Source organism: Pelobates fuscus, chromosome 12 (genome assembly GCF_036172605.1).
Source record: "Pelobates fuscus isolate aPelFus1 chromosome 12, aPelFus1.pri, whole genome shotgun sequence".
NCBI classification, from domain to species: domain Eukaryota; kingdom Metazoa; phylum Chordata; class Amphibia; order Anura; family Pelobatidae; genus Pelobates; species Pelobates fuscus.
Window position 1 is genome coordinate 53,254,444 of NC_086328.1, and position 72,089 is coordinate 53,326,532.

Consider the following 72,089-nt stretch of genomic DNA (forward strand, 5'->3'; position numbering starts at 1 on the left):
ATAAATATACACGTAGACGTCAAATATATAAATATGTATATATATTAAAATTATACGTGCATATTTATGTAATATTTTTACCTAATTAAGTAATTTTAATGATTGCAATTTGAGGGACCTGCCTGCCAACCCAGGCCGAAAAGTCCAGATAATTTAATTTGCTAGCACTGTGTTTAACCCTGTAACTTTCTATGACACCCTAAATCCTGTACATGGGGGGTACTGTTTTACTCGGGAGACTTCGCTGAACACAAATATTAGTGTTTCAAAACAGTAAAACATATCACAGCGATGATATTGTCAGTGAAAGTGAAGTTTTTTGCATTTTTCACACACAAACAGCTCTTTCACTGAGGATATTATTGCTGTGATATATTTTACTGTTCTGATACACTCATATTTGTGTTCAGCGAAGTCTCCTGAGTATAACAGTACCCCACATGTAGATGTTTTATAGTGTTTGTGAAAGTTACAGGGTCAAATATAAGGCTTGATTTAACTTTTTTTTTTATTGAAATTTGTCAGATTGGTTAGGTTGCCTTTGAGAGCGTATGGTAGCCAAGGAATGAGAATTAGCCCCATGATGGCATACTATTTGCAAAAGAAGACAACCCAAGGTATTGCAAATGGGGTATGTTCAGCCTTTTTTAGTAGCCACCTAGTCACAAACACTGGCCAAAGTTAGCGTTTTTTGCATTTTTAACACACAAACAAATATAAATGCTAACTTTGGCCAGTGTTTGTGACTAGGTGGCTACTAAAAAAGACTGGACATACCCCATTTTGAATACCCTGGGTTGTCTACTTTAAAAAAATATGTACATGTTAGGTGTGTTTCGGGCATTTATGACAGATAACGGTGTTACAATGTCACTATTGATACATTTAAAATATATATATATTGAAACCGCAATTTCCTACTTGTATTTATAGGCCTATAACTTGCAAAAAAAGCAATAAAGCATGTAAACACTGAGTGTTTTTAAACTCGGGACAAAATTTTGAATCAATTTAGCAGTTTTTTTTCATTAGCTTTTGTAGATAAGTAAAAGATTTTTCAAGTAAAAGTCCAAAAACATGTTTTTTTTTTAAATTTTTCACCATATTTTTTTATTTTTTTTTTTTAATACAATATATGACATAATACAAATAATGGTATGTAAAGAAAGCCCTTCTCGTCGTGAAAAAAACAATATATAACTTGTATGGGACCGTAAATGAGAGAGCGGAAAATTACAGCTAAACATAAACACCACAAAAGTGTTAAAACTGCTCTGGTCCTTAACGTACAAACATCGCAAAAACAGGCCGGTCCTTAAGGGGTTAAAGGCAAAATTACATCATCATTGAATATCAGATAATAACAAATAAACATCATTAATTGGATTAAATGTTATGTGACTATATCAGTGTCCACCCATCAATATTATTAATTGGATCAAAAACTAAGTGGTTAGCTTCGTGTCCACCCACCAAGAGGTGGTATTATTTTGGACACGGGTGGGGACAAGGGGGTCTTGAGCGTCATTTTACACGGTCGGTGATGTCAGATCTCGTGGTCAGGTGCAAGGTCTCTTATGAATAGAACATTTCATTACTACAGTGTTCTCATGGCCTTCAATTTATACTATGTTGCGAGTTAGGGGAAATTCAGCAGTTCCTGGGTTAGTCAAATCTTTATGGAAAAATACAGTCTTTGTCTATTGTGTTAGATGTGCTGAGCAATTCTGTCATGTAATGTAGTTTTCATATGGAGAAGTCAGGTTATGAGGACAAAATGGAGGATTTGTCACATCATCAGGTTAAAATGGAGTTAGTGCAATAATTCAATACAAGTACAATAAAGATTTTTTAATAATTCTACATCACTACTAAACAACTGAAATTAGGAAAAAGGTTTTTGTTTTTTTAAATTGATCTTTTAGCTGTTTAGTTGATAATTCTCTAAATTGGTGTCCTTATGTGAGATTTCCATATTTAAAGATACCAAATTAGGGTTCTGTTTAGCAGATCGCTCCCTTATCCTTATTTGGTGTCCCTAAATATGGTAATCCCACATAAGGATAGCAAATAAGGGAGTTATCTGATAAACAAAGATCGACGTTAAGAGGTGTCAGCTAGCCCACAAACAAGAAATCTGGGTGGCTAATGTGAATTATATGCAAATTTGTTGACTGATGCCAACGTGCACTGCATGCTGCCCATGGCAGCACATTACCCCATCCCTTAGTGAAAAGTTTTAGTGCCCCCCCCCAGTTTGGATTGTGGTATCTTACCCCCTATATATTGTTCCTATGTGTCTATGTATCTGCATGTGTGTCAGTGTGTATTTAGGTTTGTGTATGTGTATATGTGCATACATCTCAGAATCTCGCCAACACTACACACAAATACACCCCTGCATTTCAACGTCACAATTATATTTAACCACACCACTGCCTTCAAAAACCACACTACATAAAAATGCATAACAATATAAATAAGGAATGTGTATATTGGGTTAAAAAACAATATTAACTTTAGAGTACATACGATTCAGAACTTCCAGCAGATTTGGGTCCCTTTTTATTAGAAAGTATTAAGTTTATTCTCACCCATAATTTCTTTCTTTTTAATGAAGAATTTTACTTACAACGCAAAGGAACAGCCATGGGCACCAAGTTCGCGCCGAGTTACGCCAATATCTTTCTTGATTTTTGGGAAAACTTATTCATCTGGAACAATAATCCATTCGGCGCGAACTTGGTGCTATGGAGGAGATATATAGATGACGTTTTAATTATTTGGGATGGCACTGTTCCATCTTTAGAAAAGTTTTTTACGTACATCAATACCAATCAATTCTCTCTGATTTTTACCCCCAATTTTAGTCGAAATGAAGTTAATTTTTTAGATCTTATTATTTTTATTGAAGATCTACAGATCAAAACCAAAACCTTTTTTAAACCCACAGATGCCAATAGTTTTATTAATACAATAAGTGGCCACCATCCATCTTGGTTGAAAAGCGTCCCACGCAGCCAATTTTCCCGACTGCGGAGGAACTGCACTGATCAGCAAATTTTTTGAAACCAGGCACAAACCCTTAAAGAAAAATTTTTGGAAAAAGGTTATACGGGAAATTTTATTGATAAAGAAATCACAAAGATATACCATTCCAAAAGGGAAGATTTCTTATGCAATAAACCCATTTGTGCCACAGGCAATCAGTTTGCTTTTTCTTTTAACACTCAATTTAATACCCACGCCAAGAAAATCAAAAATATTCTAAAGAAACATTGGCCGTTGCTACTGGAAGATGAATTTTTGAAAACGGAACTTCCCCGGGCTCCACAAGTGATTTTTAAGAAGGGCAAGAATTTAAAGAACATCTTAGCACCCAGCACTTTCAAGAACCAAGATAAACCGGTTCAACAAAACGAGGGTTTTTTTACATGCGGTGCGTGCAAAAGCTGTGAAAAAATCTCAAAAAGAACCTTGAATTTTACAAGTACAGTGACCGGCCAAACTTTTAAAATTAGAGGACATATTACTTGTAACACCAACAATATAGTTTATCTTTTAAAGTGTGGATGTGGCGTTCAATATGTGGGTAGAACCACTAGACCCGTCAAAATTCGATTTTTAGAACACAAGAACAACATTAGGAAAAAAATCACCACCCATTCAGTTCCCTTACATTGCAATAGGTGCCCTCTTTTTAGTTTCCACAATTTTTCTTGTATCCCCATTGAAAAAGTTACTTTAGATCAAAGAGGTGGTGATCTTCTACTGAGACTTAGACAAAGAGAGGGGTTTTGGATACATACCCTCAGTACTATGCAACCTGAGGGTATGAACATAGATTTTGATATGGTCTGTTTTTTATGAATCTGCATGTTTATTCAGAGTAGGATTGTGAATTTTTATACCAGATTATGTATGATTTTTACGTTTTTCATAGTACGTTTTTATGGTCCTTTTTTATTATATAATATACAGCATCTGCTTTTTACTGTATTAGAGGTTTAATAATTCAAGTATTTTATGATTGTAAACTTTCCCGGTTTTATCAATTTTGTTCTTACACTAACTTTGTCTTCTATCCCCCTTTTTTCCGTATAATTTTTTTTGCTGCTCACATCCTCCGGGAGACCACTCATACCTAAGCGTTGGAACGCATTTGCGTTCCACCGATGCGTGAGAAGGTTTGGTCTCTCGCGAGAGGTGAGAGATATTACTTTACAGAGCAACCTATTGGTTGAACAGACGGACTTTCCGATAGGCGCTGACACGAGTGCGGAACTTATTCTCATTGGTGGATAGAAAGGACTTCCCCTTTTGGCGGGATATTTAAAAGACCGGGAGAACACAGAGTGTATCACATCAGCCGGATGCCCCTGACGAAGTCGTAGGACGAAACGCGTAGGGCGGCAAAGAACACTTTATTTACGGACTTTTGATTTTATTTGAATTCTTATTTATTTTGTTCGTGTTTTCTTCAATTTGGTTTCCTGCATTTCCGACTGGGAGATCTACCAAGAAGTTCACAACATTATCTGATGGGCTTTTAACCTTCTTGCATGTTGTAAGTGCAGACAATAAAGTGTTTTACTATATTTTAAAGTGGTACACTATGTTCTTTTATCTTCTTTCCCTTAAAGTCAATATGCTGGGATAAAGAAGACTACACTGATCCTCCTGTCTACATCCAACGTATATATATGGGGAGATTTTTCTATTATATTAACTTTAGAGTGCTTCAATCACCTGTGGGGTCACTCCACCACACATAAAATCAGTGAAAATACAACAGTAAATGGTAAGAGCACACAAATGTAAATTAAGTTTACCCTTTTGTTCAGATTTTAATCCTGTAAATATATAAAATCAGGAAAAAAACATAGGGTAATAAAGTTTTTAAAAAATTGTGGGGGGGGGGGCCGAACCGCAGAGCTGAGCGGCAGCAATTCTTAACAGCTCCTGCGAGCAGCATTAAAAAAGCGTGATACCCCTACTGAAACGGCACCCAAACGCCAGATAAGAGCCACCAAGCGATGGGGGACGTCGGGACACACAAAACGATACATTCCAAGCGACAACCGACCCGACCTCCGCCGTACACACCGGTGAGGCCTACTGGCATGGCGGACGCGGGAGAGGCGGCCGCTCTCCTGCTGCCAGGATCAGAGGGGAGACAGACTCAGAGCCCATGCTCCCCCCCCTTTGGACCGGCGGGGGATATCCCGGTCCAACCCCCCAAGCTTAACCGGTCACACAAGACCCAAGCGACAGGACCACAGAGTCCGGAGGCTGCATACGAGGGCGGCAAAATGGCGGCCGGCCCACGCTCCACTGGCACATATCTGATCAGCCAGGAAACTGAGCGCCGGTACGACCTTATATTCAAGGCACTATGGAAAAAAACTGGAAACCCTCCTGCAGTCCCCGCAAGCGGAAGCCTCACCTGGCGTTATACTACAGAGGCCAAAACGAAGGAGCAATGAGATGGATGGGACACCACTCACTCTCAAAATGGCCACTCATAAGAAAGGGCCTGGCCCAACTGCACCCGAAAGGAGCAAAGCTGCGACCAGACCCAGACTGCACAAAGCCCGCAAAGCTGCGACCAGACCCAGACTGCACAAAGCCCGCAAAGCTAAGCGGATGATTCCACACCAAAGGCAACCTCGCCGAAAAGCTGCAGCCCATCACAGACTCAAGAGGAGCACAGCTCGCCCAGACAGACCGAGGGGAGGGCAGACGGTCAAGCCCACATTAGCAGAAACCATTACACTGCCACATCGAGCCGGCAACAGCAAACAACCGCACCGAATTGCGCAATCAACTACCGGGACCGGGACACTCACCAGGCGAACCTGTGACCCTCACCGCCACTCCACTCCTCTGCACACGCGGAACGAGAGCCTCCAGCGCAGGGTGCAGGCTTGCACTCTGCCCACACGAGGCATCGGCTGAACGGTAACGCGGGAGGGGGACTCTCCCTAGGGTAAATGCGAAGCCAGATACCCACACCTGATTGCACACTAGCCTGCTTGACTGTGCAGCTTCCCCATAGGAGACTCACATAGGCTGGCAAGACTGCCGTTTTTCACTGACCACCCAAACCCCTTGATAAGCATTTCACACCATCCGTCTTAACTAAAGGCCCAAACCGACCCACTTCTGTCGAGCAGATGACCCTCCGAACGGACCCTCTTTACTTTGCTAACCTGGTATTACTCAAGACTTCCACGGATGGACTCTGAGCCACCTCAGCGGGGTAATGGTTACCCTTCCATGACCAGCATCATGCCACTACTCCAACTGTTACTGTGGGGTGAACATTTATGTTTTATAGTTATGTTTCTGTTTACATATTCTCTCATGTGGGGGATGTTTTTAGCTTACCAGGGGGCCCCCTGGGAGCTCTATCACACTTAAAGCCACTGTGTGAGCCAGCGACTTCTCATTTACAGTATACATTCTGCTTGCAAACCTATAGTGATTAACCTTAAACATTGCTAGCGAAGGCTATGCGTTTTCCAGGGGAATATGGGATAGATGTCAACTTGCCGCCCCAGGTTGAGGGTGCGACCAGCGCCATGCATTCCTATTGCTCCACCACTAACGAAATGCAGACAAACACATCACACCAGACACAGGGCGCACATACAGTAACTATCTTGGCACAGAACCACAAAAAGGGGAAACTGATTGTGCCATGACATGGTCCTACTACCTATGTTCCAACTAAGAGAGCCTACTCCGTCAGGAGGCTGCAAGCGAATTAGTTAACAGTTTATTATAGTTCAGACATGTCGGCCTAGCTTATCATTATGTTTTGTTTTTGTGTTTTTCATAACAAAAATGTGCAAACTCTCTATGCCACTGTATCACCTATCTATGCTCAGTTATTAATGCACGCTGTTGTGGCATATGAATATGCTATGTACCCACCTGCACAACAAAATAAAGAATTAAAGCGGCACTGTCATGCCGAACTTACCTTTCCTCAATCTCTTCCTCTTCTCCGCCTCTCTCAGGATCTGTTATTCTTTTCTTCCATTCTTCTTTAGTTTTCTTTAAAATCATAAGACAAAGTAGGGACTCTGTCTTATGGAGGATTCCTCCGCTTGACCAGCTCTGACCAGCAGAGGAGCAAAGTGTGCTTCATTTCCGCTGGTCAGAGCAATTTTCCCATGATCCCTAGCTTTCCTCCCAGTTCCCACAATGCTTCCTGTCAGTATTGCCGAAAGTCCTGTCACTTAGACAGAACGCCGGCAAAACTGCCGAATTGCATCCTAACAGAATGAGAAGAGTTTCTCCATTGGTGTTAGGATGCAATTCGGTACTTTGTTCGTATCGGAATTTCATTCTAATGAATGAAACTCCGATCCTATTCATTGCTGTGGCTGCATCTTGCAGCCGCTTAGTAGATAACTCCCTAATTCCTACGGTATTAGGGAGCTATCTACTAAAAGGCTGAAAGACCTGAATTGGTCTTGAAGCCAAATGTACTAATACTAAGTAAAGATTACTTAGTATTAGTAAATAATATGCCCCTACTCGCTATACCGCGAGTAGGGGCATGTCTAGTAAGCAGTGAGCAGCCTGTGGCTGCTCACTGTAAAAAAAAACAAAAAAACACCTAATAACCCCCCCCCCCCTGCGCAGGGGTTAAAGATGGGGGGGACCTACTGTCCTCCCCCCTGGCCCCCACCCCTGCGCGGTGGGTGGGGGCCCTAATGAAATAATAAGGGGGGGGACCTACTGTCCTCCCCCCCTGGCCCCCACCCCTGCGCTGTGGGTGGGGGCCCTAATAAAATAATAAGGGGGGGGACCTACTGTCCTCCCCCCCTGGCCCCCACCCCTGCGCTGTGGGTGGGGGCCCTAATAAAATAATAAGGGGGGGGGACCTACTGTCCTCCCCCCCTGGCCCCCACCCCTGCGCTGTGGGTGGGGGCCCTAATAAAATAATAAGGGGGGGGGACCTACTGTCCTCCCCCCCTGACCCCACCCCTGCGCTGTGGGTGGGGGCCCTAATAAAATAATAAGGGGGGGGAACCTACTGTCCTCCCCCCTGGCCCCCACCCCTGCGCGGTGGGTGGGGGCCCTAATAAAATAATAAGGGGGGGGACCTACTGTCCTCCCCCCCTGGCCCCCACCCCTGCGCTGTGGGTGGGGGCCCTAATAAAATAATAAGGGGGGGGACCTACTGTCCTCCCCCCCTGGCCCCCACCCTTGCGCGGTGGGTGGGGGCCCTAGTAAAATAATAAGGGGGTGGACCTACTGTCCTCCCCCCCTGGCCCCCACCCCTGCGCTGTGGGTGGGGGCCCTAATAAAATAATAAGGGGGGGGGACCTACTGTCCTCCCCCCCTGGCCCCCACCCCTGCGCTGTGGGTGGGGGCCCTAATAAAATAATAAGGGGGGGGGACCTACTGTCCTCCCCCCCCTGGCCCCCACCCCTGAGCGGTGGGTGGGGGCCCTAAATGACCCCCCCCCCATCAAGGTGACTAGGGGTCCCAAGCCCCTAGTCACCCCCCCCACCCAAAACATTCTATCCCCTACCTACCCCCCTCACCCTAAAAATAGTGAGGGGGGAATAAAATAACTAACCTGTAAAAAAAAAAAATTAAACTTACCATTTGACGTCTTCTTTTTTCTAAATTCTTCTTTCTTCAGCCCCCAAAAAAGCCAAATAAAAATCCATCATACCCGTCGCACTTTAAAAAAAAACAAAAAAAAACCGAGCGCAAAAAAAAATTAATCCATGTTCACCCATGGAGGGCACGCCGCGTACTGAGCTCCGCAGGGCGGATCAAGGCTTATATAGCCTTGCCCCGCCCTGCAATTAGGCTTAGAACACACTGATTGGTTGGTTTAAGCCAATCAGAGTGCTCTGTGTCATTTTACACAGCGTGGGAAAATTCAAAAGAACTTTCCCACGCTGTGTAAAATGACAGATCACTGTGATTGGATGGTTTTCAAGCCATCCAATCACAGTGCTCTGTGTCATTTTACAAGCGTGGGAAAATTCCAAAGAACTTTCCCACGCTTGTAAAATGACACAGAGCACTGTGATAGGATGGATTTCAAGCCATCCAATCACAGTGCTCTGTGTCATTTTACAAGCGTGGGAAAATTCCAAAGAACTTTCCCAAGCTTGTAAAATTACACAGAGCACTGTGATTGGATGGCTTGAAAACCATCCAAATGGGTGAACATGGATTAATTTTTTTTTTGCGCTCGTTTTTTTTTTTTTTTTTTTTTTAAAGTGCGACGGGTATGATGGATATTTATTTGGCCTTTTTGGGGGCTGAAGAAAGAAGAATTTAGAAAAAAGAAGACGTCAAATGGTAAGTTTAATTATTTTTTTTACAGGTTAGTTATTTTATTCCCCCCTCACTATTTTTAGGGTGAGGGGGGTAGGTAGGGGTTAGAATGTTTTGGGGTGGGGGGGGGTGACTAGGGGCTTGGGACCCCTAGTCACCTTGATGGGGGGGGGGTTCATTTAGGGCCCCCACCCACCGCTCAGGGGTGGGGGCCAGGGGGGAGGACAGTAGGTCCCCCCCTTATTGTTTTATTAGGGCCCCCACCCACCGCGCAGGGGTGGGGGCCAGGGGGGAGGACAGTAGGTCCCCCCCCTATCTTTATTTAGGGCCCCCACCCACCGCTCAGGGGTGGGGGCCAGGGGGGAGGACAGTAGGTCCCCCCCCTTATTATTTTATTAGGGCCCCCACCCACCGCGCAGGGGTGGGGCCAGGGGGGAGGACAGTAGGTCCCCCCCCTATCTTTATTTAGGGCCCCCACCCACCGCGCAGGGGTGGGGGCCAGGGGGGAGGACAGTAGGTCCCCCCCCTTATTATTTTATTAGGGCCCCCACCCACCGCGCAGGGGTGGGGGCCGGGGGGGAGTACAGTAGGTCCCCCCCCTTATTGTTTTATTAGGGCCCCCACCCACCGCGCAGGAGTGGGGGCCGGGGGGAGGACAGTAGGTCCCCCCCCTTATTGTTTTATTAGGGCCCCCACCCACCACGCAGGGGTGGGGGCCGGGGGGGAGGACAGTAGGTCCCCCCCCTTATTATTTTATTAGTGCCCCCACCCACCGCGCAGGGGTGGGGGCCAGGGGGGAGGACAGTAGGTCCCCCCCCTTATTACCATTTATGTTTTTACAGTGAGCAGCCACAGGCTGCTCACTGTTTAGTGGACATGCCCCTACTCGCGGTATAGCGAGTAGGGGCATTGGGGAGATTTTAATCTCCCTTGTGCTATTATGGGGGTCATATTGACCCCCATAGAGTGAGGGGGGGACCTGGGGGGCTTATGAAGTGGTGGGGAGCACACCTCCCCACCGCTTCTGTCTTTACATATTCCAAGGAGGGAGCTGCACGTCGGTAGCTCCCTCCTTGTAATAAACTGATCGAACAAACGAACACTGATACTCAGTGATACACAGTGTTAGTTTGTTCGTCTGTCTGATGAATGAATGAATAGATGAAATTCCCGTTCGCATGTCCAGGTGTTTCACTGGGCATGTGCGGGAATCTCACAGTCTGTCTAGTGTGGGTAGATGACGTGTCCCACAGGGACTTCACCTACCCACACAAAGATGGCGGCGCCCTGAATAAAGATCGGGGCAGAAGATACAGATTTAAAAATAGGTAATCTGGGGGGCTTAGGGGCATTTGGGGGTGACTAGGGGGTCAATTGGATGTAGTGGAGGCGGGAGGGGGGTTAAAAAAAAAACGGGATTCGGCATGACAGTGCCGCTTTAAAAAACCTCCAGTTATTTAAATGTGCATAAGGACATGTGATAGTGGGCAGATATAAAAATGTTTCTTTGGTTTTTACAACATTTTGGCCTGTAGGGGATCCATTGTAAATAGCTTGGTTTACATTTCTGTCTAGAGAATAAGAACATTTTCACTACGTAGGATGGTTTCTATTACTTTGAATATACCTGTATGTTTTCCTTGGCAAACTTTAAAATCTCCATACGACAAAGTAGTTACTACTTTGTCGCGAAATGTCTTTTGATTTCAAAGAAATTGCAGTGTGCTCAATATGAGTATTTTACAGTGTTTCTATCATAATAAAATACAGTAGAGAAGACAAAAATCTCTCACCTCTCATCTGCAAAGCTGAGTTTCATACTCTTGTGGCAATTGTCATTACTGGGGCACACAAATACCTTTACCGCAGTTTAACAGAGAAAAGTTTAAATTTACCTGTGAATGTGAATGGTCTCCACTTGCTTTCTAATTACTTCTGTCCTTCCAACAGTGACATGGAGATCTTGTACAGCAACATCTGGTTTATAAAGTTGACAATAGTACTCTGCCTGCAAGTAAATATACAATGTTAACATTACAGTAACATATATTGTGCAAATAAAATATTCAACCACCAAAAAAAATAAATAAATTGTGAAATATAAACAAATTGTTAAACTCACATATTCCTGAGTCACTTATAAGCTGACTCAGACTAGAAGCGTTGAATGGATAAAAGGTGGTGGTAGTTGAATTAAAAAACGCCAACTGTTGACTTCCTTTCTTTAAAATGCCCAGGATGCAGGTTCTCTTTAAAAAAGGTTTTTATTTGTACAAAACAGCAGCAAAATGTTTAAAATAACAGCAAGTCCACTCTCCTCACACTGACGCGTTTCAGCCGAAGCTTTTTTCAAAGTGTACATCCATTCCGTCTGAACTTGCTTTAAATAGGACCTTTTGGCGCCATTCTTAATTCGTTTTGAATCCTCCCCTTTTTTTCTCGACGCAACCGGCAACCGGGCATCCTAGCGTCCATAGTTACCCCTTACTTCCGTATTCATACGCATGACGTGGGGGTGTGGGAGGAGCCTTTCTCCGAGGAAACTTTTTCGGCATTCACAACAGTCTCTATTCATAATAATCGCATAACGAAATTGCGAAATGTCTGTATCATTGATACTACTGTCCCAATGGGCACATAAAAACAACATTTGTACTATCTAAAATTAATCCACATTCTATCATATTACATTAGTTAAAAGATATTCTTTCGTTCACTTCCTATAATTGGCATTCATAATCGAAACCAAAACACGGAACGCAAAATAGAAAACATTATACTTTTGTTAAAAGTCAAATGATAAAAAAGGGGAAAAAGAGGGGAGATATGTTAAAATAGAATCATTTAACAGGTTACATATTTTTCAACTTCATAGATCGCTCCCTGAGATTCTAGAGGAAAGAGATATTTAAAGTGGTAGCGTGCAATTAATAAATAGGTTTAAAAATCTAAAAAACCTTAAAAATCAGATGTATGTGTTAACTTCAAAGTCGGCATTGAGTCCCCTTGGAATTAATGTATCTAAGTCAAAAATCCACCTCATTTCTGTTTTACTGAGCCTGCTTTCTTTATCACCACCCCTCCAATGCATTTTAATATGATCAATAGCAAAAAAATCTAAATAACCCGGATCCCCGTTATGTTGTTCCCTGAAATGTTTGATCCTGATGAAAGTCTGCAAGAGGGACTGAAACGTTGATCTTCTCTTAAATATTTCAATAAAAGTTACGTTTTAAGGAAATCCGAGAGTGCAGCCAACTATTTCAATTGCCTATATATATATATATATATATATATATATAACACCCTACATATCACAATGACTTATTGGGCTGGCATAGATTTTTTTCCAGGGCTGCTTCGTATCCCCAGTCCGGCCCTGAGTGCCAAGCATCCTCAGTCACAACCTTGTGGAATGTAAGAAAATCAGTCATGAAGGGGTTTAAATAGCACATATGAGGACATTTCTGCTAGGTGAATTATTTTTTAATTTTTTTTTAATTGAGAATATTTGTGGATTCAGAGTAGAATATGTACCTTATACAATGACAAGTATCATGATGATTGACAAGGAAGTTATTTAACACACCCTTTCTATCATACTATTACCTCTATATGTCACAACTTTCCAGTGACATGATACAATGTGGAAAATAGAAGGAAATCATGTAAGGGATTACTACTGGTTATTTAACATAACATAGAAATGATGTGAAATAGAAAAGATGTGGGTAACATGACATGAGGAAGCACAATGTTAACTATGCTGGAACCAATTTGAGGCTATGTCATTTTTCCTTCTCATGACTCTAGGAATGCATCCCACAAGACCCGGTCCTAAAATATTTCACCATTAGGACTAAGTTACAGATATGCCATTGATTCATATGATCAATATAGAGGGATTTGGTCGAGCAGGTCTGATAAGGAATTCTAGTTGTTTTCTAACCAGTAGTGTATTGGTTGCTTTTAATATATGGAATAGCAATTTTTGGGACGTTCTTGGAAGTACTTGTGACACCATGAATAAAAGACATACCTCATGTGGCTGGGGTGTAAAGGGTAATTGGAGCAGGGATGAACTGTAAAATGTTTTGTCGTGGTTAACAGTTATTTAAATTAAAAGTATGAAAAAACCATGTTACTCAACAAAACAATAGAGGATTTACTATCAGAAAAAAGTTTTTAAGGGCCCTTTGTGAAATTACTGGCCGGCATGTGTGATCTCCCCCAAGTCACCCAGGACCTCTAGTTGAATGTTGGTATTTCTATTGATAAGGAATATAAGGGTGTTACTAATGAAATTCGAGAAAATTCACATAGAAAATTTCTAGACATGTCCCATATCCTAATCATGAATGATATGGTTGACAGCATTTGTGGCAATTAGGTCTCACATGGTGTAACAGCTATATGAGTTAATGTAAACCCTTTATCCACCAGTCTCTGAAGGATTTATGTTGACACCCTCACGCTTTTATTTTGCCAAATTAATCTCACAAGTAGATACTGCATATTATGCAGGATGTCTTTGGGCAAGAGGATCTTCAGAATTCTAAAAAGATACTGGAGTCTTGGCAGCATCAACATCTTGATGACTGCGATCCTTCCTACCATGACAGTAACCTCCCCTCCCAGCCTAGAATAATTGCAAACTCTTTCACCAATTTAACATATATGTTGTAAAGGAAATCTTTTAAATTCTTTGTAAGCTTGATGCCCAGAAAGGAGAGTTATTCCTTTCTTCAATTGAAGGACATTCCTGTCTAATTCCATTAGTAAATAAGAATGGATCCAAGACAAACGCAAAATTCAAAAAACAAATACATACAATTGGTGGAACACTTTAGGCGGATCTGAGTCACATGAAGAAGGCCGTCTGCTAATTTCCTGTCATGCTCTAGGTAGCATTATTAATGTGCAGAGAAACCTAGTGGAAAATCAATCATCTATACAGGGCCAGCGAGCGCACGGAGCCAAAACTGGAGAGCACCTGCTGCTTAGCACAGAGCATGCACAAAGTTATCATTGAAATCCCAGTCTCTGACTGCAAGGCCAATCATACTCAGCAAAATTCAAAAAGCAAGCAGAGGTGGAGGTATATAGTGTTCTAATAACCAAAGAGAAACTATTAAGGGAACCCAGATTTGTTCAGGATGGCCTTAAATAACTGGCAGTTGAGACAGTTGAAAGATATCTCCATGTCAAGGGATGCTAGAAGAATAAATAACGGTTCAGGCACTCCAGGATAACAAATATAGCAACTTTTTAACCCTACCAGGTCATTATCAAGCTTGGGTCCTAGGGGTAGGGTTGAAAAGTTGATGCTTTTGCCCCAAATAAAGCTGCTCATTTTTGCTATCCCAGAGTGCCTGAACTGTTATTTATTCTGCATATCTTGGAAGGGAGGCCTAGCCAGCTCTGGCTGCAGAGCACCTGGGTTATTTAAGTAAAAAATAATGGAGCAGTGCAAAATAAAAAGAAAAGCAAGAGGAAAACATAAAGCGGGGGGGAGGGTGTCAAGATTACTGTTTGATCCAGCACGTAGAACTGTATAGCACGGATGACAAATAAGTAATGTATTACCGGTCCTTAGAAAGGCCAGATTTAGCATACATAGAATAGTCAAAATACTAGCCGAGGTCAGGGAACACAGAAAGGGACGCAGCGATGGGAAAGCCAGGAGTCAGGATACCAGAATATAGAGAAGTCGATAAACAAAGCCAAATTAAAAAAACAGGTAGAAAACTAATAACAGGAACGCGCTCTCAGACAACCACAAGGGAAACCACGACAGGGCACTGAGCAGGATGAGAACTGGGCCTTAATACCCCTCCTTTACCGGCATTTGACCACAAAGTCAGTTACCAGGGTTCATTTGCATAATTGCTGCTCAGCATTAACCCTTCTGTGGATTAGGTTGCTGCTCGGCACAACTTTTCCTGTGTGGACAGTAAATAGCATTAACCACATTTCTATAAGCGGATGAATACATGAGAAAGGGAAAGGAATGGAAATATGAGGGAGGCAGCTAGTCTTAGGAAAATACCTCTAACCTAAATATGTGGGAAAATATACAGAAAAAAAGGGGACTGCACTTTCCCTAAAATAGGGATACCCTCTGTCAATAAGTACAGTATCTCACAAAAGTGAGTACACCCCTCATATTTTTGCAAATATTTTATTATATCTTTTCATGTGACAACACTGAAGAAATGTGATGTGAATAGTTAGTGTTAAAAGGTCTCAGGTGTGAATGGGGAGCAGGTGTGTCAAATTTGGTGTTATCGCTCTCACACTCTCTCATACTGGTCACTGGAAGTTCAAAATGACAACTCATGGCAAAGAACTCTCTGAGGATCTGAAAAAAAAGAATTGTTGCTCTACATAATGATGGCCTAGGCTATAAGAAGATTGCCAAGACTCTGAAACTGAGCTGCAGCACGGTTGGCAAGACCATACAGCGGTTTCACAGGACAGGTTCCACTCAGAACAGGCCTCTCCATGGTCGACCAAAGAAGTTGAGTGCACGTGCTCAATGCCATATCCAGAGGTTGTCCTTGGGAAATAGACTTACGAGTGCTGCCAGCATTGCAGAGGTTGAACCATACGCCACTGTCAGTACTCATATGCTGCTGTCAGTGCTCAAACCATTGTATCTATCTACACCATCTCCCTTTCATATACTCTACCCTCTAGGGCTATATAGGCTCTGTGTATGTTTAAATCTTTTGGCATACCCTTATACACATATATCTAACTCACAACCTCGTAAGCTCTTTTTCACTTATTCTTGTCTATTGGCTACCTACTATTAATTTGGAATAGACTCTCTATGTGAGTACTCAATTATTTATCTCCTGCCTCATTTGTCTAATATCTAATTGTATACCTGCTAACATATCGCACTTTATACTACAAACAATTGTTTGTTACTTTGTGTCTAATTGGTTTTAAGGTTACACCTAATTGTTACATATGTAGCCTCTGGAGTCTACTTTCATGTAGTGACTGTCTGTGATACATATTTAGTAGTTTTTAAATTACCACTAAATATACACTTCTTTTACCCACACTTTGGGTTCACTAGCACTTATATCCTTTATTTGTTGTTTTGTATGTGCTTTTTTCATTTCATTAAAGTTTACTACCCTATATTGAATTTAAATTAGAGGTAATCCCAGTGGGGCTGGATTTTCTAATTTTAGGAGTTAACCAACCTCCTTAGTTTAGATTTAGTTTTTCACTACAGAGCAGTTATTGGTCCAAAAAATGACAAAGTTCAAATTCTACATTGAGACTATACAGTTGTAGTGTGTTTAATAGGAAGATCCACTCCATTTCTCTTCTGCCAATTTCTCTTATAGGGTCCACCCCTCTCCAATTTGTTGTCATATGACAGATGGCTTCAAGTTCTAGGAGACTAGCATCAGTGCCATGCATTTCTGCTAAATTTGCAGAGACCGAGTGTTGTAAATATCTTCTAGTGATGTAGCGCATGTGTTTACATATTTTGGTGGTGAGTTTTCTGGTGTTTCTACCCATGCATTGCAGTCCACATGGGCATCTGAGGACATATATTACATTACTGCTATCCCATGTGAGGAAATCCTTTATTTTGAAAGTTTCTTTGGTATGTGTTGAATCAATCTGTTGGAAACCTTAAAGATTTTTCCTTTTAGTGTTCTGGCAAGAAATGCTATTGTTGCATGCATAAAAGCCTGTCTTTACCTACTACAGTTATTCAATTTCTTCATTGGGTCTCTATAACTTCTTTTAGTTTGCTTTTAAATTTTTTTGCATCTCTGAAGATAATTCTCGGCTTAGACGGGATGTTCTTCTGTAGGATCTTGTCTTTCCTTAGCAGATTCCAATGTCTGCAAATTTTTTTTTTAAGAGCAAATTTTATTGATTATAATCCAGGATAAGTGAAGGCAATTATGGGGATGCTGCCCTGGGGCTAGCTCGCTCCATCCTCCTGAGTCCCTCTGCAGACAGGGACGTTCCATATTGTATTCCAGTGTCCCCGGGATGCTTCTCCACATGCTAGGAAGCCATCCCACTGCGGCCACCAGATGTGGCGGACCGCTTGGTACCCCGACTGGGTACCACTGCCAAACATGCTTCCTAGTTATCACCAAGCACTTCCAGCCCCTAGCCACCGCAGCTTGGCTGGGGTCTCACCTCCTCTTCATGTATGTCTGTATCCCACCCTGGACCAGTGGTTAGAGCTCTCATAGCAGATAGTAAAGCAGGTATATCAAGAAATAGAGCAGTATATCATTCTCCACACACACATTAGCCAAGACTTAATGCTGGGAGCAGACTGACTTTATTCTGGGCCACACAGAGCCTTTTATGCCTAGACTCCTATGTGGGGTTTCTTACACACAAATACAGGGTATTTTCTCCAAAGATTATCTGTGCCTGAGAGATAATTGCCTGAGAAAAAACCTATAATGCAATTATTTCTCAGGTACTGAAAGATATACAATATTTTATAACCCCCAAAACATACAACCATGTACCCCCTCAAGTCTTATATCCCTGGATAGCCTGTGACTGAGCGCACAACATATCCAAAAAGCACTCGGATCCCACGAACACAGCGGAATAGCCACCGGGGTAAAGTTCTGAATGACCGAACATAAGGCGCCTGTTTAAAATAATTTAATAGAATCAGACATAGTCTCTTTCGGGAGTACAAGAATTAATAAACTACCAAATGTAGTCTATAGTTGTAATGAGGAGCTTGTTCAACTAATCCATGTGAACGATTCCACCGAACAGTGCCCTTCCAGGATGTAAAGAAACAAATGCAGGAGATGATGGAAGTTCAGCGGTGTTCGGGAGGTTGAGTGTCTGATTTTAGTTCCATGCACTCGATGACAAAAAACTGCTGCCTGCATTTGTGCTAACAAGATGGCGGCCACCCCGTGTTTGTGCATAAGAACGGCGGCCACCCAGCTGAACACTTAGAACACTGGGGTGTAAATTGTTAGTAAGGTGCCAATAGGGGTAACAAGCATCCAGGTTGTCCTTAGTTCGTGAGTTTGTTTGGTTCCCAAACAATAAAGGGGAAAACACACAAACCAAGTCTTTTAAAAGGATTTTACATGGCCCATAGTCCTTGGGCAGGAGGCTAGCCAGCAGGCATCTTTGACACACCAGAGTCTTGGGATGTTGTATATTCAGGAATTCTTTCTTGGTTAACCTCGTCTTTGGCTTTTTGGATAAGGTCAAGTAAAGCTGCAGATATTTTTTTTTTCGATGGGTTTTCCCCCGGTATGTTATTTGTGTCCTCATCCCCTTATAGTTTATTTGCTTCTGCAAAATAATCTTCCTTGGATAGGATGACAATACCTTCTCCTTTATCTGCCGGTTTTATGATATCCTGATTCTGCGCCAAGTCCTTCAGAGTGGTTAATTCCAAGTGTTTATACTTGTCTGGTTACTCAGCCACCTCCGGTATTTGATTTTCCAGGAAAAATGTTGTGATGCTTAGTTTACGAGTGTATTTTTTCACATCTATACGGTTCTTAAATTTGTTGATATGTTTTGTCAGGACATACTTCAGGCCTACGTCAGAAACTTCTGGAAAGCCTGACAGAGGACCTTTGCACATCCCAATAGTGGTCAGAGAATCAAAATATCACATTACATCACTTGTACCACTGACCATGTGATATACATGATCACATGCCCCTGTGGACTCTCATATGTGGGTAAGACCGATTTGACATTAAGAGAACGCATAAGGGGACATCGGTCGACCATAACTACAGCGTTTAGGGATCAATACAGCAACAAGCCCGTTGCCAAACATTTTTTACATATGCAACACAGACTCCCTATGCTACGCTTTATGGCCATTGACCATGTCCCCCCGATGCCTAGAGGAGGCGATAGATCAAAGAAGCTACTTCAATGTGAGGCACAATGGATTCATCGATTAGACACAGTGACACCAAGAGGACTTAACAAAAATATTGTGCTTGTTTCTTTAATATTATTTTGGTCTTTTTCTTCATCTTTATTTACAATTTTATTATTATTATTATTATTTTTATTTTTATTTGTATTATATTTTTATTTTTATTATTATTTTTATTTGGTTTACTTTAGTACATTTGTTGATTAATTTTGCCAGTTTTTCTATCTTTTGGTTATTTATTTTGCTAATATTTTATAAGTTGTATATATATTTTTTTCAGTTTAGATATGCTTTTTGATTGTCTTAATATTGTGAGCTTCTGAGATCTATGAGATCTATGATTTAATGAGATGTTTATAATTGTATATAGAATGTACTCTATTAGAGATCTTTTGCCTGTGACATCGATATGATGTGCTGTATTTGTCATTTGACTCATTTTTTTTCTATTTGCATGCCTGCTGTTCTTTTCTGTGTTCTGAGTCTTTGCCTTAATAGCCTTGATTCTCCTCTTTAAATTGATTTATAATCATTATAAGATATTCTAAGTAATGCCCATAATCTTGATATGTTATGTGAATTGCTTTTAACACACCTTATTCTGGGTCACTCTTCTTATTGGGTATTAAGTGACACCTTCATAGTATATATGATGACACGATCTTTTTCTATTTTTATTCACATCTTTTTACATTTTTTTGCTTATTGCACTTTGCACTTTACATTTCTATATTTCTATGATAACAGATATATAGTCCATGAAGAGATTTCATGCATTTCACTGGCACACTCGATATATACACGCCAGAACATTATACCGATCTTATAATTGTGTTTGTTTGTATGTCATCACATACGCATCACGTGACTGTGGTGTTTTCACTTCCTGTTTCACTTCCGGGTGTGCATGAAGGGATTCAGGGGTTTCTTCACAATTGGTGAGTACATTTTCTTATTTCCTATATATATATAACTTTTGTAGCTAGGTACATTGACCTTGAGAAAGACCCGAACGGGTCGAAACGTCCGCTATTTTTAAATGCTATACCTATTGGAATAAACTACCCCTTTTTTCATCTTCCAAGTCCTTGGAGTGCATCTCTTTATTTCTGTTTATATATTTTCAACGTGGGATTGCACCCAGGCTAAATTGAACAATACACATGAAAGGGTGAGTGCCAAGAAACACTGTTTGAATATATATATATATATATATATATATATATATATATATATATATTATTTGGACTAGTTTCACCCCTTTCCCTTCCCCCTGAATTTTTTTTTCTCTCTTGCTTTTGTTTTTCTTTTGAACTGCGCCATTATTTTTTACTTATTTGTATTAGTTTCATATTACCTCTTGGTGTAGTAGCAGTGCAGTTATACAATATAAATATATAACAATTAAGAAAACAATTATCCACAAATGCAGATAAATATTTTGATGAGGATATTTTAAGAAATTACACTCCACGATATAATGGTAATTTTCTTTTTGTAAAACTGGAAAGAATGATGAAACACTAGCTAAAACTGAAATGGAAAGTGGCTATGTTTAAACAATATAAACATAATCCCAGGGGTTTGAGGTTATGCAAAGGTCCTGCTTTCCCTATAGAAGACCTGGATCTTAAAGACAGAAGGTATGAAGTCATGGAAGACTGCACTTTATATTCATTAAGTTAAGTGATACTAAATAATAACAGTTACATTGAAATAAATATCTGCCATGATCAACTGTGGCTGTCTAATTTACCTAGGGGGCAGTTCCTAAGATTGCGGAGGAACTGCTCACACCAACAGGATTTATTTTCACTGTCATGTGCCCTGAAAGAACAATTTGCACAAAAGGGATATGATGGTGAAGCTCTTGATAAACACATCAAATAAATTGCACTATTAGACAAATCTCCCCTCTTAGAATATGAAATAAGAAAGACTGGAGAAGTAGAGTTGAGCGAACCCGAACCGCAAAGTTCGGGTTCGTACCAAACATTACGTTTTTTGGACCACGGACCTAAACACTGACATTTTAGTGCATGTTCGAGTTGGAGTTCGGTGTTCGTCGATTTAATGGCGCGTTTTGAAAGGCTGCAGGGCAGCCAATCAACAAGCGTTTGACTTGTTTGCCCTTAAAAGCCATCACTGCCATGCCTACTAATGGCATGGCTGTGACTGGCCAGTGCAGCATGTGACCCAGCCTCTATATATAAGCTAGAGTCACGTGGCACCGCACGTCACATGAGCTCTTATTAGTGTAGGGACAGGATGCTGCAGCTGTGAGGGACAGATTAGGAAAGAATTCTCGTGTTGAATCTGCAAACTACAACGATTATTTTAGTGGGTGCTATACTACATTTTTCTACCCTGCCCTGAGCCCAGTGCCACAGGGAATGCAGTGCACATGCAACTGCATGTGTGCCAGGCACATGACTTTAATCCTGTTCTGGTAGCTCAGTGGGCAACATCTAGGCATTTTTAAATACTGCAATTATTTTTGTGCTAAATACTACATTTGCGTCCTGCGGTGCACTTCATATCTGAGAGTCAAATAGAACCGTCAAATACTGTGCTTACAGTGCACTTTTAAAAATTCTAATTGTTTTGGGTGCTAAATAGTACATTTGCGTCCTGTAGTGCACTTCATCTCTGAGAGTCAAATAGAACCGTCAAATATTGTGCTTACAGCGCACTTTTAAAAATTCTAATTGTTTTGGGTGCTAATGCTAAATAGTACATTTGCGTCCTGTGGTGCACTTCATATCTGAGAGTCAAATAGAACCATCAAATACTGTGCTTACAGCGCACTTTGAACAATTCTAATTGTTTTGGGTGTTAATGCTAAATAGTACATTTGCATTCTGCAGTGCACTTAATATCTGAGAGTCAAACAGAACCGTCAAACACTGTGCTTACAGCGCACTTCAAAAATTCTAATTGTTTTGGGTGCTAATGCGAAATAGTACATGTGCGTCCTGCGGTGCACTTCATATCTGAGAGTCAAATAGGACCGATAAACACTGTGCTTTGTGGGGATATTTATGGGATAATAATAGCAAACAGTTGAGAATTGCCCACTATTTCAATTCTCAGATCCCAAAGATCGTTATCGTGTGAGTGAAATGTATTCCATATGAATAAAATCACAATTTGTTATAAAAATAGATACAATTTATTGTGACAATTTAAATAATAATAATAATAAGTAACATGCGTGACAATAATCAATGAATATTCAGTATAACATGAGTATGCAATACAATATGGTAATGTAAAAACATCTCCCAATGGCTAACACAGTCTTAATTGTCAAGACAATGATTTATGATGGGCTTCACAGAGACAAAGAAAAAGTTTCAACAGTTTGCAGCGTAAAGCCATAAAACTAGCTAACAGTTAGAATAACCCTTTCAATGCTGGCTAGACCTCCTAGGTAATTAAGATCTATTCTCATGTGATTTTTTTTTTTTTTTTAAATTCTTTATTTTTGTGTGCAAGTAATAACAATGCATCTTACATTGCCACGACAGCATATGCAAGCATAGTTCTGACATAGTTGTACATTTACATGACAGTTTGGTTTCTGCACATTTTTAAATGATAAAGATAGACAGGCTATTATAACACGTTTGCTGCAGGTCTTGACCATTTCTAGCATTCAGCGTTGCACAAAGAAAAGAGGTAATAGGTGTGACCTGCATAAAGTAATGATTAGCACTCTATTTAAACATTGCTGTAGCAGTGACATTTAAATTAAAGTATCAGAGACACTGGAGCATGAGTCTGGCGTTTAAACTTGAGATGCAGTGACATGCTGCTATCACATGAAAAAGGATACCAAGCTATACCAAAGAGTTAACATTAGTCTGGGTCTGTACCCCAGGATCATATTAACAAAAAACATGCCAGGGCTGATTAGCTCAATTAAGTAGCACATATCATGATATCTGGAAAGTTTACGCAGCTTAAACATCTAAAGCAGATCATGCTAGTGACATCAATACTGAGGGCAAGTTTCGCTTGTCTGAAATGTCCACCCCATGCTAGCCCAATATCAGCCGGTTGATGGTCCGTAGTGGCTTGTCGGGCGGCCCGTCCGTATGCTGTGCAGTCTGCCAAGATGGGACAGAGGGCATGTTGACTCCGGTAGCAGGCATACTTCCATTCGATATTGGTTTATTGAGGCAGTATTCCCTCTGTGGGGGAGCACTGTCCCCTTGTTTTCCGTCTCAGACGATGGGAGAGTCCCTGTATGGTGACTTTAGGGTGTTTGGCTGTTCGTTTCTGCCCTCCCATAGGAGGTGAAGCGGCACGGCAGGGTAAACCAGGGACTGGTAGTGATGTCCCGTTTTGGGGATCACTACCCTCCAGGACTTCTCGTATGTGCGGGCTTTTGGCGTTAAATCCTTGGAGCCGTGTCATGCAGGGTGCGGCATCATGAGGGGAAGGTATGTCCTGTTGCTTTCGCGCCCGGGCTATTTGCCATGCGGTCTCCGCCATCTTGGGAGCCGGTGCTCGTTGGTGTCGTGGCGCTCCGCGGGATCACAGGGTGGAGGGCCGGGATCACCCCCGCCGGCCTGGGGGGGGGGGACAGGGCCGGACCCCCTAGCTTCCCGGTTCAGCCGCTCCGCTGGTGGGCAGGATAGCTGGGCAGCGGCCGTCCACCCCACTCACCGCCCGAGCGGTCCCCATCTTCCTTGACGTGGATCGCCCCACCGAGGGACTAGAACCTCGCGGCAAGCCTCTCCTCGGGACCAGGGCTGCTGCTTGCACCGGTGTTAAGCTTTTAGTCGTCGGGTTATAGTTTTGTAGGCTTATTAAGAGCTTAAAGTTTGTAAATTTTCAGGAGCTCTTCTCCTGTGCGTCCGTTCAGCACGGCGGCCGGCCCCGCCCCCCTATTCTCATGTGATTTTAAAAAACATAACAATTAAACCATTTCATTAGTCACTTCCTGGAACCATCCAATAAGAGGGATCCACCATGTTCTATAAGCAGAATTTTAACTTGACTAAACAGATATTTTATCTTATTTTAGAGCAAATCAATACACCTGGATAAATATCACGATATGCTAACATGTGATATGTCACAATAATACATATTATTATTCCTTTCTATCTGCAGAATAGAAAGTTTAATAGATACTTCTTAGTTAACTAAGATTTCTAAATATCGAAATCTGATTGTGATTTATCCAGTCATATATCATGCTATTAGAATTTTTTTTATTAAATTAGATTAATTAAATGAAGCCAGTATAATTACCAGTTAAGTAGATATTTTCATCAGATTAGTAGGTAGTCTCAGGAACTGAATGTCATGGGTCTCTTACTCTGTCTCCTGACTTAGCCTGCTTCCTCTGCATGCTCTCTGCATACCTCTCTCTTCCCTTTGTCTTAACTTTTAAAGGAAAATTCACTAGGTGATAGACAATAGGGACACTGGAGGTGTGGTTACCTTCCAGATAACAATTTAAGTATTTGGTCTATAGAGGGCAGTCTCGTCCCACTAAACATACCTATCCAGGAAAGAGTTAACTTTTCCTGGTGGCTATTTTGACGTCATTTACCTTATCTTTATAGTTGTCTATAACTTAAGTTTTCTGTCAGATCAAAAGTTTCTTTAAGTTTTGTCCAGACTATGTGTCTGGCAAATTCTGCTATAATTTCTAATATGACAGTTATAACTAAGTATGACCCCTAAACTTACAATGGGACGTTATACAATAATACAAACATTATTCAATCTTCTCTGTCACAAATGTCTGGGTTTAGAATTGATTATATTCCATTAGCATTTAGACAGTCTGTCCATCCCCCGTTCTCATCTCTTATCAACAGGTTTGTATATACTAAGCATTCCTTTAGCTCTGGCAAAGTGGTTAGTTTTACAGAAAGGATACAAATTTTGTGTCTTTTGTTAGCTTGAAGATAGCAAAATGGAGTCTGCCCTGTTCAGAATGATTCAGGCAATATACACTTTAATTTCTATCATAGCACAAAATGTCTGCCGATATAAATACCCTGACAGCTTACAGCGCACTTTTAAAAATTCTAATTGTTTTGGGTGCTAATGCGAAATACATTTGCGTCCTGCGGTGCACTTCATATCTGAGAGTCAAATAGAACCGTCAAACACTGTGCTTACAGCGCACTTTGAAAAATTCTAATTGTTTTGGGTGCAAATGCTAAATAGTACATTTGCGTCCCGTGGTGCACTTCATATCTGAGAATCAAATAGAACCGTCAAATACTGTGCTTACAGCGCACTTTTAAAAATTCTAATTGTTTTGGGTGCAAATGCTAAATAGTACATTTGCGTCCCGTGGTGCACTTCATATCTGAGAATCAAATAGAACCGTCAAATACTGTGCTTACAGCGCACTTTTAAATATTCTAATTGTTTTCGGTGCAAATGCTAAATAGTACATTTGTGTCCTGTGGTGCACTTCATATCTGAGAGTCAAGTAGAACCGTCAAACACTGTGCTTACACGCACTTTGAAAAATTCTCATTGTTTTGGGTGCTAATGCTAAATAGTACATTTGCGTCCTGCTGTGCACTTCATATCTGAGAGTCAAATAGAACCGTCAAATACTGTGCTTACTGCGCACTTTTAAACATTCAAATTGTTTTGGGTTCAAATGCTAAATAGTACATTTGTGTCCTTTGGGGATAGCGCAGCTAAGCGGACAAGGTCACATGTAGGAGTATGGGGATAGATGCATGGGATTGGCTGGGAAAGAGTGTGTGGGTGGGATTATGTTCTGTGTAAGTTAGTGTGGGGGAGGTCTTACCTCAGTGCCACTTGGGATTCGGGCCAGCAAACAGCTTCCTGTCCTCCTGCTCCTGTTTGCTTGGGCCTGCAGATTTACACAGCTTGAGGGATGGAGGTTGAGGCTTTCTGGCTTCCCTCAGAGCTGCTGCAGCGTGGATGGTGGCAGGCAACTCCTGATTCAGGTGCTCTCCTCTCCTGGATCCTCTCCCCTCTCCATCTGGGGCCTTCCCTGTGGCCCCTGCTCCCCTCTCCCATTGTGGCTGCCGGTGTGGGTGCTCCCTCCTGTGGCCTTTCTCCATCTGGGGCCTTCCTGTGGCCCCTGCTCCCCTCTCCCATGGTGGCTGCCGGTGTGGGTGTTCCCCCCCGCGGCCTGTCTCAATCTGGGGCCTTCCCTGTGGCCCCTGCCCCCCCATCGTGGCTGCCGGTGTGGCTCCGCTACTCCCCTTGATGCTGCTCCTCGGGCCCAGTTGATGAGGTGGAGCCCGGGCCAGAGGCTTTACCCGGCCGTGTGTCTAAGACTCCAGACATGCGGCCTACAACTGCCGCGGAGGATGCGCGGCCTCATACCGCTGTGCAGGACTTGCTGCCTCCCCCTCCTGCAGCCCGATCACGGGCGGCGGCCTCCGGCGTTGGGATTTGTGCCAGAAGCTGTAGGAGGCGGGCGGCGCATCTTGTGCCTTGTGCGGCCGGCCAGAGGCCTTCCTGAACCGCTGCATGGCGGGCGTGACGGTGGGGCCTGGGACGGGACCCCAGCGGTGAGTGGGCACTGCGGGGGCGAGAGGGGTTGGCTTACCTGCTGTTGGGGGTAGGGGGGACCTCTCCTGAGGGCCTCCTCTGCCAGTGAGGATGGCGCCCTGGGGGGTCTCCCTCCCCTGCCCCCCATTCCTTTTTTCAGTCCCCCCTCCCTTCTCTGCCTCCGGTTTCTCCCCCCCCGATGGCATTTTGGGGGGGGGGGCTCATCTCCTCCCCTGGTGTCCCCCTGTTTTCTTTCTTTTCCTGTTGGTCCTTCTTTCCCCCCCTTTTTTTCCCCTCTCTCTGTTTTCTTTCCCCTTACCCTCTTTCTGTTTCTCTCCTCCCTGTTCCTGGGTCTTCTCTCCCTTCTGTTCTTCTCTCTCTGCCTTCTGTTCTTCTCTCTCTGCCTTCTGCTCTTCTCTCTGGTTACTTACTTCGGCTGCCTCCTGGTGGCATGTCCTCTCCATACCCTTCTCACAGGTCTTGGCTGCAGTTCATAGAAATGCCCAGCACGTGGCGCCTGGAACATCTTGGAAGAAAACAGTGGAAGCTGATTTCAATGTCTTCTGCCTGGACTTCTACGCTTGTTATGCCGCGAATGGTGCACCGGGCATTGGCTGGTGAGTACGTTGTCCCTTCTTGCATCCGATCGGGTCCCTTTAAAGCTGGGGGGGTATTGGTGCGAAGAAAAAAAAAGAAATTTGGAAATTTCAAAAAAACAAAAAACAAAAACACAAACAAAAAACAAACAAAGAAGTCCTGAATTAATACCTGACTAGAATGAGGAATAAAAGGTTCACAAAAAAAAAAAATGAATGAAAAAGAAATCTGAAAACGGTACCTGGACGCCGCTTACCAGGGAGTCTACTCCGGTTATTTAACCCCACCCCCCTTTTTGTCAGTATTTATCATATATTATAGTACAGTTTCCTGCAGCATCCTGCGCAGCTAATAGCGCTGGCGTTGCCTCCCAAGAGGCAGGCGGTTAGGGTGGCTCTGGACGCTGCTGCGGGGCACTAGTATGGCCTGCTTGACTTGCACGTGTCGCGTACTACTAGGGAGCAGTGGTGAGGGGTGTTTTCTTAGTGATATGTTCCCTCATGCCGCGGGGGGCCCTGTGCTTGGGGGGGGACTCCAGGTGGTGTGTGGGGGGAAATGCCATAAATGGTTGCGCGAGGAGTGTGTCAGGGCATCGTATGTTATGGATAGCATTGTCGGGGAGAGGGCTCCCCGACAATGCTCCACATTGTTCTGCCGTCCAGACACTCTCTGGGACGCGTGTCGTTCCTAGGGTGAGCTGGGTTGGTGGGAATTTGCATACGGAGAATTGGGTCCTCGTGCCGTTCCAGCATGAGGGTTCCGGTCGCAGGGATCCCGTTCCCCGCCTTTTTTCATGCGGGCGATCTGTCGGGATAGGGGATGTGGGTGCTCTCCGAGCAGGACCTTTCGGCCCATATGAGACTTCCTTTGGGTGGTGCGGGAGCGGCTTACCAAGAAAGCTTGGTAGGCTTACCTCCCGACCATTTTTAGAGTGTCTGGTCAGGCGGGGTTTTTCCAGGGGGGTTCTATCTTGTTCACGGTAGGACGTACGTCGGGCTCCGCGGGGCCAAATTATAAGGCAGTGGAGACGTGGTCGCTCGGTCTAGCGGACTGATGAAGCGGGTCCATGGGTCGATCTCTGAGGCGGCGTGGGGCCCTCTACAGTTAAGTGTGACCGATCAGGCTGGATGAGAGCATTTCCTTGGCGGCTTCCCATTCATGTTACGGTCATCTGCAGGTGGGAAGGGGTTTTGGTGGATCGAGTAAGCATCGGAAGGGACTTCCTTCAGGCTTTTCGCCACTCAACGGCTGTTGTATTTGGGAAAGGTAAGTTGGTAGCGGTTGGCTGATTCATCAATAGAATCTGTTCCGTTCTTAGATGTTGCGGAGTTGACATAACCTGCCCCTTTCTGCTTTCTCTTGAGGTGAATTGAATGCACAGGGTACTGGTTAGGCTCCTAACAGGGTGTGCTAGGTTCCCAGGATAGTTGAAATATACCGTCCCAATTGGGGGGAGCGCCGGGTTCCCACACGTGTCCTGTTTTTTCTTCGGTGGGGGCTATTCCGCCCCTGGGTTATTCGGCCTCCTCTCCCCTTGTTTGGTTCTCGAAGCCGGGTTTTCTCGCCTGCGTCCATGTCGTTGGGGTGCTCCAATTGGGGCTAGAATTCCTGGGTAAGGATGGTAGTGAGTTCAGGGGGCTTTCCTACCTCCTATCCAAATTCTATAACTTGGTAAGTATGATGAGCGTACATGTACATATCTGCATATGTGTATGAATGGATGTTTAAGCCTGTCTGTGTGTATGTTTGTTTCTTTGTTCTTGTGTGCATGTATGTATGTGGATCTTTGTCAAAGCGCATGTGTGAGTGCATCTATGTGTTCCATTACACAGCAGCTAGAACAGAATGAAAAAACTGGCATTCCAGGTCTTCTTGGATAAATTCAATAAACATAATTAAAAAGAAAGAAAAAATCGTATAACCCATGCTAACATAACCATAAAAACTATACATTGGAGGAAATAATGCTGCCTTGGGATTTTGGAGACCTGTTTAAAACCATTAAATCATATGTCTCAGCAATGCTAGAGAAACAGAAACAAACGCTGTCTCTGCCTTCCAGCTCCATTCCAAACTTACGACTGAAAAGAAGCAGTAGAAAGACAAAAAAACAGCACAATGATTTAATTTTTTTTTTTTTTTATAATTATGCAGAAAATACGTTTTTGTATATATTTTCAGCTATGTAACTATGTGTGCATGAGGGCTTTTTTAATATACAATTGTTCAAAACAATACTAATAGAATTTTTTTTTAATTCTCTTTGATACTTTCAGATTATTTTTAAACTGTGATTAAAGTGATGCTTAAACATGCCTTGGTGTGATATAAGCAGTGAACCATATTAAGATGACCTGCTGTGCATCTTTTAAGGATGGCTTTTTTTTTTTTTTTTTTTTATTAAATGCTGACTGACTTTAGATTATTCAGGCAGCTCAAGTGAGAATGCAATCTGTCATACAGACAAGATATGTATCGCAAATCTAGCAAAATATAATCTTCCAGAATCATATTTTGAATACTGTTTTGATTAAAAATAAGAAGTTGAGGTTGCTTCAAAACTAATATGAAAAGAAATTTCATTAACCCTTAATATAAAATTCACCTTGTACAAGAGAAGGCAAGATCTGTCTTTCTATCAATTCAAACAACCCACCAGTCATAAAATCAACAGTCATGCAATTATAAATCTATTTTTTTTTTTTTTGGGGGCTTTACTATTCCATTTTCATTATGCCAATTAGAGGTTTCTAATATGCAGGTCTGTAAAATGTTGACATTTTCAGAATGGTGTTTGCCTTTCTGCTAAATGTTTTAGAACTCAAGAAAATTGTGTCACAGGGCAATCCCTATACATACAGCTGCCAACTGAATGATAAAGTACTATCTGGTGGCATCACTACTTGGGCAAACAAATGGGGGAAGAGTGCAGTCTCTCTGTAATATAGAACGCCATCTTTTCGTTTGTATGCAATATTACTCAATTATCACTGTCAAAATAAATTACTAAAACATCAGCATCGCAGAAAAAGATTGCTTGGAAAAACACTTGTTTGAACAATAGCATACACACAGTTCACTGCTTTCTTTGAGATGATGTAATGAAGTGTGCACAATGTCTCCCCCATCAAGATTGAACTCCAATGTTTTGGCATATATAAGTATGCTCTATAAACTTTCCACCTCAATATTGGAAACCTTTTCCAAATCTACAAACTTCAAGGCCTATCCTTATTAAACATCTAGAAAAATGCAGTGTCTGGGATTATTTGGAAAACTATTCTAAAATCTAAACGCAGTCTCTTTAATGGAACCTTTCTATTTTTAAGCTAAACTTACGCGGCTATGCACGTATTCTGGATAGAACATAAAAGAGGATATATTCTTCCTTCTTCTGTAACTGACATTAGGTAGCCAGTATAATCCTGTCACCATGACCATGCTATAATAGTTATGGTGCTTGTAGTGTTTGGTAAAAAAAATAATAATTAACAAGATAATTATTAAAGTAACTTATCTATGCACAATTCTACACAGATTCCCTCTTTGAAACTGTGCTCATTGATGTATATATTTCATAGACAAAATAAACTAATTTTGTTCTGAATCGAATGTCTGATTTGGAAAATGAAACAAACTGAAAATGAATTAATTCAGAATAAATCAAAATGAATTATTTTGGATCCATTTGTTTCTGTAAGGATGGCAAATGGAGACTTATCTACTAAGCAACTGAAGCCGCAAAAGTAAGAGGTACATTTTATTTTTTTATTTTTTTATTTTGCTCTTTAAGCTCTTTAGTAGCTAGCTCCCTAATTAGATATTCTTACGTGGGGTTGTCATAATTAAGAGTACAACATTAGAAATGTATCTACTATAAAATATATATATACATATATGCAAAACACATCACCGCCCCTGGCTTAGAGGAATAGCTAAGGGACAATTCGCCAGGGTGAGAAGAAATTGCTTGCAAGTCCAGGATTTTATAACACAATCTGGCCATATCAAGGACAAACTGGTTGAAAGAGGTTATAAGCAGAACACACTAGATAGGGAAATTCGTACAGCTCTACAGACCGACAGGGGTAACTATTTGATGGATAAACCTTGTGCCAAATCCTACCAGGACAATATAACTACTTTTAGAACTCAATATTGCACAAATCATGTTAAAATTAGGAGACGTTTACAAAAACACTGGTCGATTCTCCAACAGGATCCTGTACTTAACTCTGTTTTAACTGACCGGCCCAAACATATTTTTAGGAAAAATCTGAATTTTAAGAACATTCTGGCACCTAGTTATGCCATAAAAAACTATGAGGGTAGTTGGAATTCCGTTGGTAATAGTTCTTTTAGGGGTTGTAATTCTTGTAAAGCTTGTCATACTGTTACCATAGAAAGAACAGATAAATTTTCTAGCTTCATTACAGGGGAGGTTTTCCATATTAAGACCGAGATAAATTGTCGCACGGACTATGTAGTTTATCTACTGCAATGTCCGTGCGGCAAACAATATGTTGGTAGAACCAAGAGGGTCTTGAAAGTTCGTTTTATGGAACCCATTAATAATATTAAAAATAATCTAGCTACCCATTCTATTCCAGTTCATTGTAATCATTGTCCACTATTCTCCTTCACTAGTTTTAGGTGCACTGGCATTGGAAGGATATTAATGGATTGGAGAGGGGGTGATAGAGTAAAAAAAAATATCACAACGTGAGACTTACTGGATCCACAGACTGCAGACATTGGAGCCAGGAGGATTGAATGCAGATGTGGATCTAGTGTGTTTTCTATGATTGCATTTCACCATTTGTATTATATCTTTGAACTTTTTAGAAATTCGTATTATTAGTAGTTTAGTATTAACTTTATCAGATTGATTCAGGTTGAAAGATCCTTATTCTAACACACAATCACAAAAAAAACCAGTTATAATAAGTTATTATTATTAAAGAAAGAATGACACAAATTAAGTTATTAACAAATTTATTGCAATTTGTAATACAAACTATATATATATAAATAGTAAACGCACTAATAGTGAGGTCGCAAACATGAAATTTTCGGTTCGCGAACGGGAACTTCCGCAAACGTTCGCGAACCGGGCGAACCGCCATTGACCTAAATGGGCAGGCAAATTTTAAAACCCACAGGGACTCTTTCTGGCCACAAAAGTGATGGAAAAGTTGTTTCAAGGGGACTAACACCTGGACTGTGGCATGCCGGAGGGGGATCCATGGCAAAACTCCCATGGAAAATTACACAGTTGATGCAGAGTCTGGTTATAATCCATAAAGAGCATAAATCACCTAACATTCCTAAATCACAATGGATATGGATTGACACCTGACATAGGACATATTGACACCTTGACATATGGATTGACACCTGCCCTCAGAGACCGTGATACACACTGACACAGAGCAGAATAGGGACTGTTCACCCTACATAGGGTCACTTGGCAGGTATGGATTGACACCTGTCCTCAGAGACCATGATACACACTGACACAGAGCACAATAGAGACTGTTCCCCCTACATAGGGTCACTTGGCTGATATATATATTGACACCTGTCCTCAGAGACCATGATACACACTGACACAGAGCAGAATAGAGACTGTTCCCCCTACATAGGGTCACTTGGCAGATATGGATTGACACCTTTCCTCAGAGCCCCTGATACACACTGACACAGAGCAGAATAGAGACTGTTCCCCCTACATAGGGTCACTTGGCAGATATGGATTGACACCTGTCCTCATAGACCATGATACACAATGACACAGAGCAGAATAGAGACTGTTCCCCCTACATAGGGTCACTTGGCAGATATTGATTGACACCTATCCTCAGAGACTATGATACACACTGACACAGAGCAGAATAGGGACTGTTCCCCCTACATAGGGTCACTTGGCAGATATGGATTGCCACCTTTCCTCAGAGCCCCTGATACACACTGACACAGAGCAGAATAGAGACTGTTCCCCTACATAGGGTCACTTGGCAGATATGAATTGACACCTGTCCTCAGAGATCATGATACACACTGACAGAGCATAATAGAGACTGTTCCCCCTACATAGGGTCACTTGGCAGATATGGATTGACACCTGTCCTCATAGACCATGATACACACTGACACAGAGCAGAATAGAGACTATTCCCCCTACATAGGGTCACTTGGCAGATATGGATTGACACCTGTCCTTAGGATCCCTGATACACACTGACACAGAACAGAATAGGGACAGTTCCCCCTACATAGGGTCACTTGGCAGATATGGATTGCCACCTGTCCTCAGAGATCATGATACACACTGACACAGAGCATAATAGAGACTGTTCCCCCTACATAGGGTCACTTGGCAGATATGGATTGACACCTGTCCTCATAGACCATGATACACACTGACACAGAGCAGAATAGAGACTGTTCCCCCTACATAGGGTCACTTGGCAGATATGGATTGACACCTGTCCTCAGAGACCTAATTGTGTAATAATGGTAATACTATTACCTATTATATAATATTGGCAGGGGCAAGGAAATTCCCTCTAAATAGATGGGTATAGGCAGAGAGTATGGAGACCGGAGTGATGCTGTCATAAAAAGTGTCAATAAGGTGATATAAAGTTAAATGTATCACAGACACACAGCCACCCTTTCTCTTAGCTAGTTTCCAGAAATGCTGGATAGGTAGAAGGGCTATAAAGACCCAGAGAGGTCTAAGAAGAATCCTCTAAACTAGCCCTAATCTCCTTAAACACCTTCAAGGGTGTTCTAAGCTAAAGCTCAATCTAAACGTTTAGATGACTGCCTGATTTCCCATCACAGATGCTGGCTAGGAATAACAGTGTGCAAGACAAAGAGTGGGTCTAAGTGCCTATAGTGCAGTAAAGTGTCCCTAGTGACGTGAAAAAGAGAATAACGAGCTGGCGCCCAAGAGAATAACAAGCTGGTGCCCTATCAGGGGATGTGTATATGGCATCGATTTTAGGAACCGGGAGATGGAAAAAGATGCTTGGTCGGTCCTCCTACTTCAAATTTGGGGCACTGCGCGTGCAATCTAATGTGCCACCAGATAGGAGTGGTGTGTTAAGTAGTACTATTCCTATCAGTTTAATCCCTGTTATGTGCCTTTTTTTTGGTTTGGTTTTTGAAGCCACAGTGCAGCTGTCCTTGCCGGCGTGGTCGTGGGAGGAGGAGGATGACTTTCACCTCTTCCCCGGTTAGATTCCCATTGTGTTGTGACTTCACCCTTATAGGCTGTGTAAAGCATACTTTTTAATTTATTTTGCAAATGCTGCATCCTTTCCGACTTGTTGTAATTGGGTAACATTTCTGCCACTTTCTGCTTATACCGGGGGTCTAGTAGCGTGGACACCCAGTACAGGTCGTTCTCCTTCAGCCTTTTTATACGAGGGTCCCTCAACAGGCAGGACAGCATGAAAGACCCCATTTGCACAAGGTTGGATGCCGAGCTACTCATTTCCCGTTCCTCCTCCTCACTGATGTCATTGAAGGTATGTTCTTCCCCCCAGCCACGTACAACACCACGGGTACCAGATAGGTGACAACGAGCACCCTGGGATGCCTGTTGTGTTTGGTCTTGCTCCTCCTCCTCCTCAAAGCTACAATCCTCCTCTGACTCCTCTTCCTCACAATCCTCTTCCAGCGTTGCCGCAGGTCCAGCAAGCGATGCTGATAAGGCTGTTTCTGGTGGTGATGGTGACCACAACTCTTCCTCTTCCTCTTCACGCTCATCTACAGCCTGATCCAGCACTCTTCGCAGGGCACGCTCCATGAAGAAAACAAATGGTATGATGTCGCTGATGGTGCCTTCGTTGCGACTGACTAGGTTTGTCACCTCCTCAAAAGGACGCATGAGCCTACAGGCATTGCGCATGAGCGTCCAGTAACGTGGCAAAAAAATTCCCAGCTCCCCAGAGGCTGTCCTAGCACCCCGGTCATACAAATATTCATTAACAGCTTTTTCTTGTTGGAGCAGGCGGTCGAACATTAGGAGTGTTGAATTCCAACGTGTAGGGCTGTCGCAAATCAAGCGCCTCACTGGCATGTTGTTTCGCCGCTGGATATCGGCAAAGTGAGCCATGGCCGTGTAGGAACGCCTGAAATGGCCACACACCTTCCTGGCCTGCTTCAGGACGTCCTATAAGCCTGTGTACTTATGCACAAAGCGTTGTACGATCAGATTACACACATGTGCCATGCACGGCACATGTGTCAACTTGCCCAACTTCAATGCCGCTATCAAATTTTTTCCGTTGTCACACACCACTTTGCCGATATCCAGTTGCTGCGGAGTCAGCCACTTTTCCACCTGTGCGTTCAGGGTGGACAGGAGTGCTTGTCCGGTGTGACTCTCTGCTTTCAAGCAAGTCAAACCCAAGACGGCGTGACACTGCCGTATCCGGGATGTGGAATAGTACCTGGGGAGCTGGGGGGGTGCCGTTGATGTGGAGCAAGACGCAGCGGCACAAGAGGACTCAGCCGAGGAGGTTATGGAAGAGGATGGAGTAGGAGGAGTAGAGGAGGTGGCAGCAGGACTGCCTGCAATTCGTGGCGGTGTCACCAACTCCTCTGCAATGCCACGCATTCCTTGCTTGTCAGCCGTCAGCAGGTTTACCCAATGCGCAGTGTAGGTGATATACCTGCCCTGACCATGCTTTGCAGACCAGGTATCAGTGGTCAGATGGACCCTTGCCCCAACACTGTGTGCCAGACATGCCATGACTTTCTTTTGCACAATCGAGTACAAGTTGGGGATTGCCTTTTGTGAAAAGAAATTCCGGCCTGGTACCTTCCACTGCGGTGTCCCAATAGCTACAAATTTTTTGAACGCCTCAGACTCAACCAGATTGTATGGTAAAAGCTGGCGGGCTAATAGTTCGGACAAGCCAGCTGTCAGACGCTGGCCAAGGGGGTGACTTGGTGACATTGGCTTCTTACGCTCAAACATGTCCTTGATAGACACATGACTGTGGGCAGATGAGCGGGAACTGCTCAAGGCGGGAGACGGAGTGGCGGATGGTTGAGAGGGGGCAAGAAGGACAGCAGTGGTTGACGTGGCTGAAGATGCTGGACCAGGAGGAGGATGGCGGCTTAGAGTAGGCGTGCTGCTTGTACTCATGTGTTGATCCCATAGGCGTTTGTGATGTGAGATCATGTGCCTACGCAAAGCAGTTGTACCTAGGTGGGTGTTGGACCTCCCACGACTCAGTTTCCTTTGGCACAGGTTGCAAATGGCATCGCTGTTGTCAGAGGCAGACACACAAAAAAAATGCCACACTGCTGAGCTCTGCAATGACGGCATTCTGGTGGTGGACACAGCATGCGTTGATTGGCGTGCTGTCGGGCTGACCCCGGGTGCCGATGCATGCTGTCTGACTGTGCCACTAGCTCCTTGCGACGACCCCCCCTGCTTCCAACTGGTCTCCTCCTCCTCCTCTCTGTCTCCCCATCTGAACTTTCGCCCTGTTCTTCTTCTCTTCTAGCGGGCACCCACGTGACATCCATGGACGCATCGTCATCATCAACCGCTTCGCTTGTATCTGACAACTCAGAAAAGGAAGCAGCAGCGGGTACAACATCATCATCATCACACCGTACCTCCATGTGTTTAATGCTGCCTGCCTGAGACATATCCCTGTTATCTACATCCGCTAGCAATAATGGTTGCGCATCACTCATTTCTTCAAACGGGTGTGTGAATAACTCCTCTGACATACCAAGTAAAGCGGCTGTGGTGCTAGTTTTGGTGGTGGCGGCAGGCGGGTGAGTGCTATCTTGAGAGGTGCCTGAAGCTAAGCTGGAGGAGGATGGTGCGTCAAGGTTCCGAGCGGAGGCTGTACAAGATTGGGTGTCCTGTGTTAGCCAGTCAACTAAGTCCTCAGAACTTTTCAAGTTCAGGGTACGTGGCTTCTGAAAACTGGGCATTATTCTAGGGCAAAAGGGAATCACAGCACCACGACCATGACGGCCCCTGCGGGGTGGCCTGCCTCTGCCTGTAATTTTTTGGTTGATTTGTGGTACTATGCGTGCAAGCTACTGTGAGACCAGATATGATTGGCAATGTGCACTGGAACAGTGCTGCAGAGCACACACTGTAGGCCTGAGACACCCGCTTGAAGACAAGTAACTGCTATTCAATCTATAACAGTGAAAAACAAATTTTGGTTGTAAAAGCACGCTATAGAGACACCAGATATGATTGGCAATGTGCACTGGAACAGGTCTGCAGAGCACACGCTGAAGTAGGCCTGAGACACCCGCTTGAAGACAAGTAACTGCTATTCAATCTATAACAGTGAAAAACAAATTTTGGTTGTAAAATCACGCTATAGAGACACAAGATATGAGTGGCAACTGTCAAAGCACACTGGCACAGGTCTGCAGAGCACACGCTGAAGTAGGCCTGAGACACCCGCTTGAAGACAAGTAACTGCTATTCAATCTATAACAGTGAAAAACAAATTTTGGTTGTAAAAGCACGCTATAGAGACACCAGATATGATTGGCAATGTGCACTGGCACAGGTCTGCAGAGCACACGCTGAAGTAGGCCTGAGACACCCGCTTGAAGACAAGTAACTGCTATTCAATCTATAACAGTGAAAAACAAATTTTGTTTTTAAAAGCACGCTATAGAGACACCAGATATGATTGGCAATGTGCACTGGAACAGTTCTGCAGAGCACACACTGTAGGCCTGAGACACCCGCTTGAAGACAAGTAGCTGCTATTCAATCTATAACAGTGAAAAACAAATTTTGGTATTAAAAGCACGCTATAGAGACACAAGATATGAGTGGCAACTGTCAAAGCACACTGGCACAGGTCTGCAGAGCACACGCTGAAGTAGGCCTGAGACACCCGCTTGAAGACAAGTAACTGCTATTCAATCTATAACAGTGAAAAACAAATTTTGGTTGTAAAAGCACGCTATAGAGACACAAGATATGAGTGGCAACTGTCAAAGCACACTGGCACAGGTCTGCAGAGCACACGCTGAAGTAGGCCTGAGACACCCGCTTGAAGACAAGTAACTGCTATTCAATCTATAACAGTGAAAAACAAATTTTGTTTTTAAAAGCACGCTATAGAGACACCAGATATGATTGGCAATGTGCACTGGAACAGTGCTGCAGAGCACACACTGTAGGCCTGAGACACCCGCTTGAAGACAAGTAACTGCTATTCAATCTATAACAGTGAAAAACAAATTTTGGTTGTAAAAGCACGCTATAGAGACACAAGATATGAGTGGCAACTGTCAAAGCACACTGGCACAGGTCTGCAGAGCACACGCTGAAGTAGGCCTGAGACACCCGCTTGAAGACAAGTAACTGCTATTCAATCTATAACAGTGAAAAACAAATTTTGTTTTTAAAAGCACGCTATAGAGACACCAGATATGATTGGCAATGTGCACTGGAACAGTGCTGCAGAGCACACACTGTAGGCCTGAGACACCCGCTTGAAGACAAGTAACTGCTATTCAATCTATAACAGTGAAAAACAAATTTTGGTTGTAAAAGCACGCTATAGAGACACAAGATATGAGTGGCAACTGTCAAAGCACACTGGCACAGGTCTGCAGACCACACGCTGAAGTAGGCCTGAGACACCCGCTTGAAGACAAGTAACTGCTATTCAATCTATAACAGTGAAAAACAAATTTTGTTTTTAAAAGCACGCTATAGAGACACCAGATATGATTGGCAATGTGCACTGGAACAGTGCTGCAGAGCACACACTGTAGGCCCGAGACACCCGCTTGAAGACAAGTAACTGCTATTCAATCTATAACAGTGAAAAACAAATTTTGGTTGTAAAAGCACGCTATAGAGACACCAGATATGATTGGCAACTGTCAAAGCACACTGGCACAGGTCTGCAGAGCACACGCTGAAGTAGGCCTGAGACACCCGCTTGAAGACAAGTAACTGCTATTCAATCTATAACAGTGAAAAACAAATTTTGGTTGTAAAAGCACGCTATAGAGACACAAGATATGAGTGGCAACTGTCAAAGCACACTGGCACAGGTCTGCAGAGCACACGCTGAAGTAGGCCTGAGACACCCGCTTGAAGACAAGTAACTGCTATTCAATCTATAACAGTGAAAAACAAATTTTGTTTTTAAAAGCACGCTATAGAGACACCAGATATGATTGGCAATGTGCACTGGAACAGTGCTGCAGAGCACACACTGTAGGCCTGAGACACCCGCTTGAAGACAAGTAACTGCTATTCAATCTATAACAGTGAAAAACTAATTTTGGTTGTAAAAGCACGCTATAGAGACACAAGATATGAGTGGCAACTGTCAAAGCACACTGGCACAGGTCTGCAGAGCACACGCTGAAGTAGGCCTGAAACACAGACGCTTGCAGACAACTAACTGCTCTTCTATTACAGTGAAAAAAAAATATTTATTTTAAATCTAAAGCTTAACCAATTGTTAAAACAGATATGAGTGGTGGCACTGACTGTGCAAATAGGCAAGGCATCCAACCTCACACAGAAGCTGGCAGGCAGGCAACTGCTCTTCTATTACAGTGAAAAAAAATTATTTATTTTAAATCTAAAGCTTAACCGATTGTTAAAACAGATATGAGTGGTGGCACTGACTGTGCAAATGGGCAAGGCATCCAACCTCACACAGAAGCTGGCAGGCAGGCAACTGCTCTTCTATTACAGTGAAAAAAAAATATTTCTTTTAAATCGAAAGCTTAACCAATTGTTAAAACAGATATGAGTGGTGGCACTGACTGTGCAAATGGGCAAGGCATCCAACCTCACACAGAAGCTGGCAGGCAGGCAACTGCTCTTCTATTACAGTGAAAAAAAAATATTTCTTTTAAATCGAAAGCTTAACCAATTGTTAAAACAGATATGAGTGGTGGCACTGACTGTGCAAATGGGCAAGGCATCCAACCTCACACAGAAGCTGGCAGGCAGGCAACTGCTCGTCTATTACAGTGAAAAAAAATTATTTCTTTTAAATCGAAAGCTTAACCAATTGTTAAAACAGATATGAGTGGTGGCACTGACTGTGCAAATGGGCAAGGCATCCAACCTCACACAGAAGCTGGCAGGCAGGCAACTGCTCTTCTATTACAGTGGAAACAAAATTTTGGTTGTAAAAGCACGCTAAACAGACACCAGATATGATTGGCAACTGTCAAAGCACGCTGGCACAGGTCTGCAGAGCACACGCTGAAGTAGGCCTGAAACACAGACACTTGCAGACAACTATCTGCTCTTCTATTACAGTGAAAAAAAATTATTTCTTTTAAATCGAAAGCTTAACCAATTGTTAAAACAGATATGAGTGGTGGCACTGGGCTAATAGGCACAGTATCCAATGTGAACCTCACACAGAAGCTGGCAGGCAGGCAACTGCTCTTCTATTACAGTGGAAACAAAATGTTGGTTGTAAAAGCACGCTAAAGAGACACCAGATATGATTGGCAACTGTCAAAGCACGCTGGCACAGGTCTACAGAACACACGCTGAAGTAGGCCTGACACCCAGACGCTTGCAGACAACTAACTGATCTTCTATTACAGTGAAAAAAGAATATTTATTTTAAATGTAAAGCTTAACCTATTGTTAAAACAGATATGAGTGGTGGCACTGGGCAAATAGGCACAGTATCCAATGTGAACCTCACACAGAAGCTGGCAGGCAGGCAACTGCTCTTCTATTACAGTGAAAAAAAAATATTTATTTTAAATGTAAAGCTTAACCTATTGTTAAAACAGATATGAGTGGTGGCACTGGGCAAATAGGCACAGTATCCAATGTGAACCTCAGACAGAAGCTGGCAGGCAGGCAACTGCTCTTCTATTACAGTGGAAACAACATTTTGGTTGTAAAAGCACGCTATAGAGACACAAGATATGAGTGGCAACTGTCAAAGCACGCTGGCACAGGTCTGCAGAGCACACGCTGAAGTAGGCCTGAAACACAGACGCTGGCAGGCAGGCAACTGCTCTTCTATTAAAGTGAAAAAAAAATATTTATTTTAAATGTAAAGCTTAACCTATTGTTAAAACAGATATGAGTGGTGGCACTGGGCAAATAGGCACAGTATCCAATGTGAACCTCAGACAGAAGCTGGCAGGCAGGCAACTGCTCTTCTATTACAGTGGAAACAAAATTTTGGTTGTAAAAGCACGCTATAGAGACACAAGATATGAGTGGCAACTGTCAAAGCACGCTGGCACAGGTCTGCAGAGCACACGCTGAAGTAGGCCTGAAACACAGACGCTTGCAGACAACTAACTGTTCTTCTATTACAGTGAAAAAAGAATATTTATTTTAAATGTAAAGCTTAACCTATTGTTAAAACAGATATGAGTGGTGGCACTGGGCAAATAGGCACAGTGTCCAATGTGAACCTCACACAGAAGCTGGCAGGCAGGCAACTGCTTTTCTATTACAGTGAAAAAAATGTATTTATTTTAAATGTAAATCTTAACCTATTGTTAAAACAGATATGAGTGGTGGCACTGGGCAAATAGGCACAGTATCCAATGTGAACCTCACACAGAAGCTGGCAGGCAGGCAACTGCTCTTCTATTACAGTGGAAACAAAATTTTGGTTGTAAAAGCACGCTAAAGAGACACCAGATATGAGTGGCAACTGTCAAAGCACGCTGGCACAGGTCTACAGAGCACACGCTGAAGTAGGCCTGACACCCAGACGCTTGCAGACAACTAACTGATCTTCTATTACAGTGAAAAAAAAATATTTATTTTAAATCTAAAGCTTAACCAATTGTTAAAACAGATATGAGTGGTGGCACTGGGCAAATAGGCACAGTATCCAATGTGAACCTCACACAGAAGCTGGCAGGCAGGCAACTGCTCTTCTATTACAGTAAAAAAAATATTTATTTTAAATGTAAAGCTTAACCTATTGCAGGGGCGGACTGAGAACCCTCAGGGCCCCCGGGCAAAATAAATCAAGGGCCCCCTTACAGGCCCCACCCATACTCCGCAGCAAGCGCCACCCATGTCCCGCCTCCATGCACCGCCTCCAGCCACACCCTACACAATCTTTAGACACAAGGAACAAAAGTGCAATAATCCCTTCAAGGCCCCAGTAGAGACTACAATTGAGGGCTAATGGGCCATGGAGGGGGGGTCTTTCTAGCAGAGGCTATCTCAGTGTCCTTTAGAGAGTGTGTTAGAAAGAATCCCCTCCAGGCCCTATTAGAGACTACAATGGAGTCTAACAGGCTTGGAAGGGGGTCTTTCTAACAGAGGCCATCTCAGTGTCCCTGCTGGAAACAGTCGCCTCCAGGCCCCAGTAGAGACTACAATTGAGGGCTAATGGGCCATGGAGGGGGGGAGCATTCTAGCAGAGGCTATCTCAGTGTCCTTTAGAGAGTGTGTTAGAAAGAATTTCCTCCAGGTCCCATTAGAGACTACAATGGAGTCTAATGGGGCCTGCAGGGGGGTCTCTCCAACACTCTGGTTCCTATTCACAATATAGCAACACAACATAGCTGATACCTAGGCCAAGTTGGCTCCTCTTACCTTAATTACTGTTGCTGGCTGGCAGTCTGTGGGCTTGCTGGAAGGCTGTGGGCTTACTGGCTGCGGCTGGCAGGCTGTGGGCTTGCTGGCTACTGCCAGCAGGCTGTGGGCTTGCTGGCTGCGGCTGGCAGGCTGTGGGCTTGCTGGAAGGCTGTGGGCTTACTGGCTGCGGCTGGCAGGCTGTGGGCTTGCTGGCAGGCTGTGGGCTTACTGGCTACTGCCGGCAGGCTGTGGGCTTACTGGCTACTGCCGGCAGGCTGTGGGCTTGCTGGCTGCGGCTGGCAGGCTGTGGGCTTGCTGGCTGCGGCTGGCAGGCTGTGGCTTGCTGGCTGGCAGGCTGTGGCTTGCTGGCTGCGGTTGGCAGGCTGTGGGGTTGCTGGCTTTAAGCCTAACTGGTGGCCTGTAGACTGGCTGGCTGTCTACTGGCCAGCCTGTGGGCTGGCTGGCCTGTGGGTTGGCTGGCTTGCTGGCTACTGGGGCACTCGTAGATTATTTAAAGAAATAATCCATGCACAATAACCACTACTACTCTGTGTAGTCGTTATGGTGCCAGGAGGGCCGGGCCCCCCTCCCAGAGTAAGTAGTCAAACCGTTTAAGAACAGTTTGACAACTTACCTGGGGTCTGCTGGGATATGAGGCTGTAGTAGGGTATAGGAGCAGTGGTGCAATGTGTAAGGGGTGCAGTCTGTGTGAAAGGTTCAGTGTGTGTGAGGGGGTGTAGTGTGTGAATGTGTAGGGTGTGTGGGGCAATGTGTGTACGAGGGGGCTGTGTATGTGTGTGGCAATGTTAGTATGGGGGGCTGTGTGTGTATGGGTGGGCAGTGTATGTGTGTGTGTGTGAGGCAATGTGTGTAAATGTATATGGTGTGTGGGGGCAGTGTGTGTGTATGGTGTGTGTGGGGGCAGTGTGTGTGTATGGGGGGCAGTGTGTGAATGTGTATGGTGTGGGGGCAGTGTGTTTATGGGGCTAAAGTTCACTCTCACCACTGCGACCACCAGGAATACCTGGTGGTCACAGTGTTGAGTGAACTCTAGCCCGTAGCTCCAGGGCTAGAGTTTACTCTTGCAAGAGCCGTAACGTTGCCATGGTAACCGCGGCAACGATCTGTGCTCGCGCAAGAAGGACCCAGAGGAGCTGCAGGCTGAGCTCCCGGGTCCTCTCTTCCACCCTCCCCTGCCGGCTGCCCGCACGGTGCCTGCGGACAGGGGAGGGGGCAATTGCCCTCCTCTTACTCCCCCCTCCCCCTCTTCTTACCCCCCTCCCCCTCTTCTTACCCCCTTCTTACTCCCACTCTCTTCTTACCCCCATTCTTACTCTCCCCTCTTCTTACTCCCCCCTCCCCCTCTCCTTACTCCCCCTTCTTACTCTCCCCATCTTCTTACTCCCCCTCCCCCTCTCCCTCTTCTTACTCCTCCCTCTTCTTACTCCTCCCTCTTCTTACTCCCCCCTCTTCTTACCCCCTCCCCCCTCTTCTTACCCCCCTCCCCCCTCTTCTTACTCCCCCTTCCTCTTTTTACTCCCCCTCCCCTCTTCTTACCCCCTTTACTCCCCCCTCTCTTCTTAATCTCCCCTCTTCTTACCCCCTCCCCCCTCTTCTTACTCTCCCCTCCCTTCTTACCCCCTCTCTCTCTTCTTACCCCCCCTCCCTCTTCTTACCCCCTCCCTCTCTCTTCTTACCCCCTCCCTCTCTCTTTTTACCCCCCTACTCCCCTCTCTCTTTTTACCCCCCTCCCTCTCTCTTTTTACCCCCCCCTCTCTCTTTTAACCCCCCCTCTCTCTTTTAACCTCCGCTCCCTCTCTCTTTTAACCCCCCCACCCTCTTTTAACCCCCCCTCCCTCTCTCTTTTAACCCCCCTCCCTCTTTTCAACCCCCCTCCCTCTTTTAAACCCCCCTCCCTCTTTTAAACCCCCCTCCCTCTTTTAAACCCCCCTCCCTCTTTTAAACCCCCCTCCCTCTCTCTTTTAACCCATCTCTTTTAACAACCCCCCCCTCTCTCTTTTTACCCCCCTCCCTCTCTCTTTTAACCCCCCTCCCTCTCTCTTTTAACCCCCCTCCCTCTCTCTTTTAACCCCCCCTCCCTCTCTCTTTTAACCCCCCTCCCTCTCTCTTTTTACCCCCACTCCCTCTCTCTTTTAACCCCCCCTCCCTCTCTCTTTTAACCCCCCCTCCCTCTCTCTTTTAACCCCCCCTCCCTCTCTCTTTTAACCCCCCCCTCCCTCTCTCTTTTAACCCCCCCCCTCCTCCTCCCCTCCCTCCCTCTCTCTTTTTACCCCCTCCCCGTAGCGTGGCCGAGAGGCTCTGCGTCCGCGGTGCCGACCGGATTGATAGGAAGGTGCACACACACTGAGTGTGCACCTTCCTGTCAGTCCGGCCGGGTACAGGAAACAGAAACTCCTGTTCCGCGCGGAACAGGAGTTTCTGTTTCCTGTACCCGGCCGGACTGACAGGAAGGTGCACACTCAGTGTGTGTGCACCTTCCTATAACTCCGGCCGGCACCGCGGACGCAGAGCAGCTCGGCCACGCTACGGGGAGGGGAGGTGAGAAGCTGCAGCCGCCTGAGCGCTCTTAAGAGAGCGCTCAGGCGGCTGCAGCATTTAAAGGGGCGGCCGGGCCCCCTGATGGCGGGCCCCCCTCCCGGCCGGGCCCTCGGACCATGTCCGAAGTGCCCGACCGGTCAGTCCGCCCCTGACCTATTGTTAAAACAGATATGAGTGGTGGCACTGGGCAAATAGGCACAGTATCCAATGTGAACCTCACACAGAAGCTGGCAGGCAGGCAACTGCTCTTCTATTACAGTGAAAAAAAAATATTTATTTTAAATGTAAAGCTTAACCTATTGTTAAAACAGATATGAGTGGTGGCACTGGGCAAATAGGCACAGTATCCAATGTGAACCTCACACAGAAGCTGGCAGGCAGGCAACTGCTCTTCTATTACAGTGAAAAAAAAATATTTATTTTAAATGTAAAGCTTAACCTATTGTTAAAACAGATATGAGTGGTGGCACTGGGCAAATAGGCACAGTATCCAATGTGAACCTCACACAGAAGCTGGCAGGCAGGCACCTGCAATAACATTACACAGGGAAAAAAAAAAAAAGCAGCCTGATGTTATAGCCCTAAAAAGGGCTTTTTGGGGTGCTGTCCTTACAGCAGAGATCAGATGAGTCCTTCAGGATTGTAGTGGACACTGAATACCCTAGCCTAGCTATCAATTTCCCTATGTAATCAGCAGCAGCTAAACTTTCCCTCCTCTCACTAAGCATGCATCTTCCGAATGAATCGAAAATGGATGCTGGGAGGGAGGTTGGAGGGTGTGGAAGGGAGGGAGTGCTGCTGATTGGCTGGAATGTGTCTGCTGACCGAGAGGCACAGGGTCAAAGTTTGCCCAATGATGACGAATAGGGGGCGGATCGAACTGCGCATGTGTCCGCCCGCCGTGGCGAACGCGAACACGCTAATTTCGCCGGGAACTGTTCGCCGGCAACTGTTCGCCGGCGGACAGTTCGGTACATCACTAAAGAACAACAATCAAAATAGACTTATACAGATCAGCTGTATGTGGGGGCCGGCCATTCCAATTTCCGAACGCGCGGGCAAACACCATCTGAAGTCCATGTCTCATTGCGCGCTATCTTCTTCCGTACGTGGGCTGGTTGCCAAGGTGATTATGATGCCAAGCGCCTAACTTTCACTCATTGGCTTACTCCCCAAGCGCCAGCGTTTCCTGTAACCACGGAGATTCGAGCGCATGCGTATGAAACATTGGGCTCTGATTTAGTGTCAATTCCCAGAACGGATCTGAAATATAGCCGGTTACCCTATCAAATACATGATAGCATCATTAGTAAATAAGAAAAAATGAGATTCATAACATCCTTACAATCCCCTAACCAATCCTTCTGTACTGAAACCAGTCTCCAATCTCTGGCTGAATATTATTATACAATAAGCGTAATCAGACTTATAGGGCTGATCTATTCCATAAGAACTATAAATTATTGAAAATGTGACAACAAAAAAATAAATTCTATAAGACAAAATGAAACCTTACCTGTCTATGGTCTTTCCCTATATCCTTCTCCTTGCCTAGGACTATATTTATCATTTTGGTTAACAGGAATGGAGATTATGGCCAGAATTGACACTTTTCACATCATTAGATCACTAGGTGGCCTATATTATAGCATTTACATTATAAGTACTGGCTTAAGGCCAAATACACTTTTTGCACTTTCTATCGCACCAGCACTTTATCACAGGCATATTTGTAATTGTCCATCCTTATTCACATCAATTCACATAGTTTGTCTTTTTTAGAATAGTGTAAGGAACACTAGAGATTGGTTGTTCAATACTATACACTAATAAATACGACCCTGACCATAGATAGGTTAGGTTTCACATTGTCTCATAATACATATTTTTTGTATACTTATTGTACACCTATAGACATGACCCTGACCATAGACAGGTCAGGTTTAGTTTTGTCTTATAGAATTAATTTTTTTGTTGTCACATTTTCAATAATTTATAGTTCTTATGGAATAGATCAGCCCTATAAGTCTGATTACGCTTATTGTATAATAATATTCAGCCAGAGATTGGAGACTGGTCTCAGTACAGAAGGATTGGTTAGGGGATTGTAAGGATGTTATGTATCTCATTTTTTCTTATTTACTAATGATGCTATCATGTATTTGATAGGGTAACCGGCTATATTTCAGATCCGTTCTGGGAATTGACACTAAATCAGAGCCCAATGTTTCATACGCATGCGCTCGAATCTCCGTGGTTACAGGAAACGCTGGCGCTTGGGGAGTAAGCCAATGAGTGAAAGTTAGGCGCTTGGCATCATAATCACCTTGGCAACCAGCCCACGTACGGAAGTAGATAGCGCGCAATGAGACATGGACTTCAGATGGTGTTTGCCCGCGCATTCGGAAATTGGAATGGCCGGCCCCCACATACAGCTGATCTGTAAGTCTATTTTGATTGTTGATCTTATTTAAACACAGTTTGTGCATCATTTGTTTGTTGCTTGCTGTCCTGATGAAAGTTCCCCAGAGGAACTGAAACGTTGACATTCGGAATAAATAGAAGTTTGTTTTTCTGCAAAACCTGGGAGTGCTGATTATCTTTTACACATATTGAATAGTGCAATCGAGCACCGGGTCATTAATTATGTAAGTAGGAGTGCAATGTCTCTCTCTTTGTCTGTATTGCAGAGTGTTTTGGTACAACACTCAGCCTATGCACCTACTATCATCCAATTGGAAGGATATAAATATTATATACATTTTTTATAAGGACAACAACATTGCTGTATTTTTTGTTTTTAAACTCTGGAATTTTTTTGCTAAAGTACTCACCCTATTTATATTATCTACAAGCTGCAATCAATGCATTTGGATTAATACCATTTAGATGCCATATCCTGGAGGATTATGATATAGCAGGATTGGCACATAAAGAAATTGGGATCCTATGATTTGGAAACAGAAAGTTCTCTCTCCCGAATTTTTGAAAAAAGCTTTTTTGTGTGGCTTGTGGTCTGGCATTTTTTGGCTGTGTACTTAACAAGCAGATGAAGGTATCGCTCTTAAAGGAGCCACGGGCACTATATTAACTTATTATTTGTTTGACTTAATAGAATTTTTTTGATTCAACTGGATTTTTAATAAATTAATAAAAGTTAAGTTTTATTAATACAGAATTTGTTTGGAAAGTCCACTACATAGAATTTGGATTTCTTTAAAGAGATCATCTCTCCTCTCGCTGGATTGGAGTAACATCACTCCTCCTTACTTACATTACTAAGATGGAAAATTATGGGGACACAACAGGTGAGGAATCGTCTCAAATGGAGACATTACAGTTCACGGATGAACAAACCCAAAATATATTATGGGACACCTCCATCCTGGAGCTTCCAACTACAATTACCATCAAAGATGTCTACTTCAAGTTATTAAAATTGAAAAAGAGAGAAGTTGATTTGGACCTTCACGGCCTTTTTTTTTATCGGACTATCACAAGGCCAAACAAATCCCGAGGGGTTTCAGAATACATAATGTACCCACTATAGGAAGAATGAAACCCAAAGTGAGGAGAAACTGGACATCTGTCCTTAATAAATGTTCCATGGATTTGATGTTAGTCATAATCCAGGACGTCAAGGAGGATTTACAAGACATCCGAATAAAGATACAACAAATAGAAAGTGAGCATGCGGTGCTCCTCAATTCACAAGAAGGGATTGGTCAACAACTTAAATTAAATGAAGAGGTCTTAAAATATAAAAATCAATTAGTAAAATTTAAGCGTCAAAAGATGGAGAGAGTCAGGATGGACTACAGCGAGAATCAGGTATACAGATGGCTAATGGGGGATCAGAGACAGAGACCTAGACGCTTCCGTAAAAGAATAATTAAACCTAACATCTCCACCATAGATGTCACTTCGGGAGAGTCGGCTTCGGAGAATGAGGGATCCACATCACAAAAGTCGGTTACTTTTTTAGGGATAAGCGACCAAACAGAAACGACATCTCCTCCACGCAAAATCACCAGGAGTACGTTGAGAAACGAAAGAGACATGTTACACGGAGGGGCCAGAGGGGGCATCCCCACTGGACTCAGGGACAAACCACCCCTCCGGAAATAATTCCAGTTTTCAACTTGTCTAATAGAGAGTTGTCCAAGGAAGAAATCGACATTCTAAACAAGGGTCTCTCTTATATCCCCACCACGTTACCTAACCAATTTCTATGGGATGTGGAACTTTTCAAATTCGGTAGAAATTTAAGATTAAAGGATTTTTTTCATAAGTCACAAAGAGACCAATCAATGGAACATGAGCAGAGTATTGGACACAGGTTCAAAACTGCAAGCAAATTTGATCCGCCTGTTTGTCATTCTACTATAAAAACCTTTCTTACATTAATGAAAACTGAAACGGAAGAAATATTAACAAATCAGCGTCCAACACATTCTAACCTCTCAAAAAAACAGAGAGAGATTATTCAACAACTATCTAAAGATGCCTCAATTATAATACGACCGGCAGATAAAGGTGGTGGAATTGTGATACAGAACTATAAGGATTATGCTCTGGAAATATACAGACAGTTAGAAGACACAAACACCTATCAGGTCCTTGAAGGTGATCCAACGAAAGAAATAGCACAAAAAATTCATGAAACTCTTAAATTCGGATTGACGGCAGGATATATCGATACACAATTATCTCATTATCTGGAGAAAATAAATCCTCGGATTCCTGTCATCTATACACTCCTGAAAATCCACAAGCATTCCACCAAACCTCCCGGACGACCTATTGTCTCTGCAGTGGATGGAATACTAGAGCCTATTGCCAAGTACCTGGACTTTTTGTTCAAATCACCAGTTAATGCAATTCCAACATGCATAAGAGATACGGTACAATTGATAGAGGAGTTAAAAAAGATAAAATCTGTTGATGAACAAATTACTCTAATCACTCTCGATGTCTCCAGCCTGTATACAGTGATACCCCATGAGGGGGGCATTGATCCAATGAGAGAACTACTGTGTGAGACTGAACATTATCGAGGGCCTCCTATAGAGTATACGTTGGATCTTTTAGCCTTGGCCTTGGAAAATAACTATTTCAGATTTGAAACTAAGTGGTACCTACAAAGAGCTGGGACGTCCATGGGGGCGGCTATGGCCCCTATGTACGCCAACTCTTATATGTACCAGTATGAGAAGGAACATATCCTCAAAAAGTACTCAGGACATATTCTAAAGTATTTTTGGTACATAGATGATATTTTAATCCTATGGAAAGGCGGTCCAGAAGACGCAACAAAATTCGTTGAAGATATCAATGGCTTGGATACATCTATCAGAGTAACATCAAACATCAATAGTGAGAAAATTAAATTTTTGGATCTAGAGATCATACTTGACCAAGGAATAATTGAATATCAATTGTATACAAAACCAACGGACCGAAACACTTTACTTCATTACGAGAGTGCGCATCCCAAGCATGTGAGGGACTCTTTGCCATACTCACAATTCCTGAGAGTTATAAGGAACAACTCAAAAGCAGCTCAGCGGGAAGTACAGCTACAACAAATGTACAATAAATTTATGGTTAGAGGCTACACATGTAAAGTTCTGGATAGAGCACTTAAAAAAGTGAGAGACCACACAGCAGGGAAAGTGAAACAACCGTGTGATAGTAAATCGAGGATTCCTTTCCCGATGACATATAACACCTCTACCACTAGACTCTGCCAAACAGTGACCAAGAATTGGCACATTATGGAAAATGACCCTAGTCTCCCTGATAGCCTCCGTAAGAAACCGATGTTTTCTTACAAAAACAGCAGAAGTCTGAGAGACCTGTTGGTCCATACAGACCCGACTCAAAGCTACATGCCTACCAATAAGAATATCATGAATAATGGATGTGTGAGATGCTTGGGGTGTGTCACTTGTGGACACCTCATTCCATGCAAGAGCTTTAACCATCCACACACGGGCCAGCTATTCAAAATTCAACATAGGATAAGCTGTCGAACAGAGTTTGTTTATTTATCGTGCCCATGTGGGCTGAACTATGTAGGCAAGACAGAAACTGCCCTATGTGAACGAATAAGGGGCCATAGGTCGAGCATTCGGCTTGCCTATAGGGACAATAAGTCGGATAAACCAGTGGCACGCAACTTCTTGGAGAAAGGTCACCCCTTAACATCATTGAAATGTGTAGCGATTGACCATCTTCCCCTTTCAAAAAGAGGGGGCAACAGACAGGAAAAACTGTTGCAGAAAGAAACATGGTGGATTAAAAAATTGGGGACTCTTGTTCCTGATGGACTTAATGAAAAACTATCGTATATTTCTTTTTTATAAATATTAAGTATGATATAGGAGGAATCTGCATGAATTTCTTCATTAATTTTATTTTTTAGTCCAGGTGCCGGACTTTTAAGTCTTCATAATTGTATATTTGATTATGTATTTAGTAATGTTGAGTTTAGAACATATATATACATCTTTTCATCATAGACTATAATACAGATGCCTACTTACATATACATCAATTGGGGGTATATCACACCCTTACTCTTTCCCTATATCCTTCTCCTTGCCTAGGACTATATTTATCATTTTGGTTAACAGGAATGGAGATTATGGCCAGAATTGACACTTTTCACATCATTAGATCACTAGGTGGCCTATATTATAGCATTTACATTATAAGTACTGGCTTAAGGCCAAATACACTTTTTGCACTTTCTATCGCACCAGCACTTTATCACAGGCATATTTGTAATTGTCCATCCTTATTCACATCAATTCACATAGTTTGTCTTTTTTAGAATAGTGTAAGGAACACTAGAGATTGGTTGTTCAATACTATACACTAATAAATACGACCCTGACCATAGATAGGTTAGGTTTCACATTGTCTCATAATACATATTTTTTGTATACTTATTGTACACCTATAGACATGACCCTGACCATAGACAGGTCAGGTTTAGTTTTGTCTTATAGAATTAATTTTTTTGTTGTCACATTTTCAATAATTTATAGTTCTTATGGAATAGATCAGCCCTATAAGTCTGATTACGCTTATTGTATAATAATATTCAGCCAGAGATTGGAGACTGGTCTCAGTACAGAAGGATTGGTTAGGGGATTGTAAGGATGTTATGTATCTCATTTTTTCTTATTTACTAATGATGCTATCATGTATTTGATAGGGTAACCGGCTATATTTCAGATCCGTTCTGGGAATTGACACTAAATCAGAGCCCAATGTTTCATACGCATGCGCTCGAATCTCCGTGGTTACAGGAAACGCTGGCGCTTGGGGAGTAAGCCAATGAGTGAAAGTTAGGCGCTTGGCATCATAATCACCTTGGCAACCAGCCCACGTACGGAAGTAGATAGCGCGCAATGAGACATGGACTTCAGATGGTGTTTGCCCGCGCATTCGGAAATTGGAATGGCCGGCCCCCACATACAGCTGATCTGTAAGTCTATTTTGATTGTTGATCTTATTTAAACACAGTTTGTGCATCATTTGTTTGTTGCTTGCTGTCCTGATGAAAGTTCCCCAGAGGAACTGAAACGTTGACATTCGGAATAAATAGAAGTTTGTTTTTCTGCAAAACCTGGGAGTGCTGATTATCTTTTACACATATTGAATAGTGCAATCGAGCACCGGGTCATTAATTATGTAAGTAGGAGTGCAATGTCTCTCTCTTTGTCTGTATTGCAGAGTGTTTTGGTACAACACTCAGCCTATGCACCTACTATCATCCAATTGGAAGGATATAAATATTATATACATTTTTTATAAGGACAACAACATTGCTGTATTTTTTGTTTTTAAACTCTGGAATTTTTTTGCTAAAGTACTCACCCTATTTATATTATCTACAAGCTGCAATCAATGCATTTGGATTAATACCATTTAGATGCCATATCCTGGAGGATTATGATATAGCAGGATTGGCACATAAAGAAATTGGGATCCTATGATTTGGAAACAGAAAGTTCTCTCTCCCGAATTTTTGAAAAAAGCTTTTTTGTGTGGCTTGTGGTCTGGCATTTTTTGGCTGTGTACTTAACAAGCAGATGAAGGTATCGCTCTTAAAGGAGCCACGGGCACTATATTAACTTATTATTTGTTTGACTTAATAGAATTTTTTTGATTCAACTGGATTTTTAATAAATTAATAAAAGTTAAGTTTTATTAATACAGAATTTGTTTGGAAAGTCCACTACATAGAATTTGGATTTCTTTAAAGAGATCATCTCTCCTCTCGCTGGATTGGAGTAACATCACTCCTCCTTACTTACATTACTAAGATGGAAAATTATGGGGACACAACAGGTGAGGAATCGTCTCAAATGGAGACATTACAGTTCACGGATGAACAAACCCAAAATATATTATGGGACACCTCCATCCTGGAGCTTCCAACTACAATTACCATCAAAGATGTCTACTTCAAGTTATTAAAATTGAAAAAGAGAGAAGTTGATTTGGACCTTCACGGCCTTTTTTTTTATCGGACTATCACAAGGCCAAACAAATCCCGAGGGGTTTCAGAATACATAATGTACCCACTATAGGAAGAATGAAACCCAAAGTGAGGAGAAACTGGACATCTGTCCTTAATAAATGTTCCATGGATTTGATGTTAGTCATAATCCAGGACGTCAAGGAGGATTTACAAGACATCCGAATAAAGATACAACAAATAGAAAGTGAGCATGCGGTGCTCCTCAATTCACAAGAAGGGATTGGTCAACAACTTAAATTAAATGAAGAGGTCTTAAAATATAAAAATCAATTAGTAAAATTTAAGCGTCAAAAGATGGAGAGAGTCAGGATGGACTACAGCGAGAATCAGGTATACAGATGGCTAATGGGGGATCAGAGACAGAGACCTAGACGCTTCCGTAAAAGAATAATTAAACCTAACATCTCCACCATAGATGTCACTTCGGGAGAGTCGGCTTCGGAGAATGAGGGATCCACATCACAAAAGTCGGTTACTTTTTTAGGGATAAGCGACCAAACAGAAACGACATCTCCTCCACGCAAAATCACCAGGAGTACGTTGAGAAACGAAAGAGACATGTTACACGGAGGGGCCAGAGGGGGCATCCCCACTGGACTCAGGGACAAACCACCCCTCCGGAAATAATTCCAGTTTTCAACTTGTCTAATAGAGAGTTGTCCAAGGAAGAAATCGACATTCTAAACAAGGGTCTCTCTTATATCCCCACCACGTTACCTAACCAATTTCTATGGGATGTGGAACTTTTCAAATTCGGTAGAAATTTAAGATTAAAGGATTTTTTTCATAAGTCACAAAGAGACCAATCAATGGAACATGAGCAGAGTATTGGACACAGGTTCAAAACTGCAAGCAAATTTGATCCGCCTGTTTGTCATTCTACTATAAAAACCTTTCTTACATTAATGAAAACTGAAACGGAAGAAATATTAACAAATCAGCGTCCAACACATTCTAACCTCTCAAAAAAACAGAGAGAGATTATTCAACAACTATCTAAAGATGCCTCAATTATAATACGACCGGCAGATAAAGGTGGTGGAATTGTGATACAGAACTATAAGGATTATGCTCTGGAAATATACAGACAGTTAGAAGACACAAACACCTATCAGGTCCTTGAAGGTGATCCAACGAAAGAAATAGCACAAAAAATTCATGAAACTCTTAAATTCGGATTGACGGCAGGATATATCGATACACAATTATCTCATTATCTGGAGAAAATAAATCCTCGGATTCCTGTCATCTATACACTCCTGAAAATCCACAAGCATTCCACCAAACCTCCCGGACGACCTATTGTCTCTGCAGTGGATGGAATACTAGAGCCTATTGCCAAGTACCTGGACTTTTTGTTCAAATCACCAGTTAATGCAATTCCAACATGCATAAGAGATACGGTACAATTGATAGAGGAGTTAAAAAAGATAAAATCTGTTGATGAACAAATTACTCTAATCACTCTCGATGTCTCCAGCCTGTATACAGTGATACCCCATGAGGGGGGCATTGATCCAATGAGAGAACTACTGTGTGAGACTGAACATTATCGAGGGCCTCCTATAGAGTATACGTTGGATCTTTTAGCCTTGGCCTTGGAAAATAACTATTTCAGATTTGAAACTAAGTGGTACCTACAAAGAGCTGGGACGTCCATGGGGGCGGCTATGGCCCCTATGTACGCCAACTCTTATATGTACCAGTATGAGAAGGAACATATCCTCAAAAAGTACTCAGGACATATTCTAAAGTATTTTTGGTACATAGATGATATTTTAATCCTATGGAAAGGCGGTCCAGAAGACGCAACAAAATTCGTTGAAGATATCAATGGCTTGGATACATCTATCAGAGTAACATCAAACATCAATAGTGAGAAAATTAAATTTTTGGATCTAGAGATCATACTTGACCAAGGAATAATTGAATATCAATTGTATACAAAACCAACGGACCGAAACACTTTACTTCATTACGAGAGTGCGCATCCCAAGCATGTGAGGGACTCTTTGCCATACTCACAATTCCTGAGAGTTATAAGGAACAACTCAAAAGCAGCTCAGCGGGAAGTACAGCTACAACAAATGTACAATAAATTTATGGTTAGAGGCTACACATGTAAAGTTCTGGATAGAGCACTTAAAAAAGTGAGAGACCACACAGCAGGGAAAGTGAAACAACCGTGTGATAGTAAATCGAGGATTCCTTTCCCGATGACATATAACACCTCTACCACTAGACTCTGCCAAACAGTGACCAAGAATTGGCACATTATGGAAAATGACCCTAGTCTCCCTGATAGCCTCCGTAAGAAACCGATGTTTTCTTACAAAAACAGCAGAAGTCTGAGAGACCTGTTGGTCCATACAGACCCGACTCAAAGCTACATGCCTACCAATAAGAATATCATGAATAATGGATGTGTGAGATGCTTGGGGTGTGTCACTTGTGGACACCTCATTCCATGCAAGAGCTTTAACCATCCACACACGGGCCAGCTATTCAAAATTCAACATAGGATAAGCTGTCGAACAGAGTTTGTTTATTTATCGTGCCCATGTGGGCTGAACTATGTAGGCAAGACAGAAACTGCCCTATGTGAACGAATAAGGGGCCATAGGTCGAGCATTCGGCTTGCCTATAGGGACAATAAGTCGGATAAACCAGTGGCACGCAACTTCTTGGAGAAAGGTCACCCCTTAACATCATTGAAATGTGTAGCGATTGACCATCTTCCCCTTTCAAAAAGAGGGGGCAACAGACAGGAAAAACTGTTGCAGAAAGAAACATGGTGGATTAAAAAATTGGGGACTCTTGTTCCTGATGGACTTAATGAAAAACTATCGTATATTTCTTTTTTATAAATATTAAGTATGATATAGGAGGAATCTGCATGAATTTCTTCATTAATTTTATTTTTTAGTCCAGGTGCCGGACTTTTAAGTCTTCATAATTGTATATTTGATTATGTATTTAGTAATGTTGAGTTTAGAACATATATATACATCTTTTCATCATAGACTATAATACAGATGCCTACTTACATATACATCAATTGGGGGTATATCACACCCTTACTCTTTCCCTATATCCTTCTCCTTGCCTAGGACTATATTTATCATTTTGGTTAACAGGAATGGAGATTATGGCCAGAATTGACACTTTTCACATCATTAGATCACTAGGTGGCCTTTATTATAGCATTTACATTATACATTATAAGTACTGGCTTAAGGCCAAATACACTTTTTGCACTTTCTATCGCACCAGCACTTTATCACAGGCATATTTGTAATTGTCCATCCTTATTCACATCAATTCACATAGTTTGTCTTTTTTAGAATAGTGTAAGGAACACTAGAGATTGGTTGTTCAATACTATACACTAATAAATACGACCCTGACCATAGATAGGTTAGGTTTCACATTGTCTCATAATACATATTTTTTGTATACTTATTGTACACCTATAGACATGACCCTGACCAGGTCAGGTTTCATTTTGTCTTATAGAATTTATTTTTTTGTTGTCACATTTTCAATAATTTATAGTTCTTATGGAATAGATCAGCCCTATAAGTCTGATTACGCTTATTGTATAATAATATTCAGCCAGAGATTGGAGACTGGTCTCAGTACAGAAGGATTGGTTAGGGGATTGTAAGGATGTTATGTATCTCATTTTTTCTTATTTACTAATGATGCTATCATGTATTTGATAGGGTAACCGGCTATATTTCAGATCCGTTCTGGGAATTGACACTAAATCAGAGCCCAATGTTTCATACGCATGCGCTCGAATCTCCGTGGTTACAGGAAACGCTGGCGCTTGGGGAGTAAGCCAATGAGTGAAAGTTAGGCGCTTGGCGTCATAATCACCTTGGCAACCAGCCCACGTACGGAAGTAGATAGCGCGCAATGAGACATGGACTTCAGATGGTGTTTGCCCGTGCGTTCGGAAATTGGAATGGCCGGCCCCCACATACAGCTGATCTGTAAGTCTATTTTGATTGTTGTTCTTATTTAAACACAGTTTGTGCATCATTTGTTTGTTGCTTGCTGTCCTGATGAAAGTTCCCCAGAGGAACTGAAACGTTGACATTCGGAATAAATAGAAGTTTGTTTTTCTGCAAAACCTGGGAGTGCTGATTATCTTTTACACATATTGAATAGTGCAATCGAGCACCGGGTCATTAATTATGTAAGTAGGAGTGCAAGGTCTCTCTCTTTGTTTGTATATATATATATATATATATATATATATATATATATATATATACACACATATATATATATATATACATATATATGTGTGTATATATATGCGTGTGTGTGTGTGTGTATATATATATATATATATATATATATATATATATGTATTAAGGCCTTTTGGCCTGTAATTGTGGGAGGGGCGTTTGGCTCACCTTCTACCTACTTAAGGGACACCCCTTACCTGGCTCCATACCGTTCGAGGTCAGCGCTGCATCCTGAATCCACTTCCGGTTCACGGACGGCGCCATCTTGTTTCCGGAAAAAACCCCGCGGTTCGTTGGTGTTAGCTGTGTCCAGGAAACTCCTTACAGGTTTTCCGCCCGCCCAGCACGCACAAAACCCGGTCTTCATCGCTGACTAAATCGTAAGTCCGTGTCCCGGATCACTTCCCACGGCGTCGCGATTTTAAACGGCCTTACTTTACGGCCACACGTTTTACGGCCAAGCCACAGGCAAATTAACCCTCGGGCTTCCGGCAATTTTCTATTTACATCTATGTACTGACTACAGCAAGCGCTTATATGTAGCATCTTACACAGATTCCTTTCTCCCTCATATCAGTATTTTAACTTTGTTTTTTACATGTTTCTATTTTCTTTATAATGATTACGTTTACTGGCATATGGATATAGACTATCATTCCTTGTTATAATTATATAAGGTTTATATAGGTTATTGATTAAAATGTGTTATTCAGATTGGTTTATTAGTAATATTAGAATGGTCATGTTATACATATATGAAGTTTTGTTTAAACAACTTTACATTATGTTAATTACCTAACACAAGCACTTGTATTAAATATTGTATGTTTACATATAAACCATTAGAAGATTACACTTCTAAACATACCATGTACACACGTTTCTTACATGGTATGCACATATGCTGACTTTTTCTTTATGTACTCAAAACTACATACACAAGCACTCGGTCGAATACATCTCATAAACTTTCGGGTTGAATCACACGACTTGATTCAACCACTCATACGTCAATTTTCTGTTATCAAGATTTTAATTATAAAGATTTTAATTATCACTTTCCTCATACTCTACCTCTTTTAGAGCTTACCTTTCATACCTAAGATAGACTATATTATTACTAATATATACCATATTAGACTACAAACACTAGCAAGCATACGAATTAGTTTTGTCACCATAGAGACATATTATACATAACAAAACACCCGGTTATCAGGGTCATATATATGACCAGTTAGGTAACTACCATTCATTAAAAATGTACCTTACATATGTCTATATATCAACTCACTACAGCTATGCAGTCTAAATTGGTATCAAAGGATCCAATTCTCACACTTTGTATATCTTGTCTCTAAACCCTTTAGGTTTTTCCAGGTTTCTCTATACCTGTCGCTTATTCAAAACACATACATGCTACCAGGTACATTAAGCCTGCTCACGCCGTATAACACATACGGTTCCATATCTACATAGGACTTAGAGTACTGGCATTTTTAGGGGTTATAGGCCCAAATAGGTATCTCCCCTCTGGGCTTTCTGCCTATCCTTTAGTGGTCCGCGAGGCCAACACCCCGCCTCAACGTTTCGGAGGTAATGCCCCCCGGGCCACACGTGAGTTAGCCGCCTCGCAAATTATAGAGAGGGCGCCACCTGTCACTCCCTTCCCCTGTTTTTCTTTTATTGTCACCGAGAGGCCTACGAACTCCTGCCGCTACATCGGGCGGCCTCAATAACCCCTCGCGCCAACGCATAGATAGAGCCTCTCACAGCCACTTGGCAACTAGCAGGGCCTCACCTGTCAACAAAGAACAAGATTAATGTTTCGCCTTACCCGGCATAATTAGCCTGCCAGTACATCCCCTGGGGGTTTCCACGCTAATTTATATTTTGTCATCTAGTATGTCTCAAGAAGGGGTAGAGGATTTCTCCACCCCGAGTACTCCGGCCAGAGCAAACACCCCAACCCAGGAGGAGGATATGGCTAGCCCAGCATCTTTCAGGTCGTGGACTATCCCTCGCATCACTAGCGAACTCAAAAGACGACAAATCCCTTTCCCGGCAACAGCAAGGAAAGCAGAACTTTACAAGTTTCTGCACACCTCAACCGATAACAGGGACGCCGGGGAGGGATCTAGCCAGTCTAACCCAGGAGACATACATGGCATGCTCACATCCCTCATGGCGTCCATGAGCAAGGTCAATTGTAGGCTGGAGACACTTGAATCGTCACTACAGCCCTCACCATGGCTGGAACGGCCATGGCAATCCCCACAGCAGTGGTGGAGTTGCAATCAGTCTCTCCAGCCATCACCTCGGATGACCAAGAGGTTCACCCTGCTCACATGATACCCGAACACCTCAAAAAGATATCCTGGAAGGTAAAGATGTCAATCTGGCCTCACTACTAATTGCCTCCCAGGATATAGTGGAACATAAGACATACGCTTATGACGATATTTCGGTGGTGGTAAAATCTAGGGATGCACGATTAAATAGGAAGCTAACTATTCCAGAATTTGTTTTAGCTTTTGGCATTTATCGTGATGTGATATGTACGGTATATGCCCACAGACGCGAGGAGTTTGACTTATATATGCACAGGCTGGTGGACCTGGGCAACAAATATGGTGGGTCAGCTTTCTATGACTACCATAGATCCTTTTCTGCTGAAGTGTCTGGCGCCTTCTCACAGTACGGGACAAGGTCCAACTGGAGCAAGATTGATACGGTCATTTTCTGCAGACACTTTGCAGGTCTGAGAACACCGGCCTGTGCATACTGCTCCTCCATGGCCCATACTGCCAATTTTTGTCCTACCACTGCAAACGAACCTACTACCTCACAGGGCACTGGTTCCGCTGGTTCAGCAGAGAAAACGCCCAAAGATAAACTGGGTTGTCCTATCAAGTTTTTGGGGAAATCCCAAATATGTAATAATTTCAATGTTGGTGCATGTAATTACAGTGGATGTAGGTTATTGCATATATGTTCAACATGTTTTAGGGCACATGCGAAAACTATGTGTCCGAATAAAATTTACCCTAAGCAATACTTAACGGATATAAATATTTCTGTACTCACGGCATTACTGTCACAACATCCATCTAGACATCTGGTAGACTTCATCATCACTGGTCTATCACAAGGATTCCATACTGGTCTTATACACATGCCTACAGGAATCCTTCAATGCCCTAATTTGCAATCTGCCCAACAAAACCCTACAGCGGTCAGCGCACTTATAGCCAAAGAAGTGGCAGAGGGTTTCTTATTAGGACCCTTTCAGTCCCCTCCTTTTACCACATGGAGGACAAATCCCATTGGTATTGTCACGGGGAAATCTTCCCACAAACAAATACTTATCATCGATCTGTCTGCACCTCACACCTCTGCCACACCGAATCTGAACTCCCTTATCCCCTCTGAAGAATTTTCTCTTCAATACTCTACCATAGATCACGCCATTACGGCTATCATGCAGGCAGGGGTCGGAGCATGGCTCAGCAAGACTGACATAACAAATGCTTTTAAATTATTGCCTATCCACCCTACACTATGGCACCTGCATGGCATCAAGTGGGCCGGGCACTACTACTTTTTCTCACGCTTAACGTTTGGTTCAAAAAGTAGTCTGGCCATTTTCGACATATTCGCCGTGTTACGACACTCGCCGCCTGGGGAGTGAAGCCGCCGTTTAGCCGATAATCCCCTTTCTCCAGAAATGCAGTTCCAGCATTACCGATCATAAGACTCCCGACCGGAGCATACGAATGCGGTAACTCCCGATCAGCAATCCATCCGAAATCCTTCCACAGCTAGAAATAAACGAAAACGCTGTCCCAATAGTCAATCCCTCCACAAACGAGACAAAGCTCCGTTTTGAAGGTCAAGCAGAATGTGTTTAATGGGGGCTACCTGCCCAGTATTTATGCAGGTCTCCACCAGGTAGACACTCCCCTAGGGGACCTGGTGGAAGACTGTAAAATATATTTAACAGTAGCCAATCGCAGTGGCCATAACACAAGCCCTCCCCATTTTACCCATAAGACATTTCTTCCTATCCCGGAGATAATTAGGGAGAAATCTAATTAACTCCGAGGATAGGAACCATCGCCATTTTAAACACAAACATACAAAATGCAATAAAATACATAAAATCCGAAATACCGAAGATATAGCGTTCGTCCAACGTATCCCCAGATAGCCTGAATCTGAAGGCATATTCCTGCCGAATAGCGCTCAGATCCGAAGTACACAGTCCAATCGCCATGGAGTCAAAGTCTCTCATAAGTCTTTCGGTGTACGAATGACTCCATGGGCCGGCTATCTGGGTAAGTCCATACGGATGAAGAAAACCCCCGAACGGAACAGGGTTCGTATGCCTCCAAGGGAATAGAAGGAGGGACGGCCGTCTCCAGCGGTGTTCGGTAGATAAAGAGTCCGTTTTTAGATCCATGGGTTTTGCACCGAACACCGCTGATTCGCCTCGTGTCCAAAATGGCCGCCGCCTCGTGGTCGGCATACGAACGACGACCACCCGTATGAAATGGAATGGAGAGGTGTTTGCGGTTAACCACAGCGTTCTAATTTGTGGTCAAGGTGTTAATGAGCCGCACACTCCTCTCCTGGGTGGCCGATGTTCGGTAGTTTTATTCGGTACTTTAGGAAACGAAAAACCAATAGCGTACGGACAGGAAATCCACGAATCTCATGGAAACAGATGAACCCGCAATACAGGTCTATGCAGTAGGGTTCGTCACACGGCTCCCCCCTTGTGGAACACTCCGGCAGACCCGGCTTGGCCCTTTAGCGGGTCAACGTGGGGATGACCGGACTAGGAAGTAGTAAGGACGTCGGTTTGCCGGGATAGCCCATCTGCATTCCCATTCTGCTTACCGGGTCGGTAACTGATGGTGAAGTTATATGGCTGTAATGCTAAACTCCACCGCAGCAGTCTACCATTGTCTCCCGAGACCCGGTTAAGCCAAACAAGGGGATTGTGGTCCGTGATAAGGGAAAATTCCTGTCCATACAAATAGGGGCTCAATTTCTTCAATGCCCAGACCAGGGCCAAACACTCTTTCTCTACTGCCGCATAACTCACTTCCCGGGGTAACAGCTTTCGACTGAGGTATGCGACAGGGTGTTCTCCTCCATCTTCCCCGACCTGGCTTAGCACAGCCCCCAGTCCATACATGGAAGCATCGGTATGGACGAGAAAACGTTTGTTAGGAAGTGGGGCAGCCAGGACAGGGGCATTCATGAGGGCCTGCTTAAGTGCTTGAAACGCAGCTTCACAAGCTGGAGACCACAGGACCTGCTTAGGGAGGTTCTTCTTAGTCAGGTCTGTCAGGGGTTTAGCTATCGAGCTATAGTCGGGGACAAAGCGTCTGTAATACCCTGCAGTCCCTAGGAAGGCCAATACTTGGGTCTTGGTTATAGGTGTGGGCCAGTTCGCTACTGCCTCTATCTTGGCCGGCTCTGGTCTCTGGCTCCCACACCCTACCCTGTGACCCAAGTATTGTACCTCAGCCATACCTAGATGACACTTCTCTGGCTTTAACGTCAGGCCAGCGGCCCGAATTTTATCCAGTACTACCCCTATGTGTACCAGGTGTTCCTCCCAGGACTCACTGTAGATCGCAATATCATCCAGGTATGCACAAGCAAAGTCCTGGAAGCCATCAAGGAGCCGATCCACCATTCGTTGGAAGGTAGCCGGGGCGTTCTTCATCCCAAATGGCATAACCTTAAATTGGTATAAGCCAAAGGGGGTGACGAAGGCCGACTTGGGGATGGCGTCCTTGGCCAGGGGAATCTGCCAGTAGCCCTTACACAGGTCTATGGTGGTCAGGTAGCGTCCCCTGGCAATGCGGTCTAATAACTCGTCTACCCGTGGCATCGGGTAGGCGTCAGTGGTGGTCCGCTCGTTGAGCCTCCTGTAGTCCACACAGAACCGGGTGGTCCCATCTTTCTTAGGCACCAGGACTACAGGGGAGGCCCAAGGGCTATCGGAGTGCTCGATGACCCCAAGCTGGGTCATCTCCTCTATCTCCTTCCGCATTCCTTCTCGGACTGCTTCAGGGATACGGTAAGGGGGCTGTCGTAAGGGGTTCTGTCCAGGTGTCTCTACCTTATGTACAGCTAGGGTAGTGTAGCCGGGTTCTTGGGAGAACGTCGCCTGCTTCTCCCACAGAAGCTGTTTCGCCTGTTCCTTCTCCGTGGGGCTTAACCTGTCCCCTAGCTGTACGAGCTCAGTCAGATCCGTCTGGGCACCTCTGGCTAATAGGTCGGGTAGGGGTAAGCTTTCGGTATCGTCTGCAGCGGGGGCACACACTGCGGCTATATCCTCCGGTCGTTCCTGATATTCCTTTAGCATGTTCACATGAAAGGATCGCTGGATCCTGTCATCTGAACAGCTGGCTATAAGGTACGTAGTATCGCACACCTGGGCTAATACTTTATACGGGCCCTGCCAAGATGCCTGCATCTTGTTCGCCTTCACAGGTTTGAGCACTAGTACCTTCTGCCCAACCTGGAATACTCGCTGTCGGGCACCCCGATCATACCATTCCTTCTGTCTCCCCTGGGCCACCCGGAGATTCTCCCTTGCCATCAGAGACAGTTTCTCCATGCGGTCCCGAAGTTCCAGAACATACGGTACTATGGGGGTACCTTCCTGCTCTGTCTCCCCCTCCCAGTGGCCTCTAATGAGATCTAGAGGTCCGCGGACCCTTCTCCCATAAAGCAGCTCAAAGGGGGAGAACCCAGTAGATTCCTGGGGCACCTCTCTGTAGGCAAACAACAGATGAGGCAGGAATCGCTCCCAGTCTCGGCAAGTGTCAGAAAAGGTCCTCAGCATCTGTTTGAGGGTGCCATTAAATCGCTCGCAGAGACCGTTAGTCTGTGGATGGTATGGGGAACTAAGTATCGGTTTAATGCCGCATACCCTCCACAGCTGCTGGGTGAGCACAGCGGTAAATTGGGTTCCCTGGTCAGAGAGAATCTCTTGAGGGAACCCGACCCTGGTAAAAATCCTAACCAGGGCATCAGCAACTGTCTCTGCCTCTATGTTAGACAGCGCCACTGCCTCTGGATAGCGAGTGGCGTAGTCCACCACGGTGAGAATGTATCTCTTACCAGATGGACTAGCCCTGGCCAGTGGACCCACAATATCAACGGCTATGCGGGCAAAGGGCTCCCCAATAATAGGCATCGACATAAGCCTACCTTTTGGGTGGTCCCCCCGCTTCCCTACCCGTTGACAAGTGTCACACGTGCTACAATATATCCGCACAGCCTGGTTAATTCCTGGCCAAAAGAAATTCTGCATAATCCTATGGCCTGTGCGGCGGGACCCTAGATGTCCGGCTAGCGGGACATCATGCCCTATCCGCAGAATCTCTCGCCGGTACTTCGCGGGTACTACCAGCTGTCGATTCGGCGGAGGGGCAACACTTTTCTGGGATGGCTTAGGGATCCGATATAACCTGTCCCCTACCCACTCATACCGCTCCCCCTCTGCTCCCTCCTCTCCAGTGTCTGCTCTGCCTCTATACCTCTGGAGAGATGGGTCTGTCTGGGTTTCCCTCCCGAACTCCTCCGGGGAATCCCAACTAGCTAACGTCGGCCCTGGGGTGTCAGTCGGGGAATCGGTCCTTACCTGGGTCTCAGCAGCAGGTGGGCCGGTTCCAGCAGCACGGGTCTGAGCACGGGTAGTCACTGGGTTGGCTTCGCCAGGTCCCATAGTAGCATAGGCGGAAATCAAAGGGGCTAAATCATTTCCCAGCAAAACATCGGCAGGCAAGTCCTTCATAACCCCCACATTCACATGTCCAGCTCCCGCTCCCCAGTCCAAATGAACTCGGGCAACAGGCAGACGGAACACGGCGCCTCCTGCCACCCTTACTGCCACAGTGTTCCCGGTGTGTTGGTGTTCCGAAACCAGGTTCTTTTGGAGCAAGGTCATCGTAGCCCCGGTGTCTCTTAGACCAGTGACCTCTTTCCCGTTCAACTTAACGGTCTGTCTGTGGTGTTGGCGGTTGTCCTGCTGAGCTGCGTGAACTGGGTCTGCTTCGTGCAGGAAACCCCAAAATTCCTCCTGCTCCAGGCAGTGAGCAGAAGGCTGAGGTGGTTGCTGGGCTCCGCCGGCTGGGTTTCTCCAGGATGGCGCTTGGTTGGCGTGGTTTAAAGGGCATTCCTGTTTTTTATGTCCCATCTGTTTGCACCCAAAGCACTGGATCTGGTTGGAGTAACCCCGTTTGTTGAATCGGGCTGACTGCCCATGGTTGGTTGCTGGCGGTATAGCGGGGGTACGTTGTGCTGGGGGGTGATATAGGTTGGTGGTTGGAGGTGCTGCCGGTTTGTATTCCACTCGGGCAGGGACCTTGGCTGCTGTCTGATCGAGCTTACGGGCATCAGTGTATTCGTCAGCCAGACGAGCAGCTTCGTGGAAGGTAGCGGGTTTGCGGTCCCTGACCCACTCTCGAACTCCTGCAGGTAATTTGTCAAAGCAGTGTTCTAGCAGGAACACTTGCAGCACCTCTTCCCCAGTTACCGCTCGACATCCTGTCATCCAGTGGGCTGCCGTGCGGTGTACCCGGCATGCCCATTCCACATAGGAATCACCAGCCTGTTTATTATTGTCCCGGAATCGCCTCCGGTACGCCTCAGGGGTAACAGCGTACCGGGTCAAAAGAGCATCTTTTACTGTCCGGTAGCTAGTGAGTTCCTCCTCTGGGATGGCCCGAAAAGCTTCACTAGCCCGGCCGGATAGTTTCCCAGAGAGGATAGGAACCCATTCTTCTGCGGGTACCTGGTGTAAAGCACACTGTCGTTCAAAGTCCGCCAGGAACCCGTCTATCTCTCCTTCCGTCTCAATAAAGTTTTTAAAAGCAGCAAATGGTACCTTTTTCTTCCCATTGTTATTATGGGGTACCTCTGCTGCTGCAGCTCCGCTTCTCTGGAGCGCCTGTTGTGCTGTTACTGCGGCTTGTACTTGAACCACAATATCCGCTGCAGGGTTGGGGCCAAAGTGTGCCAGCCTGATCTGAACTGCCCGGTTAAACGCTATTTCCTCGGGTGTTAGATCCAGTAGGCCAGGCACATTAGCTATCTCCCTTCCCTGTGCTGTATCCATCTCCACCAATATAGCAATAATCTCTCTTTTCTTGAGATTGCTCGCTGATCGTCCTCTGCGCTCCAAAATGTCTTTAAGGGTAGCACGCCTTAACTCCTCATATTGCATTTCCAATCCGGGGTGTGTAGCTGGCCTTCAGGGCGGTGGGATTCATCCCGTCGCTTGCCACCAGTTGTTACGACACTCGCCGCCTGGGGAGTGAAGCCGCCGTTTAGCCGATAATCCCCTTTCTCCAGAAATGCAGTTCCAGCATTACCGATCATAAGACTCCCGACCGGAGCATACGAATGCGGTAACTCCCGATCAGCAATCCATCCGAAATCCTTCCACAGCTAGAAATAAACGAAAACGCTGTCCCAATAGTCAATCCCTCCACAAACGAGACAAAGCTCCGTTTTGAAGGTCAAGCAGAATGTGTTTAATGGGGGCTACCTGCCCAGTATTTATGCAGGTCTCCACCAGGTAGACACTCCCCTAGGGGACCTGGTGGAAGACTGTAAAATATATTTAACAGTAGCCAATCGCAGTGGCCATAACACAAGCCCTCCCCATTTTACCCATAAGACATTTCTTCCTATCCCGGAGATAATTAGGGAGAAATCTAATTAACTCCGAGGATAGGAACCATCGCCATTTTAAACACAAACATACAAAATGCAATAAAATACATAAAATCCGAAATACCGAAGATATAGTGTTCGTCCAACGTATCCCCAGATAGCCTGAATCTGAAGGCATATTCCTGCCGAATAGCGCTCAGATCCGAAGTACACAGTCCAATCGCCATGGAGTCAAAGTCTCTCATAAGTCTTTCGGTGTACGAATGACTCCATGGGCCGGCTATCTGGGTAAGTCCATACGGATGAAGAAAACCCCCGAACGGAACAGGGTTCGTATGCCTCCAAGGGAATAGAAGGAGGGACGGCCGTCTCCAGCGGTGTTCGGTAGATAAAGAGTCCGTTTTTAGATCCATGGGTTTTGCACCGAACACCGCTGATTCGCCTCGTGTCCAAAATGGCCGCCGCCTCGTGGTCGGCATACGAACGACGACCACCCGTATGAAATGGAATGGAGAGGTGTTTGCGGTTAACCACAGCGTTCTAATTTGTGGTCAAGGTGTTAATGAGCCGCACACTCCTCTCCTGGGTGGCCGATGTTCGGTAGTTTTATTCGGTACTTTAGGAAACGAAAAACCAATAGCGTACGGACAGGAAATCCACGAATCTCATGGAAACAGATGAACCCGCAATACAGGTCTATGCAGTAGGGTTCGTCACACGCCGAAACACTATGCTGGTTATTGTTAAATGTAGCCAGATGCCCTACAGTTATACACTACCTGGATGATTTCTTACTGATCAAAGAGAATATTTCCCCACCCAATAGCCTCATAGAAACCATCAGTCTTTTAAAACAGGTGGGCATCCCAGTTTCCCCCACCAAAACTGAAGGACCAGATACAGTCATCACTTTCCTAGGAATCATACTAGACTCAGCCAACATGCAAGCCAGCCTGCCAAACACCAAGATAGAGAACATTCTTACCAACATCAACCTTTACTTACACCTCGGTACTTGCAACCGCAAAGAATTACAATCTCTACTTGGGTCACTGAATTTTGCCATGCGCATTATACCTTAAGGCCGGGCTTTCATCTCACGACTCCTACACATGTTCCCACTGTTTAGCAATGATGCACACAGGTTACCCCTGGATACCCAAGCCACGGCAGACCTACTTATGTGGAGAAACTTTTTAACCACCTGGAATGGGAAAAGCATGTTCCTCCCTGAATTGTCTGACTCTTCACCTACCATCTGGTCAGACGCGGCGTCTACCACAGGTTTTGCAGCAATTTACGGGAATGAATGGCTTTGGGGTAGTTGGCCTCCAGAAGTTCAGGAACTGGAGAGTTTTTCCACTACCTCAGCTCTATTTGAGATATATCCCATTGTGGCAGCTGCCGTGACATGGGGGCATCTATGGGCAGGTTTGTCAGTACGTTGCTACTCAGACAACCAAGCAACATGCCACATCATAAACAAAGGTCGATCCAAATCACTGACCATTATGAGGTTCTTGAGGAAACTCACCTGGCTGGCTGCGTGTCACAATTTATTTTTGTTTTGTGTGCATGTCCCAGGTGTATGCAACACGGCTGCTGACCATTTGTCTCATTTCAATTTACAGGCTTTTCGACAAATACTTCCGTCAGCTGCACACACAGACACGACTACTCCACCTTTCCACCAACTAGTAATGGACTAGACGCTATAATGCAACATAGCAGGACATTGTCACAATTAGCGCTATCCTCCAATACCCGGAAGACCTATGACAGGGCTTTCCTTCTATTCAAAAGATTTCTGTCGGGGGCGTGGCTTGGACTCCGAGAGTGATGGCAGCCTAACTCCGGAGCTCCGCACCGCAGGCTCAATAATCAGCCCTGTAACCGGCGATCACCGACTCCTCAGTCCCCCCAGCGAACTGTCAGCACGAGCGGAACCCTCACGCCCACAAACGATGTCGCAGAGGAAAGCGGCAGGGAAAAAACAGAGAGGGGATAACCCCTCCGTCGCGGACATGCTGTCCGCCATTAGACAAGCGCCACGTGGAACACACGGAGCAGAAAGCCCAGCGGGCGCATCCTCCCCAAGCTCCCCGGCAACTCCGGCATCGCTTTGCGGACATGCTGAGGACCCGCAGAGCGCAATACTACACTCCCTGGAGGAGGTAAAGGGGTACTTGGCGGGAGAAATAGAGAGATCAGCCAGGGAAGTGAAGGCTGAAATCCAGGCCATAGGTATCCGTACTGAGGCCCTGGAAAGCAGGCTGGAGGATGTGGTCACAGCACATAATGCCACTACCACTGCCACCAATGCGCTCCTGACCAGAGTAGCTGAGCTAGAAATGGAACTAGAAGACAGCTTCAACAGAACGAGGCGCAACAACATGCGCGTACGCGGCCTGCCAGAAGAAGTACAAGATGGCGAACTGGAACGCGTAATGGCGGAGTGCTTTCGCGCCAGCCTACCACAGATCCCAGAACACTTATGGCACATTGACAGGATCCACAGAGCTTTGCGTGCCAAGGGTCCACAAAATAGCCCACCTAGAGATATCATAATCCGCTGGCACTTTTACTCCACAAAGGAAGCCATACTTAAGCAAAGCAGAAACCACCAATACTCGTACAAAGGAACGATGCTCCAGATCTATCAAGATGTCGCCCCAACAACCCTGGCAAGAAGAAGGGAATGGAAGCCCATCGCGGACCTCGTCAGAGCAAAAGGACTACGCTTCGCCTGGGGATTCCCCTTTAAGATGCTGATTTTCAACGGCCCGAGACCTACGGTCCTCACGCCATCCATGGACCCCAGGAGAGCCCACCGGGACCTGGGCATTGAAGTACCTGAAGACCTCATCTTGCCAACAAGAGGCCCCAGCGCGCTGGACCTCCTCCCCAGGGACTGGTCGGAGCACAGGGCGCGACCTATCTAAGCAGAGATGGCGGAGGCCCGCACTGCAGGGACTAAGGCAGTGGACATTGGGACACGCAAGTTATTTACATAGTTACATGCTGACTTGGTTCCTAGCATACTTTGGAGACTTTAAGACGGACATTACAGTTATAATTACACGGGGGACACGAGTGACATGGGGGTCGTGGAACTGGAGGGGTGGGGGCGGGTGAACAGAATACCGCACTGGAGGGAGCACAAAAAAAAAAAAACACTGGTCATGGATAGATAATTTGTAAGGTTCTAATCCCGCACATGGACAGAGGACGGCTGACCCGCTCTCGGCCATGTATGGTCTACGCCTGTGGTGGACGGGAGGGGGACCCCAATACTTGACCTCTACACAAAAAAATAATTGTAAAAAAAAAAAATAATAATAATAAAAAGTAAAGGGGGAACCTATATGCAGCACTATGGGACGGGATCGGGAGACAGAGGAGTGTGGGCCCGGGGCCCTGCGGCCTGGGTGGGGGGGGGCTACGGGCTGGGGTGAGAGCGCATGGCTTCCGCCCCTTCCCCCTCCTGGGCGGGGGATTAGCGAGAGGGGAGAACACCACATAGATGGCACCCCGGGGCCGGCACCCAAATGACATGAACCAGAGTCTAGATCAACGTTAAGATAATACCCCCCCCCCCCCCCCCCCCGAACAAGATAACCATCACATTGGGCCGGGACTTCCCCATGCCACGAACACACAGGATTAGGTAGAAACGTTGTTAAGAGCCTAGCCAAGGTGCTCGATGGCTGTACACTTGCCCCGCCTGAGACTCTCTCTCGACACGGCGAGTGGCCACCCCCGATCGCCTGGCGGACAATAAGACCGGGATGTTTGACCCGATGGAAAGGAGGATTGAGAGGAAACGACCTTGGACAGGCCTTGGTCGAGGTTATATATGTTATGTTTTCATGTTACCAATGCATGTTTTCTTACCCCATGTTATTTCTTTCCCTACCCCCACCCTCAACCCCGCTGAGACAAGGTATACCCGCCTATCACTCAGGGGAGACCGCCGGGGCGCATGCCGCATGACGGAGAACGCACAGTGCTACGAGACAGCAACACGCCGAAGCACAAGGTACAACACCACACTACTCACAATACCACATGGAGCTTAAACTG